General features: G+C 45.4%; 4 protein-coding genes across 4 annotated transcripts; all 4 read left to right on the top strand.

The window, feature by feature from the left end:
- Positions 1 to 31,512: 31,512 nt before the first annotated feature.
- On the top strand, positions 31,513 to 37,389 carry LOC123050782 (CSC1-like protein At1g32090). Its single transcript, XM_044473519.1, has 11 exons — positions 31,513 to 32,074; positions 33,847 to 33,999; positions 34,162 to 34,297; positions 34,379 to 34,480; positions 34,585 to 34,704; positions 34,786 to 34,866; positions 35,004 to 35,344; positions 35,434 to 35,679; positions 35,917 to 36,241; positions 36,327 to 36,560; positions 36,828 to 37,389. Exons 1-11 carry the CDS (start codon positions 31,770 to 31,772, stop codon positions 37,194 to 37,196), a joined length of 2,412 nt encoding a protein of 803 aa, XP_044329454.1. The 5' UTR covers positions 31,513 to 31,769; the 3' UTR covers positions 37,197 to 37,389.
- An 841-nt stretch (positions 37,390 to 38,230) lies between these two features.
- LOC123050793 (4-coumarate--CoA ligase-like 3) lies at positions 38,231 to 43,476 on the top strand. The gene is made up of 6 exons (XM_044473529.1): positions 38,231 to 39,516; positions 40,450 to 40,639; positions 41,710 to 41,846; positions 41,957 to 42,024; positions 42,124 to 42,226; positions 42,872 to 43,476. The coding sequence occupies exons 1-6, from the start codon at positions 38,275 to 38,277 to the stop codon at positions 43,025 to 43,027; spliced, it is 1,896 nt and encodes a 631-aa protein (XP_044329464.1). The 5' UTR covers positions 38,231 to 38,274; the 3' UTR covers positions 43,028 to 43,476.
- Positions 43,477 to 46,395: 2,919 nt separating this feature from the next.
- LOC123050771 (choline-phosphate cytidylyltransferase 2) lies at positions 46,396 to 48,918 on the top strand. The gene is made up of 8 exons (XM_044473510.1): positions 46,396 to 46,739; positions 46,918 to 47,031; positions 47,446 to 47,541; positions 47,629 to 47,671; positions 47,756 to 47,911; positions 48,069 to 48,137; positions 48,277 to 48,387; positions 48,488 to 48,918. Exons 1-8 carry the CDS (start codon positions 46,537 to 46,539, stop codon positions 48,584 to 48,586), a joined length of 891 nt encoding a protein of 296 aa, XP_044329445.1. The 5' UTR covers positions 46,396 to 46,536; the 3' UTR covers positions 48,587 to 48,918.
- A 229-nt stretch (positions 48,919 to 49,147) lies between these two features.
- LOC123050760 (plastidal glycolate/glycerate translocator 1, chloroplastic) lies at positions 49,148 to 52,072 on the top strand. The gene is made up of 8 exons (XM_044473501.1): positions 49,148 to 49,615; positions 49,715 to 50,030; positions 50,141 to 50,402; positions 50,574 to 50,689; positions 50,815 to 50,924; positions 51,232 to 51,409; positions 51,514 to 51,643; positions 51,719 to 52,072. The coding sequence occupies exons 1-8, from the start codon at positions 49,280 to 49,282 to the stop codon at positions 51,867 to 51,869; spliced, it is 1,599 nt and encodes a 532-aa protein (XP_044329436.1). The 5' UTR covers positions 49,148 to 49,279; the 3' UTR covers positions 51,870 to 52,072.
- Positions 52,073 to 71,181: the final 19,109 nt, after the last annotated feature.

Raw genomic sequence — 71,181 nt, 5'->3', positions numbered from 1 at the left:
GTGACGAGCATTAAGCATGGCAAAGTCATAGCAACATCAATCTGAGAACATAGTGGATACTAGGGATTAGGCCCTAACAAAACTAACTCGATTACATGCTGAATCTCATCCAACTCCTCACCGACCAGCGAGCCTACGAAGGAATTACTCACTCCCGGTGGGGAGCATCATGGAATTGGCGATGGAGAAGGGTTGGTGATGATGAAGAATGAAGATCCCCCTCTCCGGAGCCCCAAACAGACTCCAGGTCTGCCCTCCCGAGGAAGAACAGGGCCTGGCGGTGGCTCCATCTCATGGATCGTGATAATTCTTTCTCACTAGTTTTTTCTGGAATAATGTGATTTTATAGTATCAGGGGGTTATCAGCGGGGCCACCAGGTGGGTACAATCCACCTAGGCGCGCTAGGAGAGGGGGCGCGCCTTGGTGGGTTGTGCCCACCCAGGGGGCCCTCTCCGGTGGGTCTTGGCTCCAGAAATTCTTATTATTGGTATAAAAATCCTCAAAAAGTTTCGTTTCATTCCGAGAACTTTTATTTCTGCACAGAAACAACACCATGGTAGTTCTATTGAAAATAGCATCAGTACGGGGTTAGTTTCATTCAAATCATGCAAATTAGAGTCCAAAACAAGAGGAAAGCGTGAGGAAAAGTAGATACGTTGGAGACGTATCAACTCCCCCAAGCTTAAACCTTTGCTTGCCCCCAAGCAATTCAGTTGATAAACTGAAAGTGAGAAAGAAAAACTTTTACGAACTCTTTTGCTCTTGTCTGCATAAATAAGCTTAAACAGCACCCAGGTTTTCAGCCAACATTATAACTAACCATGTCAACAATAACTCTTTAAGATTATAATGATTCATATCAATGACATAATCAGATAGTGAGCAATAATAAGATATCTCAAATGGCAACATGTGGTCAAAACAACCACGATATAATATGACAATAATGGTATCTCGCTAGCCCTTTCTGATACCACAAAACATAAATGCAGAGCACCTCCGAAGTTCAAGCAGCGACTAAACATTGTAATTCATGGTAGAAAAGATCCAGTCATGATTTACCCAACATTAGCTATACACAATGCATAAATCATGACCGCTGTGCTCTACTCAGTTTCTAGCGCTTAGTTTTAGAAGGTGATGACACAGCATAAAAATAAATAGATAGTCCCTTTGCAGAGGGAAGCAGTGATTTGCAGAGGTGCCAGAGCTCAATTTTTAAAACAGAGATAAATGATATTTTGAGACATGCACCCTTCTTATTCACTTCATGACCATCAGTTATCCACATCTTCCATGCTAAGCACTCTAGTGGCGGTTCCCAAGCGATAAAAGTAAAGGTTTACTCCCCCTCCACCATCAATCACACTCCACGGCTTGTCCGAAACAATGGGTGCCGTCCATGAAAATGACAACACATGTGAGAGAAGAGAAAACCATGTCTCCACCACCCAGCACCACCTCCACCCTTCCCATGGATCTCCTCGCCGGTGAAATCTCTCTCTTGGTGGTGAATCATGGACGGTTCTCATCCATTGGGACTTTTCCCCCGGCCTTGCAGTCGAGGCTCAGGTGCGTCGTTGGTTTGTATCTTCGGTTCATTTCTCTCCCTCTTCTTCGACCAAGGAGTTCTTTCTGGTGGTTTCTTTCTCTTCAGCATCTTTTCCTCTCTCGGATCAATCTGTGTGGTTAGCACTACAATGCTATATTGGCGGTTTGAGCTCTGGATTCAGAGTTTTCAAACTCAGTGACTGAAGGTTTTGATTCTTGTTGGCTTCAAATCATGTGGGTCATTTCATTTATGGTTTGCATGATCGTGTCTGGCCGGAATTCGTGTGTCATTTTCATCTATTTCGTGGTTCATCTATCGCTGAAAATACACCCTCTTTGGCTTGGCATGCTGATTGTGAATTGCATGAGATTTCAGCACGTAAGTCTTTTGCTATTAGACCAAATCTTAGTGCTATGCATCAGGCAGCAGTGATTGATCATTCTTCACATCTTGAGCTGAGAAAATTTGGTCTTTTCCCACCCTCGGGTCTGGATGAATCTTCTACTTAGTATAATATTTCCCAGCGATCACCGTCGGCGGATCATGGCCTGGTTTTCGGTTTGTTCTATCAGGAGGCTGTCAAGTTTGGAAGTTTTTCCGTTGCGGATTTTCAGTTGGCCGTTGCTAAAGATAAGAGCCGTTTTGAAGGATGGGATTTCAGGCGCTCATGTTGGGATAGGATCGAGTCAGACACTTTATATCATATTCTGGATCTTTGGCAAGCAGAGTATTCTAACGCAGATATTATGGCTTGTCTGGGGATTACATGCATACCGACACGGGAATATATTCATGAAAGACTTAAGCTTTGTTCCATCTGTGATTGTTTGGGCCACAATTAGACTACATGTACTGGTATTATTTATCAGCGTTGTGCTCGTTCTGAATGTGCCTGTCATGATACACACTTAAATCCGCAGGTTAATGCGCGTACATGTACAAAATCTTTTTAGCGTATTAAACAGGTAGCTAAATGGGCTTGGTGTACTAAATGTAAACGTAATGGGCATCTGGCTCAACATTGCAAAGCCCAATGGGTGGTTAAAAATGATATGCACTCGCATGAGTGTGGTCGTACATTTCACACCAAGGACTCTTCTATTTGGAAACAGACGATATGTTCGACTGCATTATCGGTTAATGAGGATTCTGTGGTGAATGGTATGTGCAGAATACGTGATTATCGGCCACATGAGGTGCCGCACAAGAAAGTCTGGATTGAAAAATAGAAAATACTATGTATAGATGACATGCCTTCTTCCCATTGTGCCTTGCATGTCTCCGATGTGGAGTTCCTACTCTGGATTGGTCGTATGATGAAACGAACTCATACACCAAAGATTATGATGGCGCCTGAGGTAACAAGTGTCGTATTCCCTGTAAACCCATTCTCGGCCATCAAGCTTCAGTTTGAATTATTCTGCAAGTCTGTCCTTAATGCTTTGTGCCCGGAAAGAATTGATCTTAACTCCAGTTTTGCGGCTGCCTGGAACTTAGGATTCAGTTTGAACAGACAGGAGTTGGTGGCTACTGGGTTAGGACACATCTATAGCTTACCTGAATTTGGCCCATCCAGATCAAGTAAACTGACCGGATATGCCTCAGAGACCCAGCTCTTGGAAGCCCATCGTATTTCGTGGTCGGCAGTGCCCAAAACTCTGAAGTGACTGAAATCACTCCTGTCATTCTCAGTTTTAGTTCAGCTCAGCTCATGATCTTGGGCGTGACTGACATGAATTGGATTGAAGAGACTGAGATGATCCCAAACCAAGCTATGAACAGTTTCTCCTCCCAACCCATGGACACAAATGAGAATCAGAATGATGAGGTAGCAATCCTTAGTGGGCAGGAGAAGAAGAAGAGGACGCAAGCCAACATTGATCCTACTGGACTGCACTCGCGCCACGAAATACGATGGCTTCAAGGCCCCTTCTATGGCGGAAGGACGAGTGTGCAAGAGCAAGGTTAAACCTCGCTAGAACCCCTCTGCACCACTTCAGCACAACACCACTTCTGCAGTGGAGCTAGCAGTTCCGCCTCCAACACCAATTCCCATGCTCCAGCAGATCGGCACCATCAAGTGTGGTATCCCCGCTGATGATCTCCCCCCCCCCCCCCCCCCCAAGCTCATGGCTGTGAAGGAAGTGAAGGCCCCTCCATTATACTTGATGCCTCCCAAGCAGCAGTGGAATGTGCTGGTCTGGAATGTCCGTGGAATAAATTCAGACCAGAAAACTTTAGCTATTAAAAATGCGATCAATGCCTGTGGTTGCAATGTCGTATGCTTGCAGGAAACTAAACGCCTATCTTTTGACCTTGCTTATGTTAAAACCTTCTGTCCAAGACAATTTGACAAGTTTGCTTATGTTCCTTCACGTGGTAATTCTGGAGCTTTGGTTACTATCTGGTGCAGCTCTACGTTTGAAGGAAATGTGGTTTTCTCAGATTTCTTTGCACAGGGGATCTCTTTTACCTCAAAATCTAATGGTAACTCCTGGACTTTATATAATGTTTATGGACCTTGTAGAGGTGATGATAGGATTTTATTCACGGACTGGCTTTATAGTCTGGATATACCGGACACAGATGATTGGCTACTAGTGGGTGACTATAATTTTATTCGGTCTTCACAAAATAGAAACAAACCTGGAGGGAATACTAATGATATCCTTTTGTTTAATGACATTATCCGAGCCCAAGCACTAGTAGAAATCCCCTTGAAAGGACGCTCGTACACATGGAGTAATATGCAGGACGAGCCACTCCTCGAGCAATTGGATTGGTTTTTCTCGTCGTCCCACTGGACCCAATCCTTCCCCAACACTTGTGTCACTTCCTTGGGAAAGCCAGTATCAGATCACTGCCCTTGTGTGGTCAATATTGAAACTGGTATATTTCGGTTTCAAACCTTCTGGTTAAACCACGCTGGATTCATGGATGTTGTGGCTGAATCATGGAGTAAATCATGTCATGCAAAAAATAGTGTTGCTCTCCTCTGCAGGAAGTTGAAAACATTGCGATATGATCTAAAGAGATGGAGTAAAGGAATCTTATGCCTTTCCATTCTAATTCAAAACTATAATTGGGCCATTGCGGAGCTTGATGGGATGGAAGAGTGCAGACCCTTGACAACCCCGGAAGCCAATTTTCATTTAATTGTCAAGGCCCACCTGTTGAAACTATTACAATTTCAGAACCAATATTGGCGTGAAAGATGCACAATAAGGTATGTTAAATTTGGAGAGGAAAATACTAAACTCTTTCATGCCCTAGCAACGGAATGGTTTAGGAAAAAATCGATTGCTCGCTTAAACTACCTGATGGCACGATAGTCAGCGACCATAATGCGAAAGAAGTTGTGTTGTTCAACACATATAAACAAAGACTTGGTGAGTCGTCCCCCCAGTCATGAAATTTGATCTGCCAGCCATCATCAAACGGGTAGAGGGCCTGGAAGAAATGTCATGACCTTTTACCCATCAGGAAATAGATGATGTTGTAAGAACCATGCATACTGATCGTGCACCCGGCCCAAATGGCTTCAATGGAGCTTTTTTGAAGGCATGTTGGCATATAATAAAAGCAAACTTTTACAAATTGTGTGATGATTTCTACAAAGGAGATCTAGACCTCACGAGCATCAACTCAGGTTACATCACCCTCATCCCAAAAAATGGGTCACCTCAGACTGCTAATGACTTTAGGCCGAACACCTTGTTGAACTGCTGTTTGAAGATCAAAACCAAAGTTCTGGCTAACATGCTAAAAAGGTTCATCTTGACCATAGTGCACAAAAACCAATACGGCTTCCTTCACTCCAGAACGATTCAAGATTGCTTGGGTTGGGCGTTCGAATACATATACCAGTGCCAAGCATCGAAGAAGTCGACAATCTTTCTTAAACTAGACTTTGCGAAAGCCTTTGATACAATTGAACATTCTTCCATGATTGAGATTATGAGACAAATGGGGTTTGATGAGAGATGGTTAAGCTGGATCAAATGCATTTTTAGCTCGGGCACATCCTCGGTTTTGCTTAATGGTGTCCCTGGCCGCCAGTTTACCTGTCGTTGTGGCGTTCATCAGGGGGATCCGCTCTCGCCCCTGATCTTTGTTTTAGTTGTGGATTTATTGCAGTTAGCCATTAATGATGCCTACCACAACGGACTGATCGATTTGCCCCTTCTGGAAAGGAGTTCCGATGGCTATCCGGTTATTCAATATGCTGACGACACGCTCTTACTGATGCCATCATGTAGCTGACACGTGGGAATCATGAAGCAATTACTGATTGATTATGCAGATTCTATAAGCCTCAAAATTAACTTCAGTAAATCAGTGATCATCCCTCTGAATGTTGATGATGCGCTGACACGGAAATTAGCACGTCAGTGGCAATGCAAGGTGGGCACCATGCCATTCACGTATTTGGGGCTGCCTAGGGGGGCAACCAAACCTACGGTCAATGATCTAATGCTGATAGTTGAGCGAACAAAGCGCAAGGTGTCCTCCTCCCTGTGCATGATGAATCAGGGGAGCAAGTTGACACTTCTAAATTCGATGATCACACTTAAATTTCCGCTGAAACTGATCGAGCATTTGGACAAAATCAAAAGGAGATGTCTCTGGCGTAAGAAAAACGATGGCGGTGAAACTTGCAACTCAATTTATGCCTGGGACCTGGTGTGTCGCCCCAAAAAACATGGTGGGCTGGGTATTCTTGATATAAAGGTACAAAACACTGTGCTGCTCCTGAAATACCTACACAGTTTCTACAACAAACGTGACACACCATGGGTGAACTTGATCTGGTCGGAATATTACGTGGACAAGGTGCCGCATGCCTCACCCCCCTGTGGATCATTCTGGTGGCGAGACATCATGAAGCTCAGCGACATATATCAAGGGGTCACCAGAGTGCATGTGGGTGATGGATCATCTACGCTCTTTTGGAAAGATCTCTGGAAGGATCAAGTCTTCGAAGAATCACATCCTCGTGCGTTCTCATACACTAAATTGGAAGATGCTTCGGTGGCAAATTTCTTGTCCATATCTGAACTGCAAGAAGGATTCCAACTCCCGCTTTCGGCACAGGCAAAAGATGAAGTCCAAGATATTCAACTACTATTGGCCACGACTGTGCCGGAGGGGACTAGACAAGATGTTTGGACTTGGATCTGGGGCTCGAAGTACTCCTCGGCGAAGTTTTATAAACACTATTTCAGAAATGTGACTCCTGATGATGCCTTCTCCTGGATCTGGAAATCTAAGTGCACGATGAAAATCAAGGTCTTCACGTGGTTGCTGCTGGCCGACGGGGTAAATACCAGGAATATGTTACCCAGAAGGCATTATAACACAGACGGGGACATGAGTTGCAAAATTTGCACGTGCAGTGAAGAGGAAATAGTGGAGCATTTGTTCTTTGCCTGTCCTTTCAGTAAACGGTGCTGGGAGGCGCTTGGGTTTGACTTGACGATCGAGGCTACCCACCTAAACATCATTCATTCTGGGAGATCCTGATGGACACGTCCCATGTACATGGAAATATTTATGACTTCGGCTTGGAGCATCTGGAAAGAGAGGAATGGTAAAATATTTAGAGGGATCCCACCTTCATTCGAATCTTGGCGATAGAGGTTCAGGACATACTTTGGTCTATTCATTCATAGGGTTAAACCCTCCATGAAAAGTTGTGTAACAAACTTTGTAAATTCCTTCAATTGGGACCCACCTTAGGGTTCCATAGCTTGATTAGTGGATCTCCAAAAACCCACACTTAGGGAAATGCTCCCATGCCGGGGCATGGAGATAGTGTGTGGTTGAGATGCATACTACCATGTAAGTTGTAATTCTCCCATATTTATGAAAAAGTCAGTAGGAGACTTTCCTACTGTCATGGGCTTTCAAAAAAAAGTGGGTGTCGTCCATACCAACATCAGTCTCGGGGGAGTTTGTTTAGTTATTTGCATTTTTGAGTTCGGGACTGGGAATCCCTATTACCGCCCATTTCCTCGTGTGATGGAGAGTGAATAAACACTCGACCTGAGGATAACATGCTTAGCACGGAAGATATCGACCACCTCCTGTCGTTCCATGAATGATCCAGGCACACAAAACAGATAATTTTTTAGAAGTTTTTAGAGGTGGCACATGCAAATTTACTTAGGATGGTAGGGTAATACCGTATATAGGTAGGTATGGTGGACTCATCTGTAATAACTTTGGGTTCAAGGTTTTTGATGTACAAGCAGAATTCCCACTTAGTACAGGCGAAGGCTAGCAATTTAAGATTGGGAAGCGGCCAGCTAGAGAGCAACAACGATCATAACCAAGCGTTATGCATAAGTAACATTGGACACTAGCATGAGTAGGATATGAACACCATGAACATAAATATTATAGAGGCTATGTTGGTTTTGATTCAACTACATGCATGAACATGTACCAAGTCAAGCCACTCGAACATTCAGAGGAGGATACCATATCATCATACTACATCACAATCATTTTAATGCTATGTTGATATCCAAGATAAATCATTATTAACTCCCAGCTACTTATGCATGGCATGAGAAACTATAATCTCTAATTGTCATTGCAAACATGTTTAATCATAATGGACTGAAGCCTGGATACTAGGTTAAACATATTTACACACACTGAACAAGTCGAGTTCATACCAGTTTCTCCTTGCCACGGCCAGCTCATCAAATATCATCATTATTGCCTTTCACTTGCATGACCGAATGATGAAAATAATAATAGTGCAAGAGTGCCATGGACTAAGCTGGAATCTGCAAAACATTTTATTCAACAGGAGAAGACAAGGTAAAATGGGCTCTTATGAGTTCAACAGTTATTCATAGGAGAGCCACTCAACATCTTCATCGTGGTCTTCTCCTCGGTACAACTCGAACAAAAGAAAAGAAATTCAGGGAAACACACTGAAATATTTTTGGAGTTTTTGATTTTCTTTAGCAAGCAAATAAAAGGGAAAAGAAAAAAATGAGAAAAACTATTTACACGGGAAAGCTCCCAACAAGCAAAAGAAGAACAAGGGAATATTTTTTGGATTTTCTTTTTAGTAATACTACTAAGCATGCATAGAAAGTAAATTACTACAACTAATTTTTTGGTTTTTCTAAAGTTTTTCAAACACACAAGAAGAAAGCAAAAAAAATCTAAGCATGGATAATACAATGAAAAAGTGTGAACACCGACAAATGGAATGATATGTGAACATGAATATAATGTCGGTAAGAACACGTACTCCCCCAAGCTTAGGCTTTTGGCCTAACTTGGTAGTGAATCAGTAGCCTGGAGGGTAGTATGGATCTTGAGGAGCAGGCATACACTCATCCCACTACTGAGGAGCGGGCATCCATTGTTCGCACTATGGACGTGCCTATGTAGCCTCTGCAGCAGCGTGAGCGTTCCAGTAGGTGAGGATGTCTGCAGGCATAATCCGGTATCCATGGTTGGCAACAGAATCAAACAAAGCAGGTGCAGGCAAGGGGATAACATCACGAGTGTCAACGTAGACCAAGTTATAAGGAATGGCAATGTCAGGACGATCATGTGCAAGAAAGTGATGGTGATCCATGGCTGCACGGTCTAGGTAAACTGTGTTAAGAGGGAAATCATAAGGGCGTATCTCAACCTCGAAGTGAGCCGCCAAACAAGTAGCAAAAATCCCATCATGTATTTTACCCTGGGATTTATTAAGGTGCAGGCGACAAGCCACGATAGCTCCCAAGCTATACGTGTTGTCGCCCTCAATTGCACGGCATAAAACAGCAAGGTCTAGTGAACTAAGTGCACCCACCTTCTCCCTAGCAAGCAAGCATTTGGTAATGAAATATGCAAAGTAACGAACAACAGGAAAATGTGAACCACCGGCAGTGATGGCTGACACTCTCCTCTCATCACCCAGTGTCAGAGTGCGACAAAAATCCTCAAACTCAGCCGGCCTAGGCTCGGCCAAGCTCCTGTCAGAAGGGATCATGCATATGTCACAAAACTTAGTAAGTGGTATCTGCTACCTCTTGAGCACTGCGTTGGTTTTCCCCGGAGAGGAAGGGATGATGCAGCAAAGTAGCGTAAGTATTTCCCTCAGTTTTTGAGAACCAAGGTATCAATCCAGTAGGAGGCTACGCGCGAGTCCCTCATACCTGCACAAAACAAATAAATCCCCGCAACCAACGCGAATAGGGGTTGTTAATCCCTACAAGGCCACTTACAAGAGTGAGATCTGATAGATATGATAAGATAATTTTTTTTGTGATAAAGATGCAAAGTAAAATAAAGGAAAAGTAAAAAGCAAAGGAAATAACTAAGTAGTAGGAGATTAATATGATGAAGATAGACCCGGGGGCCATAGGTTTCACTAGTGGCTTCTCTCGAGAGCATAAGTATTCTACGGTGGGTGAACAAATTACTGTTGAGCAATTGACAGAATTGAGCATAGTTATGAGAATATCTAGGTATGATCATGTATATAGGCATCACGTCTGAGACAAGTAGACCGACTCCTGCCTGCATCTACTACTATTACTCCACTCATCGACCGCTATCCAGCATGAATCTAGAGTATTCAGTTAAAATCAGAGTAACGCCTTAAGCAAGATGACATGATGTAGAGGGATAGACTCATGCAATATGATGAAAACCCCATCTTGTTATCCTCGATGGCAAAAATACAATACGTGCCTTGCTGCCCCTACTGTCACTGGGAAAGGACACCGCAAGATTGAACCCAAAGCCAAGCACTTCTCCCATTGCAAGAAAGATCAATCTAGTAGGCCAAACCAAACTGATAATTCGAAGAGACTTGCAAAGATAATCAATCATACATAAAAGAATTCAGAGAAGATTCAAATATTATTCATAGACAAACTTGATCATAAACCCACAATTCATCGGTCTCAACAAACACACCACAAAAAGAAGATTACACCGAATAGTTCTCCATAAGAGAGGGGGAGAACATTGTATTGAGATCCAAAAAGAGAGAAGAAGCCATCTAGCTACTAACTATGGACCCGTAGGTCTGAGGTAAACTACTCACACTTCATCGGAGAGGCTATGGTGTTGATGTAGAAGCCCTCCGTGATCGATGCCCCCTCCGGCGGAGCTCCGGAACAGGCCCCAAGATGGGATCTCATGGATACAGAAAGTTGCGGCGGTGGAATTAGGTTTTTGGCTCCGTATCTGATCGTTTGGGGGTACGTAGGTATATATAGGAGGAAGGAGTACGTCGGTGGAGCAACAGGGGGCCCACGAGGGTGGAGGGCGCACCTGGGGTAGGCAGGCGCGCCCCCCTACCTCGTGGCCTCCTCTTTTCTTTCTTGACGTAGGGTCCAAGTCTCCCGGGTCTTGTTCGTTGAGAAAATCACGTTCCCAAAGGTTCCATTCCGTTTGGACTCCGTTTGATATTCCTTTTCTTCGAAACCCTAAAACAGGCAAAAAACAGCAATTCTGGGCTGGGCCTCCGGTTAATAGGTTAGTCCCAAAAATAATATAAAAGTGGATAATAAAGCCCAATAATGTCCAAAACAGTAGATAATATAGCATGGAGCAATCAAAAATTATAGATATGTTGGAGACGTATCAAGCATCCCCAAGCTTAATTCCTGCCCGTCCTCGAGTAGGTAAATGATAAAAACAAATTTTTGATGCGGAGTGCTACTTGGCATAATTTTAATGTAATTCTTCTTAATTGTGGTATGAATATTCAGATCTGAAAGATTCAAGACAAAAGTTCATATTGACATAAAAAGTAATAATACTTCAAGCATACTAACAAAGCAATTATGTCTTCTCAAAATAACATGGCTAAAGAAAGTTATCCCTACAAAATCATATAGTCTGGCTATGCTCTATCTTCACCACACAAAATATTTAAATCATGCACAACCCCGATGACAAGCCAAGCAATTGTTTCATACTTTTGACATTCTCAAAACTTTTTCAATATTCACGCAATACATGAGAGTGAGCCATGTATATAGCACTTATAGGTGGGATGGAGTGGTGGTTGTGGAGAAGACAAAAAGGGAGAAGATAGTCTCACATCAACTAGGCGTATCAACAGGCTATGGAGATGCCCATCAATAGATATCAATGTGAGTGAGTAGGGATTGCCATGCAACGGATGCACTAGAGCTATAAGTATATGAAATCTCAAAAAGAAACTAAGTGGGTGTGCATCCAACTTGCTTGCTCATGAAGACCTAGGGCAATTTGAGGAAGCTCATCATTGGAATATACAAGCCAAGTTCTATAATGAAAGATTCCCACTAGTATATGAAAGTGATAACATGAGAGACTCTCTACTATGAAGATCATGGTGCTACGTTCAAGCACAAGTGTGGTAAAAGGATAGTAACATTGTCCCTTCTCTCTTTTTCTCTCATTTTTCTTTTGGGCCTTCTCTTTTTTATGGCCTCTTTTATCTTTTTTTTATTTGGGCTTCTTTGGCCTCTTTTATTTATTTATTTTCGTTCAGAGTCTCATCCCGACTTGTGGGAGAATAATAGTCTCCATCATCCTTTCCTCACTGGGACAATGCTCTAATAATGATGATCATCACACTTTTATTTTTCTTACAACTCAACAATTACAACTCGATACTTAGAACAAAATATGACTCTATGTGAATGCCTCGGGTGGTGTACCGGGATATGCAATGATGCATGAGTGACATGTATAAAAGAATTATGAATGGTGGCTTTGCCACAAATATGATGTCGACTACATGATCATGCTAAGCAATATGACAATGATGGGGTGTGTCATAATAAACGGAACGGTGGAAAGTTGCATGGCAATATATCTCGGAATGGCTATGGAAATGCCATAATAGGTAGGTATGGTGGCTGTTTTGAGGAAGGTATATGGTGGGTGTATAATACCGGCGAAAGGTGTGCGGTATTAGAGAGGCTAGCAAAGGTGGAAGGGTGAGAAAAGTCCGTATAATCCGTGGACTCAACATTAGTCATAAAGAACTCATATACTTATTGCAAAAATCTACAAGTTATCGAAGCAAAGTATTACGCGCATGCTCCTAGGGGGATAGATTGGTAGGAAAAGACCATCGCTCGTCCCCGACCGCCACTCATAAGGAAGGCAATCAAAAAATAAATCATGCTCCGACTTCATCACATAACGGTTCACCATACGTGCATGCTACGGGAATCACAAACTTCAACACAAGTATTTCTCAAATTCACAACTACTCAACTAGCACAACTTTAATATCACCATCTTTATATCTCAAAACAATTATCAAGTATCAAACTTATCATAGTATTCATCACACTCATAAGAAAGTTCTATTATTAATCTTGTATACCAAGTATATTAGGATTTTAAGCAAATTACCATGCTATTAAGACTCTCAAAATAATCTAAGTGAAGCATGAGAGATCAATAGTTTCTATAAAACAAATCCACCACCGTGCTCTAAAATATATAAGTGAAGTACTAGAGCAAAATTATATAACTCAAAAGATATAAGCGAAGCACATAGAGTATTCTAACAAATTCTAAATCATGTATGGATCCCTCAAAAGGTGTGTACAGCAAGGATAATTGTGGTAAACTAACAAGCAAAGACTCAAATAATACAAGACGCTCCAAGCAAAACACATATCATGTGGCGAATAAAAATATAGCTCCAAGTAAAGTTACCGATAGAAGTAGACGAAAGAGGGGATGCCTTCCGGGGCATCCCCAAGTTTTGGCTTTTAGGTGTCCTTAGATTATATTGGGGTGCCATGGGCATCCCCAAGCTTAGGCTCTTTCCACTCCTTGTTCCATAATCCATCAAATCTTTACCCAAAACTTGAAAACTTCACAACACAAAACTTAAAGTAGAAAATCTCGTGAGCTCCATTAGCGAAAGAAAATAAAAGACTACTTCAAGGTACTGTAATGAAATCATTCTTTATTTATATTGGTGTTATACCTACTGTATTTCAACTTCTCTATGGTTTATAAACTATTTTACTAGCCATAGATTCATCAAAATAAGCAAACAACACACGAAAAACAGAATCTGTCAAAAACAGAACAGTCTGTAGTAATCTGTAGCTAGCGCAAGATCTGGAACCCCAAAAATTCTAAAATAAATTGCTGGACGTGAGGAATTTATCTATTAATCATATAAATAAAGAATTAACTAAATAGCACTTTCCAAATAAAAACGACAGCAGTTCTCGTGAGCGCTAAAGTTTCTGTTTTTTACAGCAAGTTCAACAAGACTTTCCCCAAGTCTTCCCAACGGTTCTACTTGGCACAAACACTAATTAAACACAAAAAACACAACCAAAACAGAGGCTAGATAAATTATTTATTACTAAACAGGAGAAAAAAGCAAGGAATAAAAATAAAATTGAGTTGCCTCCCAACAAGCGCTATCGTTTAACGCCCCTAGCTAGGCATAACAAGCAAGAATAGATCTAGGTATTGCCATCTTTGGTAGGCAATTATTCAATGAGGCATCTACCATCTTTAGGAATTTCTTTATTTTTATTAATTATCAAACTTTTAGGCACAAGATCGAAAAACTCTTTCGTAACAAATGGTTCCTTAATGATAGCAAAAAGATTGGGATGAATATTTATAGATTTGAGATCCGCATCCTTACTAGGGGATTCACCCTTATTTTTAGGAACGTACATAAGCTTGGCAACTTTAGTGGAAGGACTTGGAGTATTCTTTACGGAAGAAAAAGCGGTTCCCAAGTTGGTAATAATATTATCAAGTTTATCGATCCTAATGGAATCGTGATTTATTTTCTCATTAACTATGGGTTCCTTTTCTTTAATATCTTTCAAAGTAACTCCTACTTTAGATCCATATTGAGAGATTCGGCTGTGGATCTTTTTATCCAAATTTTCATTTAACCCTACAGTAGCAACCTTATTTTCAATAATTTCAAGCATTTGCATTACATGCTCCAAAGTTAATATAGTTCCATTAACCAAGAGATGGGGTGAGCCAAATAAATCTAACATAGCATTATAAGAATCAAAAGTATGGCTACCCAAAAAGTTCCCTTCGGTGATAGTATCAAGAACATAACGGTGCCAAGGAGTAATGCCTACATAAAAATTGCGAAGGAGAACGGAAGTAGATTGCTTCCTGGTAGATCTATTTTGAGCATCGCAAATTCTATACCAAGCATCTTTTAGATTTTCTCCCTCCCTTTGCTTAAAATTTAGAATTTCATTCTCAGGAGATAACGGAGAAGATAAGGGACTAGCCATAACGACAAGCAAGCAAACTAACACACAAGCAAAGAAAAAGCAAGCGGACAAAAAGAGGCAAATAGAGAGGGATGATATAGAGAGAGGGCGAATAAAACGGCAAGGGTGAAGTGGGGGGAGAGGAAAAAGAGAGGCAAATGGAAAATAATGTAATGCTGGAGATAAGGGTATGTGATGGGTACTTGGTATGTTGACTTTTGCGTAGACCTCCCCGGCAACGGCGCCAGAAATCCTTCTTGCTACCTCTTGAGCATTGTGTTGGTTTTCCCCGAAGAGGATGGGGTGATGCAGCAAAGTAGCATAAGTATTTCCCTCGGTTTTTGAGAACCAAGGTATCAATCCAATAGGAGGCTACGCGCGAGTCTCTCGTACCTGCACAAAACAAATAAATCCTCGCAACCAACGCAAATAGGGGTTGTCAGTCCCTATAAGGCCACTTACGAGAGTGAGATCTGATAGGTATGGTAAGATAATATTTTTGGTATTTTTATGATAAAGATGCAAAGTAAAATAAAGGCAAAGGAAATAGCAAAGGAAATAACTAAGTAGTAGGAGATCAATATGATAAAGATAGACCCGGGGGACATAGGTTTCACTAGTGGCATCTCTCGAGAGCATAAGTATTCTACGGTGGGTGAACAAATTACTATTGAGCAATTGACAGAATTGAGCATAGTTATGAGAATATCTAGGTATGATCATGTATATAGGCTTCACGTCCGAGACAAGTAGACCGACTCCTGCCTGCATCTACTACTATTACTCCACTCATCGACCGCTATCCAACATGCATCTAGAGTATTGAGTAAAAAACATAGTAACGCCTTAAGCAAGATGACATGATGTAGAGGATAGACTCATGCAATATGAAGAAAACCCCATCTTGTTATCCTCGATGGCAACAATACAATACGTGCCTTGCTGCCCCTACTGTCACTGGGAAAGGACATCGCAAGATTGAACCCAAAGCTAAGCACTTCTCCCATTGCAAGAAAGATCTATCTAGTAGGCCAAACCAAACTGATAATTCGAAGAGACTTGCAAAGATAACCAATCATACATAAAAGAATTCAAAGAAGATTCAAATATTGTTCATAGATAGACTTGATCATAAACCCACAATTCATCGGTCTCAACAAACACAACGCAAAAAGAAGATTACATCGAATAGTTCTCCACAAGAGAGGGGGAGAACATTGTATTGAGATCCAAAAAGAGAGAAGAAGCCATATAGCTACTAACTATGGACCCGTAGGTCTGAGGTAAACTACTCACACTTCATCGGAGAGTCTATGGTGTTGATGTAGAAGCCCTCTGTGATCGATGCCCCCTCCGGTGGAGCTCTGGAACAGGCCCCAAGATGGGATCTCGTGGATACAGAAAGTTGCGGCGGTGGAATTAGGTTTTTGGCTCCATATCTGATCCTTTGGGGGTACGTAGGTATATATAAGAGGAAGGCGTATGTCGGTGGAGCAACATGGGGCCCACGAGGGTGGAGGGCGCGCCTGGGGTAGGCAGGCACGCCCCCCTACCTCGTGGCCTCCTCTTTTCTTTCTTGATGTAGGGTCCAAGTCTCCCGGGTCTTGTTCGTTGAGAAAATCACGTTCTCGAAGGTTTCATTCCGTTTGGACTCCGTTTGATATTCCTTTTCTTCGAAACCCTAAAATAGGCAAAAAAAATAGCAATTCTGGGCTGGGCCTCCGGTTAATAGGTTAGTCCTAAAAATAATATAAAAGTGGATAATAAAGCCCAATAATGTCCAAAACGGTAGATAATATAGCATGGAGCAATCGAAAATTATAGATACGTTGGAGACGTATCAGTATCTGATGGTTTTCAGCATATAAATTAAAACTCACTTCAGGAGGATTATTTCTAGGCAGGAAAGTAAAGCTTTGAACAAACATATTTGTGAGGATTTGGTGCTGGTCACACTCATCCTCCATGAAGTCGGTGAGACTGGCATTGGCAATGAATTGCATGAACTCCTCATGAATTCCAGCTACTTGCAGGAACGGGATGTGCGGCCATTCGCACGGCCGCACCTCCGCCAACCTCCGAGGGTGGAGATCATTGCCAGAAGACTCCCCAATAACACCCTTGGAGTTCTTCCTTGAGCCATATTTCCTGAAGATATTCATGTCCGCGTACAATTTTTCCTATGAACAAAATTCTGAATTTTTAGTTCACAAAAATTTTCCAACAAAACTTCACAAAACTCATAGCAACTACTCATAGGGATACATAGAGGCCATAGCAAGCATTCAAACAACTTAGAACACTAAGAATTCAACATGCAAGGACATCTACAACAGCACCAAGAGTAGCTAATTATTCAAAGTATAAACCACTAAAACAAAAACTAATTGGACAAATGGTGGAGTCACATACCAAGCAACAATCTCCTCAAACAATTTTGGAATTGGAGCTTCGAGCAAAGAGATCGAAAATGGCAGCAAAATGAGCACGAACACGGGAGAGAGAGCAAGAGTGATTTTTTTTGGAGGTAGGTGACAATGTGGGCTAAAGAGATAAGTGAGGGGGCCCACATGGGGACCAAAACCCCCCAGGGCGCACCAGGGGTGCTAGCGCACCTAGCTGGGTTGTGCCCACCTGGTGCACCCCACTCTGGTTATTTTTGCACCAAAAATTCTTAAATATTCAGGAAAAATCATATAAAATTTTCAGGGCATTGTGAGAACTTTTATTTTTGGGTTATTTTTTATTGCACGGGAAATTCAGAAAACAGACAAAACATGGCATTTTATTTTATTTAACTAATAAAAACAGAGAATAAAAAGTAGGGACAAAAAGTAGTGCTTACTAAATTCATCAACTTCATAGCGCTCAAAAAATGATTCCTTAATAAGGTTGATTAGGTCTTATTAACAACCACTTTCGATTAGTATGAAACCGAAGAACTTTCGTAAATCACTAAGTTACCTCAATGGGGATATGCATTTCCCCAACAATAAGCATTTCATATTTCTTTTTGACAATAGGTAGAGGTATTTGAAAACTTCCAATAGTGATTGTCAGAGATTTTCAATAACATTAATACCATTCACTTGGAATTGTTTCTTCGGAAAGTGCACCGTATGCTCATTACCATTGATATGAAAAATGACCTTGCTTTTATTGCAATCAATAACAGCCCCTGTAGTATTCAAGAAGGGTCAACCAAGGATAATCGACATGTTGTCATCCTCAGGCATCTCAAGTATAACAAAGTCAGTCAAAATAGTAACATTAGCAACAACAACGGGCACATCCTCACAGATACTGATAGGTATGGCAGATGACTTATCAGCCATTTGCAAAGATATTTCAGTAGGTGTGAGTTTATTCAAGTCAAGTCTTTTATATAAAGAGAAAGGCATAACACTAACACCAGCTCCTAAATCACACAAAGCAGTTTTCACATAATTCTTTTTGATAGAGCAAGGTATAGTTGGTATTCCTGGATCTCCAAGTTTTTTAGGTACTCCATCTTTAAAAGTATAATTAGCAAGCATAGTGGAGATTTTGGCTTCCGGTATTTTTCTCTTATTTGTGATGATGTCTTTCATATACTTTGCATAAGGAGGTATTTTAAGGATATTAGTCAAGTGAGTACGCAAAAAGACTGGCCTCAGCATTTCAGCAAAGCATTCAAATTCTTCATCATCATTCTTTTTAGTTGACTTGGGTGGAAAATGCATAGGTTTTTGAACCCACAGCTCTCTTTCTTTACCGTGTTTCCTAGCCACAAAGTCTCTTTTATCATATCTTTTATTCTTAGGTTGTGGGTTATCAAGATCAACAGGTGGTTCTATCTCAACATCATTATCTGGTTCTTTATCATTGGTTGGTTGAGAGTCTTCATGAACCTCATCATTATCTTTTTCATTATGTGAGTGTTCATTACCAGATTGAGTTTCAACATCTGAGATATGAATTTCATTTTCATTATCAGGAGGTTTCTCTATTTCAGGTTCACTAGAAGCATGTGAAGTCCTATCATTTTTATTTTTCTTTATATAAGGACTAGGTGTACTAGTGTTAGCTCTTTGTGAATCTTGTTCAATTCTTTTAGAGTGTCCCTTAGGATAAAGTGGTTCCTGAGTCATTTTACCTCCTCTAGTTGCAACTCTAATAGCAAAGTCGTGCATATTATGATTCATTTCATCAAGCAATTCTCTTTGAGATTTAGCAACTTGTTCTAGTTGAGTTTGGACCATAGAAGCATGTTTTTCAACACCTCTAACATCATTTGATATTCTAAATAACAAGTCACTCAAGCGAGCAATCATATCAGAATTATATTTCAATTGTTTCATAACATTTGCATTGAAGTGATCTTGTTTTCTAATGTAGTTTTCAAACACATAAAGGCATTGACTAGGATGCATATTCTGAGGATTGTCATTATCATTGAACTTCGTAAGAGAATGTACCTCTACCACCTTATGCATTGGTGGTGTATTAAGCCCATGTTTTTCTTCATTAGGAGGTAAATTTTTAACATCCTCGGCTTTAATACCTTTTTCCTTCATAGATTTCTTTGCCTCTTGCATATCTTCGGGACAGAGATATAATATACCCCTCTTCTTCGGAGTGATTTTAGGCAGTGGCTCAGGAATAGTCCAATCATCATAATTTTTCAATATGTTATTCAATAATTCTTCAGCTTGAGCAATAGTTCATTCCCTAAAAACACAATGAGCACAACTATCTAGGAAGTCCCTAGAAGTATCGGTTAGTCCATTATAGAAGATATGAAGTATTTCATTTTTCTTAAGAGGATGATCAGGCAAAGCATTAAGTAACTGGCAAAGCCTCCCCCAAGCTTGTGGGAGACTCTCTTCTTTAGTTTGCACAAAGTTAAATATTTCCTGTAAGGCAGCTTGTTTCATATGAGCAGGAAAATATTTTCAGAGAAGTAATAAGTCATATCCTGGGGACTACGCACACAACCAGGAGCAAGAGTATTCTACCAAGCTTTAGCAGCACCCTTTAATGAGAAAAGAAATAATTTGAGAATAAAGTAATAACGAGTTTTCTCATCATGAGTAAAAAGGATGGCTATATAATTCAACTTAGTAAGATGTGCCACAACAGTTTAGTTTCATAACCATGGAAAGGATCAGATTCAACCAGAGTAATTAGCTCTGGGTCGACAGAAAATTCATAATCCTTATCATCATTACAGATAGGTGAAGTAAAACTTAGGATCACAATTCATTCTAGCATTCAGAGATTTTTCTTTATACTTGTGTAGTAATTTCTCTAGATCATCTATATCATTACAAGCAAGAATATCTCTAGTTGCTTCTTCACTCATAACATAACCTTCCGGTATCTTAGGCAATTCATATCTAGGAAGGCTAGTTCTAGCAGGTGTTTCAGGAGATTCTGTTTCAAGCTCATCATCAGATTCAAGAACATCATGTTATATAACTCTAGCAATTTGTTTCTCAAGAAATTCACCAAGTGGCACATCATCATTATCAAGCAAGGTACTAGCATCATCATAAGCATCAATGATATGTCTCCATCATATCTATAATGTTTGATTGTTCCATGCCAATATTCTACAACTTTCATATACTTTTGGCAACTTTTTATACTATTTTTGGGACTAACATATTGATCCAGTGCCCAGTGCTAGTTCCTATTTGTTGCATGTTTCTTGTTTCGCAGAAAATCCATACCAAACGGAGTCCAAACGGGATAAAAACTGACGGAGATTTTTTTGGAATATATGTGATTTTAGGAGGAAGAATCAACGCGAGACGATGCCCAAGGGGGCCACGAGGCAGGGGGCGCACCCCAGGGGGTCAGGTGCGCCCTGGGCCCTCGTGGCCACCCCATAAGGGGGTTGGTGCCCTTCTTTCGCCACAAGAAATCTAATATCCGGATAAAAATCGTGTCCAAATTTCAGCCCAATCGGAGTTACGGATCTCCGGAATATAAGAAACGGTGAAAGGGCAGAATCAGGAACGCAAAAACAGAGAGAGACATAGAGACAGATCCAATCTCGGAGGGGCTCTCGTCCCTCCCTTTCCATGGAAGCCATGGACCATAGGGGAAACCCTTCTCCCATCTAGGGATAAGGTCAAGGAAGAATAAGAAGAAGGGGGGCTCTCTCCCCCTCTCTCCCGGTGGCGCCGGAACGCCGCCGGGGCCATCATCGTGTCACCGCAATCTACACCAACATCTCCGTCATATTCACCAATATCTTGTTGGGGAACATAGTAATTTCAAAAAAATTCCTACGCACACGCAAGATTATGGTGATGCATAGCAACGAGAGGGGAGAGTGTTGTCTACGTACCCTCATAGACCGGAAGCGGAAGCGTTAGCACAACGCGGTTGATGTAGTCGTACGTCTTCACGGCCCGACCGATCAAGCACCGAAACTACGGCACCTCCGAGTTCTAGCACACGTTCAGCTCGATGACGATCCCCGGACTCCGATCCAGCAGAATGTCGGGGAAGAGTTCCGTCAGCATGACGACGTGGTGACGATCTTGATGTTCTACCGTCGCAGGGCTTCGCCTAAGCACCGCTACAATATTATCGAGGATTATGGTGGAGGAGGGCACCGCACACGGCTAATAGATCTCAAGGATCAATTGTTGTGTCTAGAGGTGCCCCCCTGCCCCCGTATATAAAGGAGCAAGGGGGAGGGGCGGCCGGCCAGGAGGAGGCGCGCCAGGGAGGAGTCCTACTCCTACCGGGAGTAGGACTCCCTCCTTTCCTTGTCCAACTAGGAGAGGGGGAAGGAAGGGAGAGAGGGGAGAAAGGAAAGGGAGGCGCCGCCCCTCCCTCCTTGTCCAATTCGGACTAGAGGGGGAGGGGGCGCGCAGCCTGCCCTGGCCGCCCCTCCTCTGCTCCACTTTGGGCCCATGAGGCCCATTAACCCCCGGGGGGTTCCGGTAACCCCCGGTACTCCGTTTTATATCCGATAACTCCCGGAACCATTCCTGTGTTCGAATATAGTCATCCAATATATCAATCTTTATGTCTCGACTATTTTGAGACTCCTCGTTATGTTCGTGATCATATCCGGGACTCCGAACAACCTTCGGTACATCAAAATATATAAACTCATAATGAAACTGTCATCGTAACGTTAAGCGTGCGGACCCTACGGGTTTGAGAACAATGTAGACATGACCGAGACACGTCTCCGGTCAATAACCAATAGCGGAACCTGGATGCTCATATTGGCTCCTACATATTCTACGAAGATCTTTTATCGGTCAGACCGCATAACAACATACGTTGTTCCCTTTGTCATTGGTATGTTACCCGAGATTTGATCGTCGGTATCTCAATACCTAGTTCAATCTCGTTACCGGCAAGTCTCTTTACTCATTCCGTAATACATCATCCTGCAACTAACTTATTAGTTGAAATGCTTGCAAGGCTCATGTGATGTGCATTACCGAGAGGGCCCAGAGATACCTCTCCGACAATCGGAGTGACAAATCCTAATCTCGAAATACGCCAACCAAACAAGTACCTTCGGAGACACCTGTAGAGCACCTTTATAATCACCCAGTTACGTTGTGACGTTTGGTAGCACACAAAGTGTTCCTCCGGTAAACGGGAGTTGCATAATCTCATAGTCATAGGAACATGTATAAGTCATGAAGAAAGCAATAGCAACAAACTAAATGATCAAGTGCTAAGCTAACGAAATGGGTCAAGTCAATCACATCATTCTCCCAATGATGTGATCCCGTTAATCAAATGACAACTCATGTTTATGGTTAGGAAACATAACCATCTTCGATCAACGAGCTAGTCAAGTAGAGGCATACTAGTGACACTATGTTTGTTTATGTATTCACACATGTATTATGTTTCCGGTTAATACAATTCTAGCATGAATAATAAACATTTATCATGATATAAGGAAATAAATAATAACTTTATTATTTCCTCTAGGGCATATTTCCTTCATATCTTCATCACCTCCCCCCATCTATTTGCAGCGGTCCACTCTCCTGCAACCCGTTGTACCCTCTACTTGAACATGGTGCTTTATGCTTCATATTATTATCCAATGATGAGTTGCCATCCTATGATGTCTGAGTAGATTTTCGTTGTCCTATCGGTAATTGGTGAATTTCTATGATTGGTTTAATTTCTTGTGGTTATGTTGTTGTCCTTTGGTTCCCATCATATGAGCGCGCGCGTGGATCACACCATAGCGTTAGTTGTATGTTGATAGGACTATGTATTGGAAGGCAAGAGTGACAGAAGCTTCAACCTAGGATAGAAATTGATGCATACGGGGTTGAAGGGGGACCAATATATCTTAATGTTATGGTTGGGTTTTACCTTAATGAACGTTAGTAGTTGCGGATGCTTGCTAATAGTTCCAATCATGAGTGCATAGAATTCCAAGTCAGGGATGACATGCTAGCAGTGGGCTCTCCCACATAAAACTTGCTATCGGTCTAGTAAAGTAGTCAATTGCTTAGGGACAATTTCGCAACTCCTACCACCACTTTTCCACACTCGCTTTACTAACTTTATTGTTTCTTTATCTAAACAGCCCCTACTTTTTATTTACGTGCTCTTTATATTCTTGCAAACCTATCCCACAACACCTACAAAGTACTTCTAGTTTCATACTTGTTCTAGGTAAAGCGATCGTTAAGTGTGCGAAGAGTTGTATCGATGGTCGATAGAACTTGAGGGAATATTTGTTCTACCTTCAGCTCCTCGTTGGGTTCGACACTCTTACTTATCGAAAGAGGCTACAATTGATCCCATATACTTGTGGGTTATCAATCATTCATAGTAGAAGTAGCATCATCAATAACTTGTGACATATCAGAATTGATAGCATGTGGTGGTGTTGCAAGTTTACTCATAACAGAAAGTGAATCTAAAGGAGAACTGGATGGCAGTTCCTTACCTCCCCTCGTCTTAGAGGGATAAATCTTAGTCTTTGGATCCTTCAGATTCTTCATAGTGATAATATGATAATAATCCCAAGTGACTCAACAAATATAGCTATGCTCCCCGGCAACGGCGTCAGAAAAAGGTCTTGATAACCCACAAGTATAGGGGATCGCAACAATTTTCGAGGGTAGAGTATTCAACCCAAATTTATAGATTTGACACAACGGGAGCCAAAGAATATTTGAGGGTATTAGCAGCTGAGTTGTCAATTCAACCACACCTGGAGATTAATTATCTGCGGCAATATGATCAGTAGCAAAGTAGTTTGATAGTTTTGATAATAGTGACAACAGCAATGGTAACAGTAACAGTGATAGTAGTAGTTTGTAGCAAGTGTAACAGTGATGATAGCAATAGTAACGCAGCAAGATCAATAAGGATAAATTCGTAGGCATTGGATCGGTGACTTGTTGGATGATATTCATCATGTGATAGTTATAACCTAGGGCGATATGGCATTAGCTCCAGTTCATCGATATAATGTAGGCATGTATTCCGCAAATAGTCATACGTGCTTTATTAAAAGAACTTGCATGACAAGAGGAAAAAGCATGAGAAAACAGCGTCAGTCCGGGGTTAGTTTCATTCAAATCATGCAAATTAGAGTCCAAAACAAGAGGAAAAGCATGAGAAAAAGTAGATACGTTGGAGACATATCACTTTTACCGACAATTTCAGTGCTTGCAGAAATTACCTTGCTAAAAACCGCTTGTCATTTCCTTCTGCTCCTCGTTGGGTTCGACACTCTTACTTTTCGGAAGGACTACAATTGATCCCCTATACTTGTGGGTCAGTAGCCCCCTCTTCAAGCCGCGGGCGAGGGAGAACGACTTCCACCCCACCTCAAGAACATGAAGCCGGTGGGAGTGAAGCTTGTTGCCAACCAGAAGGGGCCATTGCAGCAGTCGTCCAGCTGCAGCCTAGGCCCAGAGGTGTATGCTCCGCCATTTCCCCCGCGAAGGTGTTCGGGAGCCGGAGCCAGGAGTAGGGATCGCGGTGCATGCCTACGATGAACTTGCGGGCCGTGTCAGCGGAGTGGCTCCATGACTGGGGCGGTTGCGCCGTTCTGCCCGCCCCGGCTACCGCCGCCTCACCCCACGTGTTTGTGCCGACGGCCGGAGCTTCCTCCATGGCTGCCGGAGCCCGCGTAGGGCGTCAACGGAGGTCGCCCGTGCCCCCGGGGAAGCGCCCCGGGCGTGGCGGCGGATGAGCGAGGGCAACCCCTCCCCCTCGTTGGCTTCGGCGGCTCCACTTCCTCCAGCGGCGCCTTCCCCTTCTCAGTAGCGGAAAACCATCTTAGGGGCGCCATGGCTACTACAACGATGGGTGGAAATGGAGAGGTGTGATGGAAGAAGATGAGCCGAGGGGTCCTTCCCCTTCCCCTTATATAGCGTTCGATTGGGGCCGATCCGTGCCCCGTCACCTTCTAAGGACCGATGCGGAACAAAGGAAGAGAAATGATGGCCCCGCGCAGTGCCCGACAGGCTTTATGTTAAACCAGGCTTTTGCCAAGGCATCGTGGGGGAGTCAGGGCGTCCCGCGCCCCGTCGTGCGCCATGCATTGAGCCTGGCCCGCAGGCGGTTGGGCCCCGCGCCATTTCGCCCCCTCCCTAACGGGTGGAGTCGTGCGCGCCACGGGCTACTGTCGGGCCCATGGGACCAGGGGTACCCAGGCCCGTCTGCCCGTGGCCTAGTGCGCGACACCCTCCGGGAAGCCCAGGGCTAGCCCAGCGGCAGAGCTTCACGAGCAAGACCCTCGCGAGGCATACGTCAACAAGTATCTCCATGAGTCTCGTGAGGCCCTCTCACGAGGCGGCTTCCCAAGGCCCCTCACGGAGGCCTGCGAGTTAAGATTCTCGCAACCACACCGCTGTAGCTCGCTCGGAGCGACTATAATTGGCCAACGGATCGGCAACTCTATTATGAGAGTGATAGATCTTCAGAGGTACAAACTCCCTAACACTCATCAACTCCTTAATCTCTAGAACCAAGTGACCATAAGCTGAGAAAGTTAAAGCATTGCTCGAGAGGCTCGCTAAGGCTTCAGAAGAATCCGACTGGACGACGACTGGGAGATCCGACTGTTGGATAGCCAAAGCCATACCTTGCATGAGCGCATGTATTTCAGCTTCCAGGGCGTCGTTACAGTGGAATAGGACTCGGTATGCTGCGAAAATGATCTGTCCTTCATGATCTCGCAACACCATTCCGGCGGCCGCCGAGCTATCTGCTGCTTGGAATGAACCATCGACCGTCAGTGCAACATAATCCGGACTCGACGCCATCCAAGGCAGGGGTATAGTTTCCTTCCTGGCAAGAACTGTTGGAATCGACGAAGATGGCATTTTTCCTTTAAAAATTACGTCCATCGAAAACCGACCAACTAGCTTAATGGACTTATAATAACTATCCAGGAAGTCCACCGTAGCAGAAACTGGCGGTACCTCCTTGCCATGAGTTTGGTCGTTCCTTAGCTGCCAAATGTGCCATACTAACATGATAATCATGTCCTGAACCTCATCAGAGCATCTGCATAATAGGTGCATAAGTCATTCCCTTCCATTATCAATTAGAAGATCATCCGGTGGGAGTGGCCATCTTGCCCGCATATGCAGCCAGATTTCTCCCGCATGCTCGCATGCGATCAGAGCTTGGAACGTACCCTCCTCCTCCAGCCCACATAGCCGACAAGTGGAGCTTGTGGGTATATGACGCAACACCTTACATTGGTGCATGGGTAATACTCCCGAGATGATTTGTCACGCATTTATCTTCATCTTCTGCGGAACCGAGGATTGCCACACACAATTCCAAAGAGAACGGGAGCCATTTGACGCCGCACTTGATGCCCCTTCAGAGAAAATTGTGTCGTGATCGCACGTGGCTAATTTGTATGCACTTTTAACTGAAAAAACTCCACTCTTCTCTGGCTAATTTGCCCGCATTATTTCTGAATTTATTTCGCTCGCTCACATGGGGAGAAGATGAGGTGAGCATAGGCTCAATTCTTATATGACAACAAAATGTCAGATTTCTCGTGTGCCACGGCACACCGGCTAGGTTCACCCTTTTGTCGTGCATGAATGCGCCACGTATGCCCTAGGATTACTAGGAATTGTTGGAAAGTTCTAAATTATTAAACATGCAAGGCCTAATGATTCTATTTCAAGATAGAAAAACACGTAATGTTAACTGGTTGACCAGCATCACGGTTTAGCTAGCTCCCTAGCTATAAAGTGCTCTCTATGTAAAAAAATATAAGAGCGTTAACATTTTTATATTTCTTAACAGAGGAAGTACTATAATTCCATCCATCTGACAAGAGCATTTATGCATGTGACCCGGCCGTTGATAGGAGCTAGAGAACGGTATGCAGAATAGTTAACCGGAAATGAAGGAAGCTCTAGCCTCTAGGGAATGCCAAGCTCGAGCCCCGACCCCATGTGCACGAGGTAGGCGTTGGATCATTTGTTTCTTGCATTGCATTGCACCTCCCTCCGTCCCACACATATCCTCCTCTTTTCGTGCTGCTGTTCCGTTGGCAGGGTTAAAAGTCGAGGCGCGTGGGCGCGGTGTGTATACACCAATGCACATGGACATGACACGCGTTGCGGCGAGTAGAGTTTCACATGCTGCAAATGCCTGCCAAGCTGTCTTAATTGGATAGCTCGCTCGGTCTGGCTCCCTCTCCGTCTGTCCGTGCCTGCGATGATGGAGTGGGTAGTCAATTCATGGTGCATGTGATGCAACCTTCCATTTTTAAGGTTGTTACAAAAATGGGTGTCAGGCAGGCCGGTAGGCGTGTGAATGAAAGTTTAACGCGCAAACTTTACTTGGCCTACGCGGAGCACAGAATGGCAGGCTAGGCATACAGTAGTCAAAACCCGCCTGCACTGCATCCGTGCCGCCGCTTTGTAGTATTTTTTTAAGGGAACTGTTTAGGAACGGCGCACCGGCCGAACCGTTTCGCCGGTCCCATGCGGGCCACTCGATCGAAGCGACGCGCAGCACATCGTACGCTCGCGCTCCTCCCGATCCCCTTCTTCCTCCTCCCGATCCCCTTCTTCCTCTTCATCTTCTCTCGCGTCGCGCCGCCCTTTTCTTCTGCCCTCTCCTCCCCACCCCTTCCCCATCCCTCCCCCCCGCCCCCCGGTCGCAGCGCCACGCGCTCCCCTCCCCGCTCGGAGCTCGCCGGCGACCATCCCATCTCGCCAGCGATCGAGGGGCGGTGAACAACGGGAGATGCTGCAACCGGTGCTATGGGGTGCTACCACGGCGCGCTCCCTCGCATGCATCGGAGCTCTGCCTACCTCGCCGGACCCGGCCACGCCGGAGCTGCAGCCAGCCATGGCAGACTACAAATCATCGGTGGAACCAGTTGTAGCAAATTCAATCATCGGTGGTAGCGAAAATCTACTACGGTTGCAGCAAAACGACGATGGCCATGGGCAGGCATGGGAGCTCGGTGAAGCAGCACAAGTAGCTGTGATAATGGTTGTAGCAAATTTCAACGTCGTTTGTAGCAAAACCAAACTATAGTTGCAGCAAAACGGTGTCATCGTCATCGCGGGTTCACAGCTAAGACAATAAGTTTGAAGCTTTTTTCATTGCCCGTTGTAGCTTTTGTAACCGCCGGTTGCAGCTTTTTCGTTTGTCGTCCATGGGTACGGCTCCACAGTTGAAGCTTTTTTCATCGTCGGATGAAGCTTTTTTCATAGCGAGATGAAGCTTTTTTTTGTCACCGGTTGTAACTTTTCTTTGGTTGTTCATAGTTTCCGTCGTACGAGTTGAAACTTTTTTCATAGCTAGTTGAAGCTTTTTTCGTCAGCATTGTAGCTTTTTCCGTCGTCAGTTGCAGCACTGGGCATATTCCCCCGGGGCTTGATTTTTTGTTGCAATCGGGGGATGAGCACCAGCGAGCAGACCGGCGAAGCACGCCGGTGAGCTCCGGTCGTCGCCACCGGAGCTACAACGGTTGCCACAGAAGCTACAACCGCAGGGGTGGGCTGTTGCATGGGCGAAGCCGGCGACGAGGACGACCGCCCAGGGCTGGGACCGGCGACCATGGCGGCCGGCGAAGACGGCCGGCGAGGGCGGCGAGGGTGTCGATGAGCTCGAGAGACGAGGAGGGCAGGCGGGGGGCCGACGACGAGGGAGAACGCGCGCGCCGGCGAGATGGGGTTCCTTTTCTCGTACGCGCTCGCGAGAGGAAGACGCCGCCCAGGGATAAGGATCCAACGGCTCGGGACGGGCCGATCTGACGGCTAGGGTGCGACCGGCCGAAACGTTCGGCCGGCGCACCGGCGCAGATCGTTGCCCTTTTTTTAAACATCAATACATACATAAGCGCTTATATACACTCATCTCTACGAAGGCTTGAGATTTACGAAGTTACCGTAGGCGTCTCATCATCGACGAAAACGTCTCCTCCTACTAAATGCGCATCGCCGAAAATTCTGAAATAAATGTGAGCACCAGGATTCGAACTTTGGTGGGCTGGGATACCATAGTCCCTCTAACCATCCAACCATAGGTTGATTCGCGGTCGCTTTGTAGTACTTGAAGTGCCTACTACATAGTACTCCATCCGTTCCTAAATATAGGTCTTTTTAGACATTTCAAATGGATTACAATATGCGGATATATGTAGACATATTTTAGAGCGTAGATTCACTCATTTTGCTCCGTATGTAGTCATTTGTTGGAATCTCTAGAAAAACTTATTTTTTCAAGAGTACGCCAACAACGTACCTTAACTTTATAGAAGATGGAATATATGTACAGGAGTTTGTTTACAAACGACAGGCTTCCCACACACGAGCCTAGCCACTCCTACTCCTATCCACCTAGCAGACTACTCGCGACTAGGTAGTGCTCCACCCCCTCTCGCGATGGCCCAAAGGCGTCGCTCTCTCATAATTAGCTGCACCGTGCCACTCTCAATACAAGTATCGTTCCTGCCAAAGACTCTCTCGTTCCTCTGCTTCCATATGCACCAGCACACGAGCATCACAAAAGCATCGAACTCCTTGCGCTTTGTTTTGTTCACCTGTTTCCTCGCTGCAGCCCACCAATCCTGGAGCGTTGCTTGCCCCGTTGGAGTGAGCGACGAGCTGATTCCCGTTTCCAGAAAGCATTGGTGCCAGACCTGCGTGGCAAAGACGCACTTCATCAGTATATGTTCCACCGCGTCCTCCTCCTGGTTGCAAAGATAGCATGGCGAAATCGCCTCTTGCAGCCCGTGTCTCAAGCGCCAGTCTGACGTCCATAGTCGGTGTAATAAGGCGAGCCACATGAATATTTTGCAACCTAGTGGTGCCCAGCACTTCCATTATCGCCCCAGTTGCCTGGAATCTGATCCCCTCCCCCCTCACACATTATCTTATAAGCCGAGGCAGCAGAGTACCTCCCAGATGGGTTCCAAGCCCAGATCAGTCTATCATCCAGCTTTTGAGTCAACTGGACGTCAATCAAAATGTCCCATAGTTTGATGAGTTGCGCCAGCCCCTCCGTATCTAACTCTCCGCCAATGCCATTAGTCCAAGAATGCATATATAGCCCGTCTCTTAGCAGCCTCTTGTTGACCATTGCGTCCTCACTTTTCCTACAAGTATAGGCCCAATCTCGTTGACAGTTTGTCCTCCTACCCATATGTCCTTCCAGAATAGAATCCGCGAGCCATCCCTTATCTGCCACCTGACCATACTTGTGAAAGCGTCTTGCGCCTGCTTGTCAATCATGTTGCATAGACCATGCCATGGCCTGGACTGATCTGTTCTTTTAAGCCACTCCCATCTCATTCTAAGAGCAATGGCATGCTTGTGTAAATCAATCACACCCAGCCCGCCATAAGTCTTTGGTCTGCACACTCTCTGCCAAGCAACCATACATTTTTCTCCGTGGATCTCCTCCGATCCAGCCCAAAAGAATGCGCGGCAGCCTTTGTTCACCCTCTCCACAACCCATTTTGGAGCTTCTGCGATTATCAAGTGATGCGTTGGCCGTGCACGCATGACTTGGTTGACAAGAATAAGACGCCCCGGCCTTGTCACCATCCCCCTCTGCCATCCTGGTAATATCCGAAGGGCCGCATGCACAATTGGTTGCCAGTCCAATCTCGTGAGGCATTTGATACTCAGTTGCAATCCAAAATATTTGCAAGAAAACGTCTCGATCTGCCATGGTAAAGTATTCCGCAGCCGTTCCTCGTCCTCCTCTTCATCACGGATCAGAATAGCTGAGGATTTCACGAAGTTCACTTGTAGCCCTAATGCAGCCCCGAAGATGTTGAGCGCCTCTTTGACAAAAGCTAAGTCCGGCCTCGTCGGTTTGATGAAAAGAACCACATCATCAGCATATAGCGACAGCCTTTGCATCGGTCCACAACCATTGATCTTTGCCAGCACCTGGTTGTCGTGTGCCTTACTAATGATGGCTGTGAGCACGTCCATTGCGATCACGAATAGTAGCGGTGATATTGAGTCCCCCTGCCTCAGCCCACACGCATGAGTGAATTTCTTTCCGGCACATCCGTTAACCAATACTCTAGAAAGACTTATATTTGGGAACGAAGGGAGTACTAGTGTTCATGTCGTTCGTCACGAGTTTGCACCCAATTTCTCTCTGGACTGGAAAGAAGAAACCAACACCATCCTCACTCATCCATGCCGTCTGTACATGGCCAGAACGCATTGTGACGCCAAGCAGAGACAGCGCTACGTAGCATCCGTGACAAGATAGAGCGGCGGTGCCCGGTGGGCTCCACAAAATTCCAAGCGAGGAACCCGGCCCGACTGCCTGCCGTTCTCCTCCTCTCTTCCCTCCATTTACTCCACCTTCCATCACGCCACCACCCCCGCCCCGGCGCCCTCAATTTCCGCCCGCCTGCCTTCTCTCCCCTTCCTTGCCGCGCATGCGCCGGCGCGTCTACTGCTAGTCTGCTAGGCGGCGGCACAGACAACCCACCCAGTCCCCAGCCATGGCGACGCTGCAGGACCTCGGGGTGTCGGCCTTCATCAACATCCTGGGGGCCTTCGTCTTCCTGCTGCTCTTCGCCGTGCTCCGCATCCAGCCCATCAACGACCGCGTCTACTTCCCCAAGCTCTACATCGCCGGCAAGCGCGCCGCCGACCACCGCGGCGCCCGCAGGGCCATCAACCTCAACCTCTGCACCTACTTCAAGTTCCTCAGCTGGGTCCCCGGCGCGCTCCGCATGACCCAGACCGAGCTCATACACCACGCCGGCCTCGACTCCGCCGTCTACCTCCGAATCTACACCCTCGGGTACGCCACACCACTCACTCCCTTTTAATTTCCGGAAATCCTCCCACTACCACTACTGCTCTGCTCTGCTCGACTACTACAGAATTGTGCAATTTGGGAGTCGTGCGATCGGTTACTATTTTGTCAACCCAATTCCTCGACAGCAAATTAGCTCTGATCCCCAGATAGTAGTATAACGGCCGCATTTGGTTCGTCTTTTCATTTTCGCCAAATTAGTGGCAGCGGATTACGCCATTGCCATTAATGTTACAAGCGCTTTTCGCCAAATTTGCACCCATGGCCTGCCCCTGCCTGCCTGCCTGGATGAGTTGTTGGTTTGCGTGTCAATAATGCACGCCTATACCTTGCCTTCTCGCTGCTGCTAGCTGTTTCCTTCGTTGCACAGCACAATGCTTGTTCGGTTCTCTCATACGGAACATGTGATCCTCACATGCTCCGGAGATTGCGCACCCCAAACCCCAAACAAGCATTTTCCCCCAACGAAACACTGTACAATTTTTATCCCCAAGTTTTAACCCTAATGCTTTTGATATTAATCCTTGCTAATTAGACTTGTCAGTTCAACCCACAACTGATTGGATCTCAGAGTGACGGGTTGCGTGATTATCCGGAGAAATGTTGCTTGTGTCCGGGTCCGGTGACAACGTTGGCGATAGAGGTCATCCTGGCACGTCGCGGCTGCCATCCAATTCAGTTGTGCGTTGAAAATGGCGCCGTCCGCCCGTCAGATATCCTTGGATTGTTTTGCACGATCACGGGCGCTCTTTCAGCCAAGGCACGGACTTATCCAGCTTTAGGCCTCCTTTGGTTTGGAGGAATTTCATAGGAATTTTAGAGGATAGGATTTTTATAGGATTTTTTCCTTTAGAGCCCTTTGGTTCATAGGAATAGATTCCTATTCCTACATAGGATTGGTTCCTATCCTTCACATTTCATAGGAAAATAAAAATGAGCCTAGACTCAATGAAAAAATTCCTTTGGTGTCAACCAAATGACATCTCGTTTCCTATTCCTACTCATAGGATTTGAGATACATGCCATCTCATTTCCTACAAAATTCCTATTCCTATAATAATCCTATCCTATGAACCAAAAGAGGCCTTAGACTAGTACTTTAGCCTGCCTGGTGTAATCGAGTATACCCCGCCACCGACCCGTATCATAAGTGGTGGTGCTCCCCCACTAAACAACACGCAACTTTTCCGTGTCGCTCCAACCGATCATTCAGCATGTGGGGAGGGCGGGACCAACCACCGGCGTTTACAACAAACTGGAGATGCTTTCCTTGCCGCCTTGGACGGAATTTCGTTCCAAAGCTTTCCCTCTTCAGAATGCAGCCATGTTTTCAACAGTGAAAATTGATAGACAATCTGGTTCGCTGGTCCCTTCTACTGTAGAGATGGAGCATAAAACTAATTTCCATCATCTAATAAGTATAAGCGTTTCTCGATCCGGCGAAACTTCTCCTTCACGTTTATCCTCGCATGTGAGCGATGCTTTACGGCCATCCGACCGAGAAGCAAAAATTATTCTGTTGACCTTGGTTGCTCAGGCGGTGCTTTTGGAGAAATTTCACCTTTCCCTTCCCCCTTTTTGTCAAGGAAAAGATTTGGAACTCTGTTGCAGGAGATGGGACTACTGTTTTGTGTTTCATGCACTTCAAGTCTTCAATATAGTACTAGTAGTATTTTTTTGTGTGGCTATTTTACAGGTTCAGTTTGAGCCCTGTGTTTTGTACACTAACTATTTTTTTCCTCTGGTCTCACTTGCAGCCTCAAGATTTTTCTGCCCGTCATGGTTGTCGCCTTGCTGGTTCTCATTCCGGTCAATGTCTCTGGAGGGACCCTACTGAACCTGAGAAAAGATGTTATGTTCAGTGATATTGATAAGCTGTCCATATCAAATGTTAGCCCGGGCTCCAACAGGTAATCTTCAGTACATTATGAACTCTAAATTTGCCAGTTCATTTTTATCCTAACACAAAGTCAGAACATTGTTCTTTAAAACTCTATGTTGCTCTAGGTTGTATGTTCTGATTTGTAACAGTACTCTAAAATGTTGACCCCTGACATCCCACTTCATTTCAGGTTCTTTATTCATCTTCTAATGGCGTATGTGTTCACATTTTGGACGTGCTTTATGCTGTACAAAGAGTACAGTAATGTGGCCTTCATGAGATTGCATTTCTTAGCTTCTCAGAAACGTTCTGCTGATCAGTTCACTGTAAGTACATCAACAAAGTTTGCTATGCGTCGAGAGCTGTCCTACTGTAGCATTTAATAACAACAATAAAAACAATGCCAGGTGATTGTCAGAAACATACCTCGTGTGTCAAGCCATTCGACATCTGAGACAGTTGACGAGTTCTTCCGCAGGAACCATCCAGACCACTATCTTGGTCAGCAGGTATACTATCCTCATTCTAGTTGATTTTTACACACACACACACACAAATAACGGTTGCTGGCTAGTGTTTTGATTATAGAACTTGACCTTATTTTTTATTTCAGGCTGTTTACAATGCAAACCGGTATGCTAAACTTGTAAAGCAAAAGGAGAGACTTCAAAACTGGCTGGATTACTACCAGCTAAAGTTTGAAAGGCATCCTGAGAAAAGACCAACTGGAAGGGTAATGTTCCAATCATTGCTTTTGTTATTTTTGGATATGTGCATATAAACTTAACTGCTTGCCTTGTTCATGGTATTTCAGACAGGATGCTTTGGTTTCTATGGTAGACAAGTGGATCAAATCGACTACCACCGGGCTAGAATTAGCGAACTTGATAAGAGGGTACGTGTACAATTTGTTGGCGTTATGATTCGGGGGAAACATTTTACCGTGCATGCTGAATTTCTAGACCCTATGCAGATCAGATGTACATATGTTTATGATTTTAACACAGGCTACGTTTACGTCAATATTTTCAGATTGCATCAGAGCGTCAAAGAGTTTTGAATGATCCAAAAGCCATTATGCCAGTTTCTTTTGTGACATTTGACTCAAGATGGGGTGCTGTTGTATGTGCACAGACACAACAGTCAAAGAATCCCACACAATGGCTGACTAACTGGGCTCCTGAACCACGTGACGTTTACTGGCAGAATCTTGCTATTCCATTTTTCTCTCTGAGCATACGCAAGTTTCTCATATCAATCGCGGTCTTTGCTTTGGTGTTCTTCTACATGATACCTATTGCATTTGTGCAATCACTTGCCAATCTCGAGGGTATTGAAAGAGTCGCGCCTTTCTTGAGGCCAGTAATAGAAGTGTAAGGATTCTCTTTCTTTTTGTGCATCATGCCTCTTGAGATTTCTCGTTATTTCTATTCATTCACACGACTTTTTTTTCAATTTGCAGAAAGGTGGTGAAGTCCTTCCTACAGGGTTTCCTACCCGGTCTGGCTTTGAAGCTCTTTCTCTATATCCTCCCTACGGTTCTTATGATCATGTCAAAAGTTGAAGGCTATGTCTCTTTGTCATCTCTGGAAAGAAGAACTGCTTCGAAATATTACTACTTCATGCTGGTGAATGTATTTCTTGGAAGCATAATTGCTGGCACAGCTTTTGAGCAGCTAGATTCTTTTTTTCACGATCCTCCTTCACAGTGAGTTTCTTCAAATATTCTTCTGCTAACATATTACATACATGAACCAAAACTTATTTTCCCATGTCTTCATTTTATTAATTATCCCCTTTTCGAAAAAAAATGTCTCCATTAATCATTGTGCTGCCGCGTCATATGACTAGAATGTACTAGCACTCATTCTCAAAATGTACATATGAAAAATGAAAAATGTTGGATGTACGGTAACAATCCGCGTTTCCTTTAATCTCTTAACAGAATACCAAGGACCATTGGAGTGGCCGTACCAATGAAAGCAACATTCTTCATGACATACATAATGGTCGATGGCTGGGCCGGCATCGCCAACGAGATTCTTCGGGTGAAGCCACTGGTCATCTACCATCTGAAGAACATGTTCATCGTGAAAACCGAGCGGGACAGGGAGAGGGCGATGGACCCACGCAGCATCTCTCTTGGAGAAAACCTTCCATCCCTGCAGTTGTACTTCCTCCTTGGGCTCGTGTACGCGGTGGTCACCCCCATTCTCCTCCCTTTCATAATCGTCTTCTTCGCCTTCGCTTACCTTGTCTACAGGCATCAGGTGAGTTGATGAATACTGCTTTGACCTCTATCCATTTGCTGCGTCAGAGCCAGTGCGCTGACCTACCTTCACTCTTGGTTTTCAGATCATCAATGTGTACAATCAGGAGTACGAAAGCGCGGCGGCGTTCTGGCCTCAGGTCCATTCGCGCATCATAGCGAGCCTGCTCATCTCTCATGTGACCCTCTTCGGGCTGATGAGCACGATGAAAGCCGCCTACTCCACTCCGCTGCTCATCTTCCTGCCGTTGCTGACAATATGGTTCCACAAGTACTGCAAGAGTCGGTTCGAACCCGCGTTCCGCAAGTACCCTCTAGAGGTCAGTGCGTCACCTCTGTATCATGTATAATTTTCAATGAAAGAATAGCGCGCTATAGCACCGCTAATAGCACGCTACAACGTTGTGAGCATTGTCTTGCTAAATGAAATCAGTGTACAGTCGTTCGCTATAGTGTGATATAGGGTCACTGTAGCGGATTTTAAGGTTGCATTATTTTACCTTGGCACGCTATTTTCTTTCATTGGTAATTTTGCTTCGAAAATCGTTTGCAGAACCTGAGATGTTGTTTGCATTTCTGAACCTCAGGAAGCGATGGAGAAGGACAGGATGGAGCACGCGTCGGAGCCGAGCCTGAACCTCAAGACCTACCTGGCAAATGCATACCTGCACCCCATCTTCCAAATGTTTGAGCAGGAGGATCAGAAAGAGGAGGCCACCATAGAGGTGAGAATCGACAAATCGGAGCATCAGCAGCAGCAGCAGCATGTGAGAAGCTCACACTCACAGTATGAGGAGGAGACGAGCGCACAGACGCATTGCCACCACGAGGAGAGGACCAGCAGCCAGTACCAGTACCAGTACCAGCACCAGTATGAGTACCAGCACGAGGAAACTCACATGAGGAGTGAGCAGTCGCCGCCACACTTTGTCTACCACCCTGGAGTCGAGCATTGATGCTGCGAATTTACCACTCCCTGACTTGACCTTTTGCCTGGCATTTTAGTGAAAATGATTGCCCCTCTAGTCCAGTCCAGATGATGCTGATGATGATTGATGTACATGCCAATATGTAGTCGTGTGATGATAATCTTATGAGTTGATTGATTTTCCTTCTGTAAATGGAGAAATCAATTACCTTGAGTACTAATGCGAATCGGCGTTGGATGGCGATACTTACGGCAACTCCCATTAATCCGAAAGAACCTAAGTACCTAACTGCCAAACATCTTTTGGAATTAGGGCAACTCAATGTTGCACATCAAACCGCTTAATGCATCTTCATATTATTCTTGAATGGCCGAGGGTGATTTTTTTTTTGTTTTCTGCTGCATTTCCCAACAGACAGCCACCATCGCTGGGAGGCAGAGCCACAGCCATCGGCCCTTGCTGCCGCAACCCACGCTGCACTGCAGGCTCCTCGGTCCACCGCCACCGCCGCAGGGCACCGTCACACGCAAGCACCGCCACACCATGATACCCAACACCAGCGCCGTGCTTGACCGTGGAGAGACCAGCCCACGAAAGCCCACACACGCGCGAGGACGCAAGCCCCTCCTCCCCCTGTCGCCATCGAACGGGCTTTGCCTAGCCGCGCCCCCTGGCGGTGGCGAGGGGAGGAAGGGGGAGACCGGCGGCGGGATCTGGGGTCGCCCTCCTCGTCGCCAACGAGGGAGGGGAAGGGCGTTACCCCAACAAACTTCCCATAGAGACAATGTGAGCCAATGTTTGAAGCAGAGGCGGTGTATATATGCAAAGGGTGAGCTCAGTGCAGGTGACGTGATCAAGGCACACATGGGTGACACGCCTTTTAGGACGAGACGTGGTTCAACATGGCATCCGAGGCAGTAGCATTTTCTTTCCGGATTTGTCCAAACATGTAAAGCTATTCAGTGCACGCCTGTCAAGCCACGAGCATCCACAGTTTACTATAGTGTTTTTTCTATAAAAAAAAAGGTTGGCCAAAACGTGCTTCTGCTGATGAGATAGACGGCAGTTTCTGTTTGCATGAGCCAATCAAGCAAAGCCGAACCGCATGAGGCAAAACGTGAAGGCTCGGGAGTCGGGACGGACAGGGCAACCGACGGCGGGCATCCACCGGCGGATCAACGGAGGGTCATGCGAATCCGCTGCTTCAGCGGCTATATCAACCGCCTCCCGAAAGCAAAGACGATTGGATCTTAACTTCAGTAGTAGCACAGCGAGATCAGCAGCAGCAGCAGCAATGCAGCACGCCGCGCAGGACCCCAGCGCCGCCGCCTTCTACTCCGCCGCCGCCGGCCTCTACGCCAGCGCCCACCCGCCGGTGCCGCTCCCCGCCGACCCGGGCCTCTCCCTCGTCCCGCACATCTTCTCCCGCCTCCCGCTCGGCCCGCCGCCGCCGCATTCCCCGCCGTGCCTCCTCGACGCCGCCACCGCCGCCTCCCTCTCCCGCGCCGACTTCCGCCGCCTCGTATCCTCCCTCGCGCGCGGCCTCCGCGGAGCCCACGACATCCGCGCCGGCGCCTTCGTGCTCCTCGTCCTCCCCAACTCCCTCGCCTTCCCCGTCGCCTTCCTCGCCGTCCTCGGCGCCGGCGGCGTCGCCACCACCATGAACCCCTCCAGCTCCCGCGCCGAGATCGCCGACCGCCTGCGGGACACCGCCCCGTCCCTCGTGCTCGCGTCGCCCGACAACGCCGCCAAGCTCCCGCCCTCCGCCGCCCCGGTCGTCCTCGTGCCGGAGACGTTCCATCCCACGCCCTCGGCGGGCCACGAGTTCGCGCCCTTCCGCGCGCTGCTCGATTCTGACGCCGACGACCTCCCATCGGCGGAGGTTGGCCAGGACGACGCCGCCGCCGTCCTCTACTCCTCGGGGACCAGCGGACGGAGCAAGGGCGTCGTGCTCACGCACCGCAACCTCATAGCCATGGTCGAGCTCTTCGTGCGCTTCGAGGCGTCGCAGTACGCGCGACCTGCTTGTGACAATGTCTACCTGGCCGCGCTGCCCATGTTCCACGTCTACGGCCTCTCCCTCTTCGCCGCGGGCCTCCTCTCGCTCGGCTCCACCGTGGTGGTCATGAGGAGGTTCGACGTCGGCGAGGCCGTCAGGGCCGTCCACAGGTATAAGGTCACGCACTTGCCGCTCGTGCCGCCCATCATGGCGGCGCTGCTGAGGGCCAAGGCCACGGGCGCCTCGTCATTGGACTCCTTGGTGCAGGTCTCCAGCGGTGCAGCTCCACTCAGCGGCAAACTTGTTCAGGACTTTATCAAGGCTTTCCCACACGTCGATTTCATTCAGGTACATATAGCCTACTAAATTTAAATTGTTTGTACTCCCTCCGTAAACGCTCCGTAAACGCTCTTAATTTACGGAGGGAGTACTATTCTGGGAAACATAGGTTGGTGAAGGCAAACAATTGTTGTAGTCCAGGTGTCCGTATTCTGAGTATAAAATAACGGTATTGTTACGTGACGAACGTCGGCTGGAAAGGAATAACGGTATTGTTACGTGGCGAACGTCAGCTTGGAAGGGGTGACATGCGAGCTTTTTTTATGACAAGTTTATGTGGTGGGAGATGGCAAATCCTCCCCTTTTTGCAGCGAACTTTTTTCTTCTTTCCCAGAAGTTATGTTTCTGAAGAAATTGCGATCCCCCCACTGCGTAAATTGCCAGTTAAAGTGTCCGCAATCGTTACCTCCTCCCAGCTGACGTTCGCCAGATAAGAGGGCCCTAAAATAATTTAGTGGTACTATTTAATCATATGCCTTGTCGCTGATATGTGATGAATAGTACTTAGTCTATTACATAGGTATATCCATTCATGTATGCTGGTCCTTTTGTTTTATCACCTTAAAGTTCAGCCTACCAATTTTCTGCATATGAGATGCAGTTGATTTGACTATGCAAACATTATAGACATGTATGTGCATATTTTAGATGGGGTGACAAAGTAGGGATTAACAAGTTTAAAGCAAAATTTGTATACAATTAATACTTCTGCAATCAAACTGTGAAACTATTACTGCAGTTCCAGTTCCAGTTGTATGCATTCAGAGTAAACTGCTATTTTTTATGCAATTGGAGAACTGAAAGTTAGTCGTGTGATTCGAAATTACCCATTCCAATTGCTTGCAATATTTTGAGTAAATAGTTGCAATGTAATCACTGAAATATACTGCTCCAGTTCCAACTGCTTGTAATATTCTGAGTAAATGTTTACACTTTGAACAGGGCTATGGCATGACAGAATCTACTGCTGTGGGAACTCGTGGTTTCAATACCTCGAAGCACAAGAAGTATGCATCTGTAGGTCTTTTAGCCCCAAACATGCATGCCAAAATTGTTGATCTGGAAACTGGCTTATGTTTACCTCCTGGCTCTTGTGGGGAGTTATGGCTCCATGGGCCAGCTATAATGAAAGGTAACATTTCATGAGCCCAACTCAGCCACTGCAACGAAAACACACACCTTGAATTTTGGTATTTGTAGTCTGATGCAAACCGATGTCTAGTTAAAAAGATCACTTTAAAAATAAATTGACTGGCCTTTACTTAACTCAGTGCTGAGGTGGTTATTGAAGACCCTATGAAGACTTGGCATATGCATTGTCTCTGCATTTTCTGCCATTCTTTTTCAGCTCACTTAGAAAATAAATATGATCATTCTTTGTGCTTAACATGATTTCTTCGTCCTCTTAATGGTTATTTTATACAATTCCCTTGTGTCTATGATATAGGTACTTCTTATCATTCTAGTGCAAGTATCTGATTATGCGACAAAAAAATTTGATTTATACTCCCTCCGTTCTGAATTACTTGTCTTAGATTTGTCTAGATACGGATGTATCTAGACTCATTTTAGTGCTAGATACATCCGTATCTAGACAAATCGAAGACAAGTAATTTGGAACGGAGGGAGTACTACCTTTACTCTGCTATGTGATTATTTTTCCTTTTAGAAAGGTAAACAGAATCAGCTCTCAGGTCTAGCCTTTAACAATATGTGGCTGGCCTTTACTTAACTCAGTGCTGAGCTGGTTAATATGATTGCATATATCAATATCAGGGTTTGAGATTGCTAACCGGACCTGCCATGAAGACCTTATAAAGACTACATATGCATTGTCTCTGCATTTTCTGCTATTCTTTTTTAGCTCCCTTAGATAATAAGATCATTTTTTTTTACTTACACATGATTTCATCCTCCTCTTAATTGTTATTTATATATAATTCCCTTGTGTCTATGATATGGGTACTTCTTATCATTGTAGTGCTTAAATATCCAACTGTGCCAGTACAAAAGAATTAATTTGTACTGCCTTTACTGCTATGTGATTATTTTTCTCTTTAGAAAGGTAAATAGAATCGGTTCTCAGGTCTAGTCTTTAGCATTATCTGGGCCGAGGCTAACGCCCCCTGAATTACTTGAGCTATAATCCATGCCATTTTTCCTCATTTATATTTGGGTTGTCGGAATTTTCTTTTTTCACAGGTTACTTGAATGATGAGGACACATGCACGAGAAACGATGGCTGGTTGCAGACTGGTGACCTTGCTTACTTTGATTCAGATGGTTACTTATACATAGTGGGCCGTTTGAAAGACACTATCAAGTACAAAGGATTTCAGGTATGCCTTCATGTAGCAGGCAGTATAATACACCGACCTTGCTCTTGTTTATAGTAACAAATTGCGCAAGAAGTTAATGGGTTATAACAAATTATCATTCTGAACATCAGATAGCTCCAGCTGACCTTGAAGCAGTTTTGGTCCAGCACCCTGAAATTGTTGATGTTGCTGTGACATCGTAAGTTCGAAAACCGTTAGATAATATTACGTTGGTTGAACTTATTTGTCAGCATGGAATTGAACTTTTATTCTTTCGCTTTTCTCGACTTGCACGTAGTGCTGAAGATGAAGAAGCTGGAGAGATACCAGTAGCTTTCGTGGTGAGGAGATCTGGAAGCCATCTGACCTGTGTGCAAGTGATGGAGTATGTGGCCAAGCAGGTAAAAAGACGCTACTACATTGCACAGCACAGCACAGCACCACTCTTCTGCTTCCTTCCTTGAAACCGACGTGTCATAACAGTAGTATGATGCATCCTTTTAGTTTTAATCATAAAATTTCAAGTCCAATCGAACATGACAAACATTCTAAGCAATCCTGAGATATCAGTGGTTGTCAAGACAGTTTCCATGACCATGAGTGATTGCTGTGCATGCTCCCCACCTGTCCTGACTCGCTGTACGGACGGAAACGCATACTCACTAACATGAGGTCAGGTTGTTTGGCACGCACGCCATTCTATACTCCAGAGCTAGTGGCGTATGCTAGGTCAGGCTGGCATGCACTCCTCCCCTCTCTTTGTTGACTCACCAATCGAACCCATGATCCATTCAAGAGTGATGCGCGGCGCTGGACAAAATACAGGAGCTCGGCTGTTCCTGTGAGACCTTGTCTGGCAGGAAGAGAGACGTCCAAGAAAAGATTGCGGCCAGAATTTGTTGCTGCTTCTTGACCATGTCCAAGTAGTGAGATAGACTAGGGGTTCATTACACCGAAAATTTAATCACTTGCAATTCTGTAGAAAGTAAAAAAATTCTCTTTTCTTTTGCTGAAGATGCGAATTGATCTGATGATGGTGGGTGCAGGTGTCCCCGTACAAGAAAGTTCGCAAGGTGATATTCGTGGAGGCAATACCCAAGTCAGCTGCTGGCAAGGTTCTGAGAAGGCTTCTCAAAGACTCTCTGCGCATTGATGCTGCTGCTTCCCGTTCAGATCACACCAAACCCAGTGCAAGGCTGTAAACGGAGTCGAGCAGCTTCCATCGAAATGGATGAAATACATGTGTTAGCTGCTGGATGTTTTTGGTGTGCGATTGGGATTGGTTCACCAGGGATTGGGATTGCTCGTGATTGCATACTAGCAGTACCATACCATGCTCCCATAGGATGTGTCTGAGTCCGTCACTGGAATACATGTCTGTGTGCTATTATAGTCTATAGATAGATTCGTCAGGAAAGACTGTTGATTGGAACACCATTTCGTATTATTACCTTGTTGAAGGTGTCGTCTACTGGTCTTCATTGGCTAGTATCAGCAAACAGGATGAAAATCCTTGTCTAGACCTTCTTCGGTCGGACATGTCGACGGTGGCTCAAGGGCGTTTATTCCTTGTTGAAAGCCGTGTTGCGAAAGAGGTCGATTTAGTCATAGGAGTTTTTTTTTTCATATCTCAATTGGTTCTTGTTTTTTAGGGGGTTGATTGATTCTTGTGATGGATGTGTGGTTCTTCTGGAGACAGCAACGTGGAGCTGCTAAAATGGAACTCGAGTAGTTTCATAGTTTAATGAAAACTCTGGAAGAGGGAATATGCGGCCATTGGATGGAATGTGCTGCTGGCATTGTGATGCATTTGTTTTGGATTAGTAGATTGACATCTTCAGCTAATTAATTCAATGCCAACCAACCAACGAACTGCGTGTATCCATACACCTTGCCTGCTTAATTAGGCAGGCATCTGTGCCGATCGGTTCTTCATATCTTCTGGAGAGAACGTGAATATGTAAACAGTAAATTTCACTTTGTGGGTCTGAAAATGACACAAGTGGCAAGCAATTACTCATTTGAAGATATGAATAGCCACGACGTAGCAATTGGATGTTTCTTAAGCTAACAAGGATGGACACGTCGATCCATTACTTTGGGCACTCCATGTGTATGGCAGAGGGTTATGGGCACATCGCTGGCCTAGAGCAATTCTAGCAAAGTTGCCAAAACCCGAATCGGTCATCCCTCATATGGAGAGTGTTTCATGATGTTTTAAAAGCTGAAGGGACTATGCGCAACCACATAATCGCCAAACTACAGCCTCTATAATTTCATTTGCTTCGAATTTCTAGGGGCAATTTAGGCGACATTTAATCCTAACCAAACGGTGAATAAACACAACAACTTAATTAACAACTATACAAGTGGTCAAACTTTGTCGTATCACGTATATTTTGTAACTTGAAGTATCGTCAAACGGTATTTTCAAAATATGCAATGTAGCTATTCGATTGGTTACTCGGGCTCGGGCTCGAGCTAGGCTACGATGACGAACATGATGACAAGATTAGCGGGGGTGACAACCTCCTTCTCATCATCGTCGTTGACGGGGATGATGACACACAAAGCATTAGACTCATGCCTCAAGCAGCGGCGGGAGTCACCAGCATCACGCGAGCCGCTAGATCCCCTCCCCCTTCGGCTCCTGTCACGAGGAGCTGCCAGTGCCATGCAAACCACGACGGGAAGAGGATGTAGCGACTCTATGCGTCGTGGGGAGAGTTCGCAACGACGAAGCGTGGGGTTTACGATGGTAGGTTCGCGTCCGCTAGGATGTTGAGCCAGTACTCGGCATTCTGCCAGGACGGCATTGTCGCGCCGAGGGGCTAGGAGAGATTGAGCTGGAGCAACGACTAGGGGTAGGGGGGAATGACTCGGCGTTGGGCTTTTATAGCCGGGGTTTGCAGGCATGTCGGCTTTAAATGATGCCGCGTGGCGGCCATCTAACGAGTTACCACATGTATCCGTGGGAGCTGGATCCCCACAAATGTGGTGGGCGGTTGCTCTTGTTCACCATCAAATCTAAAGCAACAATGTGGACAACAATGATAGAGATGAGGGTTACGAAAGTAGTGGTGAGATCTAAGGCTTACATGAAGTTGACCTAGTTCACAAAGTCGATTTGGCCAACTCTGAAGAACAGACCAACAAAGCAGGTGAGCGTTCTTGGTGCATTCATAGATTCAAGTCAAGTCGAGCTAGATCAGTAAGCTGCTTTCTCCAATACGCATGAGTGTGTGTATCATATATTAAAGAAGAGAGTTTGGGGAGAGAACCCCTCCACCTTACAGCTTAGATGCTACATGCAGAACACGGCTCCACCTCTGCCACTAGTGCACTAGCCTACCCTCTCCCAAGTACCCACCCGCCTAAGTAGCCTATGAAGTTGTCGACGTCGCCTTAGAAAGAGTTCGTTCTGACTCTAACTCTTTCCTCCCCTCTCGATGTAGTTGATGGCAAGGCGTCGTGATGGTGTTACTCCGTCGAAAACTATAGAGTTGTGGTGCTTTCATAATGACCACATGGTGAGAACTAGAATCACGTGAATGTCCTTGATGTGATGCTCACCTCCACTCTTGTCCGTGCACCAAACGTTTAGCTGATCATTACTCCTGGGTGCCCATCCAGGCTTGCGGAATGCTGTGCACACAATCGCCCAGACCTCGCTCGCAAATACGCAATCCAAAAGGATGTGGTTTATTGTTTGGGTTAATTAGATAAATGCCACTCCAATTATGGCGATTCATAAAAATGCCGCAGCAATTTTCAAACTTTGAAAAATGCCACTGCAATTTTTGCAAACTTTGAAAAACGTCACTGCAGACTTCGAAAGATGCCACTGAAAATGGCATGAAAAATGGCATTTTTCAAAGTTTGAAAATTGCAGTGGCATTTCTCGGAATCGCCAGATTTGGAGTGACATTTGTCAAATTAACCCTTGTTGTTTCACTGCGTTAAGCACAAAATGGGCATGAATCTTGACGCGGCAACCCCCGTCAAGCGAGTCGGTCGGACGTCCAACACCTATTTCTTAATGCCAGCCAGGTGAAGAACTTGCACTGCAACGGCGCCCTGGACTTCCACGTAAAGTCAGACATAGGGACAACCTCTCCGCTTATGTGCCTTTTGCCACGTATAAAACATCCATACACAAACCTCGACGTGTCTTCATCGACAGTTTCCCTCCTAGTTTAGAGAAAATATTAAAACGTGTCATTCTTTTTTTTTACGTGAGAAAGTTCCAATTTATTCATCTTCGACCATGGCGGTTAAATATGGTATATATTGTTGTAATTTATCATCAGTTGAGTAAACCGGCGAGGAAAATCTTAACTTAAACGGAGGACCGTCGTCATCGTTAGGATCATTTTTTACATGTGCAAAGTGAAATGATGGAACATCATCATACAAAACATAAACGTGAAGGCGCGCCGAAGGGCGATGAAAAAACATGGGCAGCCGCGTGATGGCAGTACTACGCGTCCACAGGATTAGGTGCGGGTATATTATCCGTACCCAGGACGGATCCGTCTGCTTAACCAGACGGATTTGGCGGGCGGGCCCAGACTTGTTTGCCCACGAGTCTGATCATCGAGGCGGAGAGAAAGTCAGAAAGAAAAGCCCGTCCGTCCCTCCGCCTATTTAGCGCCGCTTCCTCCTCTCGTCGTCACCCTCAATCACCACCCGGAGCGACGAGCGACCAGCGATGGCGCGCGTCTCCAATTCCAAGAAGCGCATGCTCCACACCAACAGCAGCAGCGGCAACAAGAAGGAGGAGGCGACCACCGCCAGCGCCAACGCCAGCGCCGCGGGGAGCGACGACGGCCGCCCCGTCCGCGTCTACGCCGACGGCATCTTCGACCTCTTCCACTTCGGCCACGCCCGCGCCCTCGAGCAGGCCAAGCTGCTGTACGTTCTTGCGTGTTCCTTCTTCGTCTGTTTTCTACGTACATGTAGATCTAGGCCCGTCTGGCGGTTGAATTTGTTGGATCTGGGGCCGCGTTTGTCGCCTCGTTCCAAGGCGACGTCTGAATCTCGGTCCAACCGCCTCAAATCGATGCTCATTTCGATCTGTACTTGGCTGCAGGTTCCCCAACACGTACCTGCTGGTGGGATGCTGCAACGACGACCTCACGCGGCGCTACAAGGGCAAGACCGTCATGAACCAGGAGGAGCGATACGAGTCCCTGCGCCACTGCAAGTGCGTAACAACCACCAACCCTTCCTCATTTTCCACCTCTTTAATCAGTATACATCGCACCGCATTTCTTCGTTCAGTTATTATTACGAGATGCAGACACGCATCACCAGTATAGTATGCCAGTTACACATCGCTTTCGATTGTCAAATACTACCACCGGTTGCCTCCATTTGTGCATTGGAGCCATCCTGTCCTGTTATTCTTTTGATCACCAGGAGAACTGGATGATATGTGATTCATTGCAACACCACGCTTATATAGATACTTGGGTTGACCCATTTGACATTCCCCCCTGTTCTAAGCATATGCCATGTTTATTTAAGAATCAAGTATGCCTGGTCCTTTATGATATTTGATTAAAAAAATGGTATTTTCTGCTCTGCCGATCGTCTAACTATTTATCTGCTGCTTTAGGTGGGTTGATGAGGTCATTCCCGATGCTCCCTGGGTTCTCACGCCAGAATTCATTGAGAAGCATCAGATTGACTATGTCGCACATGATGCTTTGCCGTAAGTCATACCCGCTCAAGAGCTATACCAAATCCTCACTTTTCCCCCTCTAATCAGCTCCACTAACTATAAACATACTCATTGCAGTTATGCCGATACAAGCGGTGCTGCAAATGACGTCTATGAGTTTGTAAGTTTGCATCTCCACAACTAATATATGTGGATCGACGGCGTTATCTTTGCCGTTGCTTACTTATTCCTATTGTGTTATCAGGTCAAGAAGATTGGAAAATTCAAGGAAACAAAACGGACTGATGGAGTATCGACATCGGACCTTATAATGAGGATAGTGAAGGACTACAACCAGTATGTCATGAGGAATTTAGCACGAGGTTACTCAAGGAAAGATATGGGCGTGAGCTATGTTAAGGTCAGCCACATTTCTGATGACACCTAACCGACCAACCTTTTTTTGCGACGAGTAGAGCTTAGCACATGGCTTATTTTTTGTCTTTCGGTATATTGTGATGTTATTCGTTTGGTCTCCCAGCCCAGGTAATAACTTGTGTTGGTTGTCTTGTTTTCAGGAGAAACAACTGCAAGTGAATATGAAGATAAATAAACTGCGGGAGACTGTGAAGGCACAACAAGAAAAGGTAATCAGCCATGCGCCTTCTCAGCTCAAATCATGCTTGCCGGCAATCTACAGACCAATCGTTCCATCCACATGGCAGAATAGACGTTTTTTAGGCCCGATGATTATTAGTTGTGCTGATCTTCTGATGTGCTGTATAGTTGCAAACGGTGGCGAAGACGGCTGGGATAAACCACGAAGAGTGGCTGGCGAACGCGGATCGCTGGGTGGCTGGCTTCCTGGAGAAGTTCGAGGAGCACTGCCACGTCATGGTATAGTATACTTTGCTTAAAATCTACAAACAGAGTAGTCAAATCGAACATGAAATTCAGGAGAAAGAGACATACTGACGCTATTGTTATAATTACTCAGGAGACTGCCATCAAGGACCGGATACAGGAGAGGTTGGGGAGGCAGGCCGGCAAAGGCATAGCCGGCGGTCTCATGCGGCAGCCGGTGGCGGCGGCCTGATCTTTCAGACCAGGTCTTTGTGATGGTGTGAACGAACACCGAGAAAGCGAGAAGTTGTTTAGCTGTGCTTGTGTCATGGAATGTGATGCTTGTGCTGAGTAAAGTGGTTGAGTTAGCTGAGCAAATCCTTTGTATTATTATTACTGTTCTTTTTTTGTTGCTGGAGGATGTGTGTGTGTGTGTGGTTTCACAGTTTTGTACGCAGATATGATGTCTATAGCAGGGACGTTTGGTGTCGAGCGGCTTACCTACTATGTGGAGAGAGTTTTGTTACCTTGATCTTTGTAGGCTGTATCTTTTGTAATGAGAGAAAAGAAGTTGCTCCATTTTAAGGCTTACTCCATCAGAAAAAGGGAGCACAAGATTAAGACCATAGCTTAAATTTTTGTAACCCATCAAGTATGCTGCTGTTTTTCTTTTCTTTTTTTTTTAAAAAAAGGGAAGAAAAGAATGTTGGTGTTGAACAGCTGCTTCACATGGAGCTGTGATGTGTGCTGGCCTGCTGGGTGCCCTGCTGAATGGCAACCCAAGGATCCCAATCCGGATACATCCTGGCCTCCGACTCCTGGCCACATACGCCTGCATCGAACACAACACCGAAAAGTCTTTCAGGTTCGCATCAGTGGCAGCCAGCCCTGCTGCTTCCGTCTCCGTTTCTGCTTCTGCTCCACTCCACTGGCCGGCCGGTCGTTCATGGCCGCGATGATGGGGATCTCCGCTTTGCGCTCCCACCACCCGCTCCCCCTGTCGACCGCGCGCCCGGCCACGGCTCTCCCCCGCGCCACGTCGCCGACGTCGCACCAACCCAGCTCGCTCACGCCTCTACGATGCCGATGCCGATGCCGACGCAGCCTCCCCCATTCTTGCTGCAGCTCCTCCCCTCGCGCCTCGCTCTCGCCAGGCGCCCCCGACTCGGCCGCTGCTTTCATGGCATTGGCTCCCAACAATGCCGCCCTTCGCCACCGCCTCATCGCCCCCAACTCCACCGCCGGCTCCGGAGACGCCGCCGCCACCGGAGGCCTGCCCAGCGTCAGTGCTCGTTCTCTTGATAGAGAATCAAACAATCGTCGACGACAGATGGTACACAGTATATTCTTATCCTCTGCACTCGTATGTATGTATGTATAGGTTGTTGGCATCGCGCACCTGGCGGTGTCGCTGGGCATCGTGCTGGCCACGGACAAGTACCTGAAGCAGGCGTTCGTGGCGGCGTCCATCAAGTTCCCCAGCGCCCTCTTCGGCATGTTCTGCATCTTCTCCGTGCTCCTCGTCCTCGACACCGTCGCGCCGGCGCTGGCCAAGGCCTTCATGGACTTCTTCGAGCCCGCCACGCTCTTCATCCAGCGCTGGCTGCCGCTCTTCTACGTCCCCTCCCTCGTCGTCCTGCCCCTCGCCGTCAGGGACGTCCCGGCCGCCTCCGGCCTCAAGATCTGCCTCATCACATGTACTCTACCACCACCTAGCATGCCATTGCCACTCAGTCCTGCCACAAGATTTTTTACCTTCACTGACGCTGTCGTTGCTGCATTTTTCCTTTTCGTGTGTCGCCGGCAGTCGGTGGCTGGTTCGCCTCGCTCGCGGTGGCGGGGTACACGGCGCTCACCGTGAGGAAGATCGTCAAGACGGAGCTCATCGCGGCCGAGCCGATGGGCAAGCCGTCCACCTTCGCGACGTTGGAGTTCTGGGCGTGGGGCGCCGTCTTCGTCGCCTCCTTCGCCACGGCGTTCGTGAACCCCACGGCGCTTGGCACCACGGCCAGGACGTGCCTCCCGTTCATGCTCGCTTCCACTGTACTGGGATACATGGTTGGTTCTGGGTAATTCATCACTATGTCTTTCTACTACGTAACATATTACACTCCTATACACTTACAGTTAAGAAGATACCAATACAGACTATACAGTACTATGTACAGGGTTTAGTATTACTACTACCACTTCATTTGCATTTGCCTGACTACAGCATGTATGATATGCTATTTTTTCAGGTTACCGCCTGGTATCAAGAAATTGTTACACCCGATCATCTGCTGCGCGCTTTCCGCGAATTTGTCGGCGGTCGCATACGGGTACCTCTCCGGGTCCGGAATCGATGCTGCGCTAGGTTTTAAGCTAAACTTCCCTGCAATCAAATTCTGAATTTATCTGTAGTTTCACAACAGTTGCCTTGTAATTGCGACCATATATACTCTGCTCTGCTCTAACACAAGTGGTTGGTTGGTTTTGTAGGTGATTACCTGACAAAGGTGCCATCAAATCCTGGAGCTGGTGACGTCCTGATGGGCTTTCTTGGGTCTGTCATCTTATCATTTGCCTTCTCAATGTTCAAGCAGAGAAAGGTATGTGTAATTCCCATTGTTATCTTGCAACACTTTTTTGGGAGTAGCTAGAACTCATCTAGATGAGACGTAATTTGGTCTCATTCATCTGAAAAACAAGAACGGATATAACCCACGTCAGCACACACGCATCTTATAGCATCACATCCAATGGCTATAAAAGGTGAATGAGACCAAACTAAATCTCATCTAGATGAGTTCTAGCAAAACTGCACTTTTTTTACATTATTTTTTGCGAAAAATCTTGGAACACTGTTACGGTTGCTCTGTATCGAATCCTGATAACTCGTGTCGCTGTCGAATTCAGCTTGTGAAGAGGCACGCGGCAGAAATTTTCACGTCGATCGCGATTGCGTCGACATTCTCCCTGTACTCGACAGCCATCCTAGGACGCCTGATTGGGTTGGAGCCAACATTGACCATCTCGATATTGCCAAGGTGTATAACCGTGGCGTTGGCTCTGAGCATAGTCTCTTTCTTCGAAGGTAATTAAATCAAACCCCCTTGCATTCTCTTCTGTGTAGCTACTGAATTTGGAATGTGGTGATATAACTAGCTAACTGATGTGCTTTGTGCGTCGATGATGCAGGTGCAAACACTTCGCTGACGGCCGCCGTGGTTGTTCTGACGGGCCTGATTGGCGCCAACTTTGTGCAAGCGGCCATGGATAAGCTTGGCCTCAACGACCCCATCGCCAGAGGGATCGGAACAGCTTCCAGGTAAACTTGATGAAACTCTGGGATCCTGTCCCTGCGTTCATTCTGAAAGCATGCTAAATTTGATGGTGGGTGCAGTGCTCATGGGTTGGGAACCGCGGCGCTGTCGGCCAAGGAGCCTGAGGCGCTCCCTTTCTGCGCCATCGCCTACGCGCTCACCGGCATTTTCGGCTCATTGATCTGCTCCTCTGCAGCCGTCAGGCAAAGCCTGGTGTTCATAGCCGGCTGACACACATATACACTGGTATACAGCAACAGCAACAGCTTGTGATGAGTTTTTTTTTTCATTTTATAAAAGAATGGTAAGTGCTTGGAGAACAAAAATGCAAAATTTCCTTGGCATGTAAAGATGGATGGTTGCAACAAGTCAAGGTGTGAGCAGTACTCCCTTGCTTGTATAGCTGCAAAATGTTCGGTGATTGCTTTTCTCCATGCGATTTTTCTTCTAAAGGAACAAGAGTAATAGTCTGATTGGTTTGGTGCCAACAATTGGTTCTTGTCTCTTTGCATGGCCCTTTTGCCTATGTGGAGCAGCGAGACAAGTAAAAAGGGAGGAAGTGAGCTGTCATGTAAGAATCAGCCTCTATATGTCCGCTCATGTAAGAGTCAGCCTCTACACGTGCTCCTAGATAAGAGGAAGGAGAAAAAGAGAAAGTGCAAAAACTCACTAACTTAAGAGCGACCTTATGACCAACCATATTGTATGAGTGAATAATATTGCTAGCTTTTGATGACATGACAGTCTTATATTATATTATTAACATTGCTCTTAAAAAGTTGTCAATTTTTGGTAAAAAAATTCAAAACGGAGGTTTTGCCTCATTCATTAATTAAGAAGAAAAGAGTTGGTTAACTGACGGAAAACCAGACGAAAACCGTCATAATCTTGACCACACATGCGAACTACTCCCAAACTATGGACCCACATGAATCCCCAATAAACACAGTTAACACAGAATCAGTCCGACACCCAAGCACTTTGGTCACACCAATGGAAACCCATCGACCCACAACCACTTGAAAAGGATATAACGACAGAGACAACAGACACATCTGAGCCCACGTCTACAACCTAGACAAATGTATCATGAAAACATCTGCACCTCCCCATTATCTCTCTTTCCCTTGCACTTCTAGATTTCTTCCCGTGGGTGCCAGGTTGAGGGTGAGCTTCATCCTTCTTGCATTTGTGCCTTGATGCATGCCTTATGCTTCAAGAGACATTGAATCGTTTTTTTAATTTAACATCCAAGATAGATAGGTATTCGACAAGCTTGATGACAGACATCGCCCCCAAGGCTAGGCATCGGCGCTCTGAATGCTTGATAGACTTAGGAGAGTGCGTGTCAGCAACATCTACACCAACGTCCACCTCGCAAGGCACAAGAGGAGGTGAAGTGGGGGCCTAAGCCACGACTGAGTGTGACGTCTACTACACAGCTTTATTCTTGTAGACTCATGTTGGGCCTTCAAACACAGAGTTTTGTAGGATAGTAGCAATTTTTCCTCAAGTGGATGACCTAAAGTTTATCAATCCGTGGGAGGCGTAGGATGAAGATGATATCTCTCAAACAACCCTGCAAATAAATAATAAAAAGTCTCTTATGTCCCCAACACACCAAATACAATGGTAATTTGTATAGGTGCACTAGTTCGGTGAAGAGATGGTGATACAATCGTAGAAATGATAGTAGATATTGATTTTGTAATAGGAACAATAAAAAACAGCAAGGTAGTAATTGATAAAACAGAGCACAAACGGTATTGCAATACTTGAAAATGAGACCTAAGGTCCATACTTTCGCAAGTGCAATCTCTCAACAATGCTAATATAATTGGATCATATAACCATCCCTCAACGTGCAATGAAGAATCACTCCAAAGTTCTTATCTAGCGGATAATGTAAGAAATTGTTTGTAGGGTACGAAACCACCTCAAAGTTAGCCTTTCCAATCGATCTATCCAAGAGTTCATACTAAAATAACACCAAGTTATCCTTTCTGATCGATCTATCTAAGAGTTCGTACTAAAATAACGCCATATGATACACATCAATCAACTCTAATGTCACCTAGATACTCCAATGTCATCATGAGTATCCGTGAGTTGATTATACGATATGCATCAAACAATTTCAGATTCATAATACTCAATTCAACACAAAGAACCTCAAATAGTGTCCCAAGATTTCTACCGGAGAAACAAGGATGAAAACATGCATCAACTCCTATGCATAGATTACCCCAATGTCACCTCGGGAATCCGCAAGTTGAGTGCCAAAACATATATCAAGTGAATCAATATGATACTCCATTGTCACCACGGGTATTCATAATAAGATATACATCAAGTGCTCTCAAATTCATAAAAGTATTCAATCCGATAATAACGAAATCTCAAAGGGAAAACTCAATTCATCACAACAAGATAGAGAGGGAGAAACACCATATGATCCAACTATATTAACAAAGCTCATGATACATCAAGATCATGTCAAATCAAGAACACGAGAGAGAGAGAGAGAGAGAGAGAGATTAAACACATAGCTACTAGTACAAACCCTCAACCCCGAGGGTGGACTACTCCCTCCTCATCATGGTGGCTACTGGGATGATGAAGATGGCCACTAGTGATGATTTCCCTCTCCGACAGGGTGCCGAAACCGGGTCTAGAGTGTTTTTTCGTGGCTACAAAGGCTTGCAGCGGTGGAACTTCTGATCTAGATTAACTTTCGGGGGTTTCCGAATATATAGGATTTTTTGGTATTGGTTTCACGCGAAGATGGGCCTCAGGGGGCCCACTACCCACCAGGACGCGCTAGGGGGGGCGCCTGATACGTCTCCAACGTATCTATAATTTTTGATTGCTCCATGCTATATTATCTACTATTTTGGACATTATTGGGCTTTATTATCCACTTTTATATTATTTTTGGGACTAACCTATTAACCGGAGGCCCAGCCCAGAATTGTTGTTTTTTGCTTGTTTTAGGGTTTTGAAGAAAAGGAATATCAAACGGAGTCCAAACGGAATGAAACCTTCGGGAACGTGATTTTCTCAACAAACAAGACCCGGGAGACTTGAACCCTATGTCAAGACACAAAAGAGGAGGCCACGAGGTAGGGGACGCGCCCACCCCCACCAGGCGCGCCCTCCACCCTCGTGGGCCCCCTGTTGCTCCACCGACGTACTCCTTCCTCCTATATATACCTACGTACCCCCAAACGATCAGATACGGAGCCAAAACCCTAATTCCACTACCGCAACTTTCTGTATCCACAAGATCCCATCTTGGGGCCTGTTCTGGAGCTCCACCAGAGGGGGCAACGATCTCGGAGGGCTTCTACATCAACACCATAGCCCCTCCGATGAAGTGTGAGTAGTTTACCTCAGACCTACGGGTCCATAGTTATTAGCTAGATGGCTTCTTCTCTCTTTTTGGGTCTCAATACAATGTTCTCCCCCTCTCTTGTGGAGAACTATTCGATGTAATCTTCTTTTTGCGGTGTGTTTGTTGAGACCGATGAATTGTGGGTTTATGATCAAGTCTATCTATGAATAATATTTGAATCTTCTCTGAATTCTTTTATGTATGATTGGTTATCTTTGCAAGTCTCTTTGAATTATCAGTTTGGTTTGGCCTACTAGATTGATCTTTCTTGCAATGGGAGAAGTGCTTGGCTTTGGGTTCAATCTTGCGGTGTCCTTTCCCAGTGACAGTAGGGGCAGCAAGGCACGTATTGTATTTTTGCCATCGAGGATAACAAGATGGGGTTTTCATCATATTGCATGAGTCTATCCCTCTACATCATGTCATCTTGCTTAAGGCGTTACTCTGATTTTAACTTAATACTCTAGATTCATGCTGGATAGCGGTCGATGAGTGGAGTAATAGTAGTAGATGCAGGCAGGAGTCGGTCTACTTGTCTCGGACGTGATGCCTATATACATGATCATACCTAGATATTCTCATAACTATGCTCAATTCTGTCAATTGCTCAACAGTAATTTGTTCACCCACTGTAGAATACTTATGCTCTCGAGAGAAGCCACTAGTGAAACCTATGGCCCCCGGGTCTATCTTCATCATATTAATCTCCTACTACTTAGTTATTTCCTTTGCTTTTTTACTTTGCCTTTATTTTACTTTGCATCTTTATCACAAAAAAATATTATCTTATCATATCTATCAGATATCACTCTTGTAAGTGGCCTTGTAGGGATTAACAACCCCTATTCACGTTGGTTGCGAGGATTTATTTGTTTTGTGCAGGTACGAGGGACTCTCGCGTAGCCTCCTACTGGATTGATACCTTGGTTCTCAACAACTAAGGGAAATACTTACGCTACTTTGCTGCATCATCCCTTCCTCTTCGGGGAAAACCAACGCAGTGCTCAATAGGTAGCAAGAAGGATTTCTGGCGCCGTTGCCGGGAAGGTCTACGCAAAAGTCAACATACCAAGTACCCATCACATACCCTTATCTCCCGCATTACATCATTTTCCATTTTCCTCTCATTTTCCTCTCCCCCCACTTCATCCTTGCCATTTTATTCGCCCTCTCTCTCTCTATCCTCCCTCTCTTTCTCTATTTTCCTCCTTTTGCCCGCTTGCTTTTTGTTTGCTTGTGTGTTAGTTTGCTTGATTGCCTCAATGGCTCTACCTAAATTTGGTGATCTCCACCTTAAAAGGCTAGAAGAGATCGAAAGCAATGTCAGGAGTTTTATGGTTTTGCAATTTGAACATAATAGTTTCTTCAGAAACGAGCTTAAAGAACATAAAAGTTTTATGAGTTATATGAATAAAGAGCTTGATGATATGTCTAAAGAATTCGATGGTTTAAGATCTCAGATTGCTCGTCTTGAGAAATTGACTGCTGAAATTTCGGATTGCTATGAAAATAAAGATTAAGATCTAAAAGTTATTGATGTGTACCCTATTAAATCTTTGTTTTGCAATATGAATCTTGATAATGATGGGACTGAATATGATCCACCTTTACCTAGAAGGCGTTCCAGGAATTCAGAATTTGTTGATCTTGATGCTAAAATTGATAAAAGTGGGATTGAAGAAATTAAAAACCCTAGATGTTGCTAGCCCACTATTATGGATTTCAAGGAATTTAACTATGAAAATTGCTCTTTGATTGATTGTATCTCCTTGTTGCAATCCGTGCTAAATACTCCTCATGCTTATAGTCAAAATAAAGCGTTTATTAAACATATCGTTGATGCCTTGATGCAATCTTATGAAGAAAAACTTGAATTGGAAGTTTCTATCCCTAGAAAGCTTTATGATGAGTGGGAACCAACTATTAAAATTAAAATTAAAGATCATGAATGCTATGCTTTGTGTGATTTGGGTGCTAGTGTTTCCATGATTCCAAAGAATTTGTGTGATTTGTTAGGTTTCCGTGATTTTGATGATTGCTCTTTAAACTTGCACCTTGCGGATTCCACTATTAAGAAACCTATGTGAAGAATTAATGATGTTCTTATTGTTGCAAATAGGAATTATGTGCCCGTAGATTTTATTGTTCTTGACATAGATTGCAATCCTTCATGTCATATTGTTCTTGGTAGACCTTTCCTTAGAACGATTGGTGCAATTATTGATATGAAGGAAGGAAATATTAGATTCCAATTTCCATTAAGGAAAGGCATGGAACACTTTCCTAGAAAGAAAATTAAATTACCTTATGAATCTATTATGATATCCACTTATGGATTACCTATCAAAGATGGCAATACCTAGATCTATCCTTGCTTGTTATGCCTAGCTACGGGTGTTAAACGATAGCGCTTGTTGGGAGGCAACCCAATTTTATTTTTATTCCTTAATTTTTGCTCCTGTTTAGTAATAAATAATTTATCTATATTCTGTTTTGGTTGTTTTTTTGTGTTTAATTAGTGTTTGTGCCAAGTAGAACCGTTGGGAAGACTTGGGGAAAGTCTTGTTACACTTGCTGTAAAAAAACAGAAACAGCGCTCACGAGAACTGCTGTCATTTTTATTTGGAAAGTTCTATTTAGTTAATTATTTTTGAAGATGATTAATAGATAAATTCCTCACATCCAGCAATTTATTTTATAATTTTTGGGGTTCCAGATCTTGCGCTAGCTACAGATTACTACAGACTGTTCTGTTTTTGACAGATTCTGTTTTTCGTGTGTTGTTTGCTTATTTTGATGAATCTATGGCTAGTAAAATAGTATATAAACCATAGAGAAGTTGTAATACAGTAGGTATAACACCAATATAAATAAAGAATGAGTTCATTACAGTACCTTGAAGTGGTCTTTTATTTTCTTTCGCTAACGGAGCTCACGAGATTTTCTACTTTAAGTTTTGTGTTGTGAAGTCTTCACGTTTTGGGTAAAGATTTGATGGATTATGGAACAAGGAGTGGCAAGATCCTAAGCTTGGGGATGCCCATGGCACCCCCAAGATAATCTAAGGACACCTAAAAGCCAAATCTTGGGGATGCCCCGGAAGGCATCCCCTCTTTCGTCTACTTCTATCGGTAACTTTACTTGGAGCTATATTTTTATTCGCCACATGATATGTGTTTTGCTTGGAGCGTCTTGTATGATTTGAGTCTTTATTTTTTAGTTTAACACAATCATCCTTGATGTACACACCTTTTGAGAGAGCCATACATGATTTGGAATTAGTTAGAATACTCTATGTGCTTCGCTTATATCTTTTGAGTTATGTAGTTTTGCTCTAGTGCTTCACTTATATCTTTTAGAGCACGGTGGTGGATTCGTTTTTATAGAAACTATTGATCTCTCATGCTTCACTTAGATTATTTTGAGAGTCTTTAATAGCATGGTAATTTGCTTAAAATCCTAATATGCTTGGTATACAAGATTAATAATAAAACTTTCTTATGAGTGTGTTGAATACTATGAGAAGTTCGATGCTTGATAATTGTTTTGAGATATAAAGATGGTGATATTAAAGTTGTGCTAGTTGAGTACTTGTGAATTTGATAAATACTTGTGTTAAAGCTTGTGATTCCCATAGCATGCACGTATGGTGAACCGTTATGTGATGAAGTCGGAGCATGATTTATTTATTGATTGTCTTCCTTATGAGTGGCGGTCGGGGACGAGCGATGATCTTTTCCTACCAATCTATCCCCCTAGGAGCATGCACGTAATACTTTGCTTTGATAACTTGTAGATTTTTGCAATAAGTATATGAGTTCTTTATGACTAATATCGAGTCCATGGATTATACACACTACTCTCACCCTTCCACCTTTGCTAGCCTCTCTAATACCGCACACCTTTCGCCAGTATCATACACCCACCATATACCTTCCTCAAAACAGCCACCATACCTACCTATTATGGCATTTCCATAGCCATTCCGAGATATATTGCCATGCAACTTTCCACCGTTCCATTTATCATGACACACTCCATCATTGTCATATTGCTTAGCATGATCATGTAGTTGACATCGTATTTGTGGCAAAGCCACCATTCATAATTCTCTCATACGTGTCACTCTTGATTCATTGCATATCCCGGTACACCGTCGGAGGCATTCATATAGAGTCATATTTTGTTCTAAGTATCGAGTTGTAATTGTTGAGTTGTAAGAAAAATAAAAGTGTGATGATCATCATTATTAGAGCATTGTCCCAGTGAGGAAAGGATGATGGAGACTATGATTCCCCCACAAGTCGGGATGAGACTCCGGACTAGAAAAAAGAGGCCATAAAAAAGGGAGAGAAAAGGCCCAAATAAAAAAAATGAGAGAAAAAGAGAGAAGGGACAATGCTACTATCCTTTTACCACACTTGTTCTTCAAAGTAGCACCATGATATTCATAGTAGAGAGTCTCCTATGTCGTCACTTTCATATACTAGTGGGAATTTTTCATTATAGAACTTGGATTGTATATTCCAATGATGGGCTTCCTCAAATTGCCCTAGCTCTTCATGAGCGAGCAAGTTGGATGCACACCCACTTAGTTTCTTTTTGAGCTTTCATATACTTATAGCTCTAGTGCATCCATTGCATGGCAATCCCTACTCACTCACATTGATATCTATTGATGGGCATCTCCATAGCCCGTTGATACGCCTAGTTGATGTGAGACTATCTTCCCTTTTTTGTCTTCTCCACAACCACCATTCTATTCCACTTATAAGTGCTATGTCCATGGCTCACGCTCATGTATTGCGTGAAAATTGAAAAAGTTTTGAGAATGTCAAAAGTATGAAACAATTGCTTGGCTTGTCATCGGGGTTGTGCATGATTTAAATATTTTGTGTGGTGAAGATGGAGCATAGCCAGACTATATGATTTTGTAGGAATAACTTTCTTTGGCCATGTTATTTTGAGAAGACATAATTGCTTAGTTAGTATGCTTGAAGTATTATTATTTTTATGTCAATATTAAACTTTTGTCTTGAATCTTTCGGATCTGAATATTTATACCATAATTAAGAAGAATTACATTAAAATTATGCCAAGTAGCACTCCGCATCAAAAATTCTATTTTTATCATTTACCTACTCGAGAACGAACATGAATTAAGCTTGGGGATGCTTGATATGTCTTCAACGTATCTATAATTTTTGATTGCTCCATGCTATATTATCTACTGTTTTGGACATTATTGGGCTTTATTATCCACTTTTATATTATTTTTGGGACTAACCTATTAACCGGAGGCCCAGCCCAGAATTGCTGTTTTTTGCCTGTTTTAGGGTTTTGAAGAAAAAGGAATATCAAACGAAGTCCAAATGGAATGAAACCTTCGGGAACGTGATTTTCTCAACAAACAAGACCTGGGAGACTTGGACCCTACGTCAAGACACAAAAGAGGAGGCCACGAGGTAGGGGGGCGCGCCCACCCCCACCAGGCACGCCCTCCACCCTCGCGGGCCCCCTGTTGCTCCACCGACGTACTCCTTCTTCCTATATATACCTACGTACCCCCAAACGATCAGATACGGAGCCAAAACCCTAATTCCATTGCCGCAACTTTTTGTATCCACGAGATCCCATCTTGGGGCCTGTTCCGGAGCTCCGCCGGAGGGGGCATCGATCACGGAGGGCTTCTACCACTACAAAAAAAGACACATCCATGACATTTTGGGCCGAACAATTTTTTTTTCTATCATACATATGACACTTCTATGACGATAATTGTGACAAAACCCGGTATCATCATAGATGTGGTGGGCTCCTACTTGTATGACAAAAAATCATGACAGAAAATGGGCTTTTCGTCCTGGGCGGGCCGAAGACGCAGCTGCATGACATTCTTTGGGCCGTCCATGACGGAAAAAACCGTGGTAAAAGCGAGGGGAGGAAAATTTCGGGGAGTTCCCGATTACGGTTGGAGGTCGGGGGCCGAGCGATGCGCGTTTCTCTCGTACACGTACGGGCATGTGTGCGAGGCGTTGGCTCTAACTGAACCCGAGCGAGGCGTTGGGCTCTAACTGAACCCGAGCGATTGCACTGCAGGCTACGCATTACTGAACCCGAGCGATCGATCGATGGCTGTTAACTGAACTCGATCGAGCGATTCCTTTGCTACTGCTGCTAACTAAAGCTGATCGATTGGATGAACAGTGAGCGTTGCGGGGGGGGGGGGGGGGGGTTGGATGAATAGTGAGCGGTGGCGTTGCCTTTGGATGAACAGGACCCCGTGGTGTGGTGGAGGGCTGTATGAACAGTAGACGGTGGAGGGGTGCCCGTGGAGGGGTGGTTGAACAGGACCCCATGGTGTGGAGGGCTGGATGAACAGTAGACGGTGGAGGGGTGGTTGAACAGTAGCCGGTGGAGGCTGGATGAACAGGACCCCGTGGAGGCTGGAGGAGGTCGACAGTAGCCCGTGGAGGCTGGAGGAGGTCGACGGTGGAGATGAACAGTATCCCGTGGAGTCCCGTTTTGCGGTACGCCACACCCCTCCCGATGAACAGGACCCCCGTTTCGACCGTAGCGCTCCAACACAAGTCCATTTCGTCCGTTTTGCTGTACGCCACACCCCTCCCGATCAACATGACCCCCGTTTCGACCGTAGGAGGTCTGTTTTGTCAGTTTTGCGGTACGCCAGACCCCTCCCGATGAACAGGATCCCGTTCCGAACGTAGCCGGTCGAACACAAGGCCGTTTCCTCCGTTGTGCGGTACGCCAGGCCTCGTTTCCATCGCCTGTTCCGTCCAAGCCATCCCGATGAACACGACCACACATTCCGTTCTGACCCAGCCGGTTGGCTCCCACGCGTTCTGTTGCCTCCCGATGAACACGACGCATTCCGTTGCCTCCCCATGAGCATGACACATTCCGTTGCCTCCCCATGAACATGACGACGACGTTGTTTCTCCGTTCCGACCCAGCCATGTCAACGAGCCCTGGCCATATGTATGCGCGAGTAGGCGTTCGAGACCCCGCCCGTATGTACACATACATGGCCGTATTTACTTTCTTGCACCCTGGCCGTTGTACGTACGTGTACATGCTACGTGCGCTCCACTACATCCACCAGTATATATGTGCGTACACGTTCGCGACCAGAATGACAACGCTACGTACGCTTCGACAAGGTGGGTCCCGACTGTCAGGCACTTCCTTGCATGCGAAGATGTAGCTGGTGGGTCCCAATAGTCAGGGGGGCGAATCGTTTTTTTTTTGCCCGGACGAACTTCCTTGCGTGCGAAGGTGTAGCTGGTGGGTCCCAGCAGTTAGGGGAAACATTTTTTTCATGAAATACGGTGGCCCATCCGGTGGGTCCCCGTTGTCAGGTGGAGGACTAATTATTTTGCGCGTAATAAGGAGGCACTTCCTTGCTGCGGCCGTGGACCCAGCTGTCAGCGTCTCCATGCACAGTACTCTTTCGATGGAAGTCGGTCGTTGACCACATTGACCATGCCGCGCCGAGACCACCACGACGGTAGACGACAGCGAGGCCTAGGAAGGGGACGACACGGAGGTAGGGAAGACTCGGCAGTTGTTTCCCACACGGAGGGGAGTACGACTGTACGAGGGTTTACTGGTTCGTCTGCCATCGCCAGAGAATAACAGCAGGTGTGGGTGAGTAGAGGGATGACTAGGCCAGTGATGGGAGTACGGTGGGGCGGTGAGGCCTGTGCGGCAGCACAACTGGCCGCGGGGAGGAGGGAGCAGGCAGTCCCGCCGGCGCTTGTTTGAGCGGCTGGAGCAAGAAGAGCAGAGATTGAAGAAGCACGACGGCCGTTGGATGGACATCCAACAGTCAGTGCTTGTGCGTCAACCTTTTTTTAGGAAAGCCTCAAATCTGTGGAAAATAGCATACAACTCATCTGCCATTATTTCTAATAATTTACAGCCCATTTGCTAATTCTTAAGGTTTTTTTGGAGCCCATATTCTTTTTGTTAGCATTACAGCCCATATTGTGGCCACGGTTAAAAAATTATACGAAATTTTGCATATTTCAGTGCAGTCCGAACTGTTTTTAATCCCGAAATTTCGACTCACATTCAAACTGATTTTAAAAATAAATGTATATCAATATAAAATCCAACAAATTCTCCATGCATAAAAATTAATGTAATTTAAAATCTTGAAATGAAAAAAAAGATATTTGAAACTAATTGCGGTTTGATGTGTTTTAAAAATGTACAACCCATTTCTCATTACTGATGGGCCATTTTCTCGGTCAGCCGAATGAAAGCTCTCCTGGTCTTGAAAGATTTGCAGCCCAACAGGCCTGATAAAGCGACTTACTTGGCAAATCACAAAAAAACTGGGCTGTGGCCGTGGACCCAGCTGTCAGCCTCTCCATGTACAGTACTCTTCCGATGGAAGTCGTTCCTTGACCACGTTGACCACGCCGCACGGAGAGCACCACAGCGGTGAACGACGGCGAGGCCTGGGAAGGGGACGACGTGGAGCCAGGGAATACGCGGCAGTGGAAGCCCGCGCGGAGAGGAGTACGAGGGTTCACTGGTTCGGCTGCAGTGTGAGGCTGCCGTCACCGCAGGGCCTGGCCAGCGGTGGGAATAGTAGGGGGCGGTGAGGCCTCCGCGGCAGCACAGCCGACCACGGGAGGCAGGAGCATGCAGCATGACCGGCGTTGCTTTGGGCGGCTGGAGCAAGAAGACCAGAGGTTGAAGAAGCTCTACGGCCGTTGGATGGACATCGTACGGTCACTGGAGCTAGAATCGTTCATATTGACTAAGTTGACAAAGTCCTTCATCCCCGTCAACTTAGTAGGCCCACAAGTCAGCCTCCCACCAAGGTGGTCCCAGCTAGCCGGGGGAGTATTCATTTTTTTGTGCGTAATAAGGAGGCACTTCCGGTGGGTCCGAGCTGACAGCGGGGGGAACGTTTTTTTGCGAAATATGGTGGCCCGTCCGGTGGGTCCCAGCAGTTAGGGGGAAACGACTTTTTTCGCAAAATACTGGTGGCCCGTCCGGTGGGTCCCCGCTGTCAGGTGGAGGAATAATTATTTTCTGTGTAATAAGGAGGCACTTCCTTGCGGCTACCGTAGACCCAGCTGTCAGCCTCTCCATGTACAATACTCTTTCGATGGAAGTCGGTCGTTGACCACATTGACCACGCCGCGCCGAGAGCACCACGGCGGTGGACGACGGCGAGGCCTAGGAAGGGGACGACGCAGAGCCGGGCAAGACACGGCAGTGGATGCCCACGCGGAGAGGAGTACGAGCGTTCACTGGTTCGGCTGCAGTGTGAGGCTGCCGTCACCGCAGAATAACAGGGGGTGTGGGTGAGTGGAGGGATGGCCTGGCCAGTGGTGGGAGTAGATGGGGGCAGTGAGGCCTCTGCGGTAGCACAGGCGGCCACCGGAGTGATACGCCCATTTTGCATCATGCTTTTATATCGATATTTATTGCATTATGGGCTGTTATTTCACATTATGTCACAATACTTATGGCTATTCTCTCTTATTTTACAAGGTTTACATAAGGAGGGAGAATGCCGGCAGCTGGAATTCTGGGCTGGAAAAGGAGCAAATATTAGAGACCTATTCTGCACAACTCCAAAAGTCCTGAAACTCCACGGAATACCTTATAATAAATAATGAAAAATCCTCGCCAAAGATGAAGACCAGGGGGCCCACACCCTTTCCACGAGGGTGGGGGCGCTCCCCCCCTAGGGCGTGCCCCCCTACCTCGTGGGCCCCCTGGTGGCTCTCTGATGACCATCTTCTTCTATATGAAGTCTTTAGTCGAGAAAAAAGCCAAAAGCAACCTTTCGGGATGAAACTCCGCCGACACGAGGTGGAACCTTGGCGGAACCAATCTAGGGCTCCGGCAGAGCTGTTCTGCCGGGGAAACTTCCCTCCCGGAGGGGGAAATCATTGCCATCGTCATCACCAATGCTCCTCTCATCGGGAGAGGGCAATCTCCATCAACATCTTCATCGGCACCATCTCATCTCAAAACCCTAGTTCATCTCTTGTATCCAATTCTTGTCTCCAAGTCCGGGATTGGTGCTAGTAGGTTGCTAGTAGTGTTAATTATTCCTTGTAGTTGATGCTAGTTGGTTTAATTGGTGGAAGATCATATGTTCAGATCCTTTATGCATATTATTACCCCTCTGATTATGAACATGAATATGCTTTGTGAGTAGTTACGTTTGTTCCTGAGGACAAGGGAGAAGTCTTGCTATTAGTAGTCATGTGAATTTGGTATTCGTTTGATATTTTGATAAGATGTATGTTGTCTAGCCTCTAGTGGTGTTATGTGAACGTCGACTACATAACACTTCACCATTATTTGGGCCTAGAGGAAGGCATTGGGAAGCAATAAGTAGATGATGGGTTCTAGAGTGACATAAGCTTAAACCCTAGTTTATGCGTTGCTTTGTAAGGGTCTGGTTTGGATCCATATGTTTCATGCTATGGTTAGGTTTACCTTAATACTTTTGTTGTAGTTGCGGATGCTTGCAATAGAGGTTAATCATAAGTGGGATGCTTGTTCAAGTAAGAACATCACCCAAGCACAGGTCCACCCACATGTCAAATTATCAAAGTACCGGACGCGAATCATATGAACGTGATGAAAACTAGCTTGACGATATTCCCATGTGTCCTCGGGAGCGCTTTTCCTTATATAAGAGTTTGTCCAGGCTTGTCCTTTGCTACAAAAAGGATTGGGCCACCTTGCTGCACTTTATTTACTTTTGTTACTTGTTGCTCGTTACAAATTATCTTATCACAAAACTATCTATTACCACTTATTTCAGTATTTGCAGAGAATACCTTGCTGAAAACTGCTTATCATTTCCTTCTGCTCCTTGTTGGGTTCGACACTCTTACTTATCGAAAGGACTACGATAGATCCCATATACTTGTGGGTCATCAGGGAGGCAGGAGGAGGCGGCACGACCGGCGCTGCTTTGGGCGGCTGGAGCAAGAAGACCAGAGGTTGAAGAAGCACTATGGCCGTTGGATGGACATCATACGGTCACTGGAGTATTGACTAAGTTGACAAAGCACTCCGTCCCCGTCAACTTAGTAGGCCCACAAGTCAGCCCAACAATATGGTGGGTCCCAGCTAGCAGGGGGTATTCATTTTTTTGGGCGTAATAAGGAGGCACTTCCTTGCGTGCGAAGATATAGCTTGTGGGTCCGACCTGTCAGTGGGGGAACGTTTTTTTCATGAAATACAGAGGCCCTTCCTGTGGGTCCTAGCTGTCAGGTGGAGGAATCATTATTTTGCGCGTAATAAGGAGGCATTTCCTTGCATGCGGCCGTGGACCCAGCTGTCAGCCTCTCCACGTACATTCCACTTTCGATGGATGTCGTTCATTGACCATGTTGACCAGGCCGCACCGAGAGCACCAGGGCGGTGGACGACGGTGAGGCCTAGGAAGGGAACGACACGGAGCCAGGGAATACTCGACAGTTGTTTCCCACGCGGAGGAGTACGAGGGTTTACTGGTTCGTCTGCCATCGCCGGAGAATAACAACATGTGTGGGTGAGTAGTGGGATGGCTAGGCCAGCGATGGGAGTACGGTGGGGCCGTGAGGCCTGCGCGGCAGCATAGCCGGCCGCGGGAGTAGGGAGCAGGCAGTCCCACTGGCGCTTGGTTGAGCGGCTGGAGCATGAAGAGCAGAGATTGAAGAAGCACGGCAGCCATTGGATGGACATCCAACAGTCACTGCTCTCATGTGTTGACTAAGTTGACAGGGCGTTGCATGTGCATCAACCTTTTTTTTATGAAAGCATACGCGTCAACCTGTAGTAGACGCACAAGTCAGCCTCAAATCTGTGGAAAATAGCATACAACCCATCTGCCATTATTTCTAATAATGTACAACCCATTTGCTAATTCTTAAGAATTTTTTTGGATCCCATCTTCTTTTTGTTAGCATTACACCCCATACTGTGGCCACGGTTAAAAGTATATGAAATTTTGCATATTTCGGTGTGTTCAACTGTTTTTAATCCAGAAATATCGATTCACATTCAAACTATTTTGAAAAATAATTTATATAAATATAAAATCCAAATAATTGTCCACGCATAAAAATCAATGGAATTTAAGATCTTGTAATGAAAAAAAATTGAAACTAATTCCCGGTTTGATGTGTTTTAAAAATGTACAACCCATTTCAGGGCAAACCGAATGAAACTCTCCTCATCTTGAAAGATTTGCAGCCCAGCAGGGCCGATAAAGCAAGTAGGCCTTGTTTGGGTATTTCTTAAAAAAAATTAGAACCGGGCTAGCCATTTTCAGCAAGAAAAAAACACAACTGGGCTCATGATGTGGTAAACATAAATAAAACCCTGGCTAGACGGGCCACAGCCCCCGCACAGCCCCGTTGTTACCCTGATCCGTCGCTAAAACTAGTATAAATAACAACTGCTTGTTCCTCAAAAAAAATGCGCGACTTGCTGGGTCCCTGGTGTCAGCCGCTCGTAGTGTAATTCTCTCGTTTATTGACTACGTTGACAATGGCGTGAGCCCCAGATGTCCAACCATTAGGAGGAACCATATTTTTGGGCTTGTACTATAGAGGCACTTGCTTGCGTACTGCCATGACGCTGGTGGGTCCCTACTGTCATCCTCTCCACGTACAGTCATCTCCTTGTTCCTCTCGGTTGTTGACGATGTTGACAACCCAAGAGGGCGGCGCACCGCGCACGGCGAGCGAACCAAGGCCGCAAGGCGGAGGACGATGGCGAGGCCTCGGACGGACCGAACAGGAGCCGTTGAAGATGCGTCGGTCCAGTCGCAGGTGGAGGGGAGTACGAGGGTTGACTGGTTCGGGCGCGGGTGCATGTTGGAGCTGACATCACCGGAGAATAATAGGACGTGTGGGGGAATAGAGGGAGGGACTGGCCAACGTTGGAGGGTACGTACAGTAGGGCGGTGGAGGCGCAGCCAGCCATGGGAGGCGGGAGCAGGCGGAGCCGACGGGGTGGTTTGGTTTGGGCGGCTGGAGGAAGAAGAAGACAAGAGATAGAAGATACATGACAGATGTTGGATGTCAATCCAACGGCTGGTAGGCAGAATCGTTTTTTGACTGGCTAGTAAGTCGACACCACCTTGGATAGGATATTTCCTCGCGGGTCCCAAATGTCAGAATCCAAATCTGTCACAGTCATGCAGCCTTTCCTATGAAAATTTACAGCCCATTTGATGTGCTAGTTCGAAATAAGTTTGTGGGTGCTGGTGGGGGCTAATCACTTGGCTTCTGTAATGCACAGTGAGCTCAAGCAGCCGGTGAGAGTGATGTTATTTCCCTTGGTTGGGATTTGTTACAATATTTCACTCTAAATTAAATGAATGTCAAGCCATTTGCCTTGTTTCAAAGAAAATATGTCAGTCATAACCAAGTTGAAAAGGGCAGGAACATCTAACTCCAGCTTACAAACTGTACAAAAGCATGAGGGTTAATTGTTCATCAGGTTTACAAAAAAACCAGATTCAAAAGGGCAACAACATCTAACTCCAGCACTGTTTTCGGCAGTCACAGTCAAATGGATCGGTCAGGTCCATAGAATGAACATCCTGGGTCGTAAAATTTACTGGATTATGACCACAATATGTTGTAAATAGAAGCCCGACACGTTCAGAAGCTCTTTTACCCACCTGAAACTCCTTTTTTTGCTCTTCGACATACCCATCCGTCAATTCAGTAAATATATGGGCTTTTGAATTGATTTTACTATTTACTAGTGTGGATGGGCTGTTTTGTCTTGGGCCCAGAGAAACAATTACTACTAGTACAGTGGAGACACTCTACAGCTACCCAGAAAAACAATTACTACTAGTACAGTGGAGACACTCTACCGCTTCTGGCTCCTCCTAGGTCACTGAAACGTCTCCCTCTACTGAATGCCGTTATACTTTTGTTCACCGACATGCGGGTCATGCAGCGCGCGGGCCCAAATGCCATCCACCAAATTAGAAGGCAGTATGCAGGCGGAGAGTCACCCCGGTCGTAGCGCGACAGTAACGAGCCGTCGTATCATAAAACCCCACCTCCCCGCAGTCTAAGTTTGACGGACGAAGCAACCACCATTTCACTCTTCGCTGAATCCCCTTCTCCCTCACCGACTTCAAGAAAGGAAACACTCGCATCTGCCACTGTTCTTCTCTCTGAATGAAGGGAAGGTAAGCGGATCCGTGATGTTGGTATATTTTCGTTTAGAGAAAAAAAGAACTTTTGCAAAGCAGTAACCGATTCTCACTCTCTTTTTTGTTTCATTGTCATTGCGATTGTGTTTTCCTTTCAGTGGTCTCCTAGTATTCGTCAGTTTCATGATGGACCAAGGAGAACCAGGCGAAGATCTGCCGATATTGGAGCAGACGCGGGAGGTTGATCCCCACGAGACAGAGAGCTCCAAGAAGATGGAGGCAACCACCGAGCCAACCCCAGATATGCTCACGGCCACTACTGAGATGGTCAACGCCCTGTTTGAGGTTACAACCCCCGTGGCACTGCAGGAGCAATTTTCCCCCTTCGAGGATGTGTCCCCCCCCCCGCTGAGCTGCCCAAGGTGATTTCCTTCTTTGCCGATCTCGATTGTGGTTTTTCATCTAAGTATGTGGTGATTTTTTTAGAAAAGGAAGTATGTGGTGATTAATAATGCAAAATTTTATTAGCTTCGATGCCATGCTATACATAGTGGTTTAAATAACTTGTGTTTCTTATACTGAAAAGTAATTCAGAATTTGTTTCTGTTTCAATTAGAGCCCTGATGCAGACAAGGATTGTGTGGTTGTACATGTCACTCGCTATGAGGCGGACGACCTGAATATACGCACTGGGAAAACAAAGTTCTTAGGCTGTTGGATCCTGGAAGCCATTTGCGGTTATAACAATGAAGAGTTGTATTCCAGCCTCACTGTTGTCAGGCGTGTTGTCCAGGGTGTACTGAAGCACACGAAGTTCAAAGCTACTCCTTCATTTGTGAGGCATACTATTCTTGTCAAGCTTACACAGGAAGATGACGTGGCATGCCTCCACAAACAAGTTTATCAGTGGCAAGGCCACAAGGTTGTCTTCATGAAGGTTCACAGGATTGAGTTGCTGCGGGACGTCCTCGATGATGTTCATGGCAAGGTCCGTCTTGTGTCCAGACCAAATTAGATCGAGGCATGAAATAGTTTCCCCAGCTAGTGTTTAATAGTAGTTTGGATTGTGTCTAATTATCCGAACCTTGCCTGTTATCGACCCCTCTAGGGATAGTACTCTGTTTGAATCCGTCTATGGGAACTGCTGCTACTTTTGTGTGCCCGTGAATCATGTGAGAACCATCGTAATTGTTGCCGAAACAGATGCGTCTTCACTAGTTTTTTCATGAATATGGCATGGTAAGACATAAGTTTTCACGGTTTATCATATGAGCAGTGTGTGTTTTGATGAAATAGAGCACTCGTTTGAGAACCGTGCACCGACTTATACACAAGTACTTGTAAACACTTCAAAGAACATGCGGTGCCCCATGTTTGGTTTTGGTAATTGATGACAATCTCTATGGACTAATGGTTGCCTTGAGTTATATTTGAAGGTTTTGTCCATAGGCTTTTCTTGGAGTACATGTGTTGGTTTCAGGGAGAGTTTGTGTCGACCAAGATGCTATTCAAGGAATTATCCAAAGATTGGTCATTTGAGAGTTAAGCTTATTGCAAGCATGTCTTGAAGAAGAAGATTGTTTGATCATTCATGTTTACCTTCAAGACATCATCCAAATGAAGAGAGTTGGAAAGAATCAAGGTTGATCAAGACTAAGTCAAGAGTGAATCAAGTTGATCAACATATAAAGCGTACACGATGTACAGAGGGATCAAGTGATCCCATGGTATGGTAAGCATTGTCCATTACGCTTTGTGTACTAACCCATGGTCTTCGTGAGAGTTCTTTGTGGGGTTAGGTTGCGGTGTGCAAATTCAAGTGAAGCATCACAAAGAGATCAAATGCTTGAAGCTTGCCGTCCATTGCAGTGACAATGGACTTGTGAAGATGTGCGGAAGAGTGGCTCACCCATAGTGGAGTATGGGGGAGCAATCAACTAGTCTTCATCGAGCCAGCACAATCAAGAAAGGTGGTCCAA

The sequence above is a fragment of the Triticum aestivum genome, chromosome 1A, assembly GCF_018294505.1.
Source record: "Triticum aestivum cultivar Chinese Spring chromosome 1A, IWGSC CS RefSeq v2.1, whole genome shotgun sequence".
Classification (NCBI taxonomy): Eukaryota; Viridiplantae; Streptophyta; class Magnoliopsida; order Poales; family Poaceae; genus Triticum; species Triticum aestivum.
This window is presented reverse-complemented; position numbering and strand designations above follow the sequence as displayed.

Excerpts from the sequence above, each read along its gene's own strand:
- LOC123050782 (XM_044473519.1), top strand. The coding sequence starts at position 31,770 with ATGGCGACGCTGCAGGACCTCGGGGTGTCGGCCTTCATCAACATCCTG. Across the intron at positions 34,000-34,161 it reads GTTAGCCCGGGCTCCAACAG|GTTCTTTATTCATCTTCTAA; the intron begins GTAATCTTCAGT and ends ACTTCATTTCAG. Across the intron at positions 34,481-34,584 it reads ACCACTATCTTGGTCAGCAG|GCTGTTTACAATGCAAACCG; the intron begins GTATACTATCCT and ends TTTTTATTTCAG.
- LOC123050793 (XM_044473529.1), top strand. The coding sequence starts at position 38,275 with ATGAGGCAAAACGTGAAGGCTCGGGAGTCGGGACGGACAGGGCAACCG. Across the intron at positions 39,517-40,449 it reads CACACGTCGATTTCATTCAG|GGCTATGGCATGACAGAATC; the intron begins GTACATATAGCC and ends CACTTTGAACAG. Across the intron at positions 42,025-42,123 it reads GTTGATGTTGCTGTGACATC|TGCTGAAGATGAAGAAGCTG; the intron begins GTAAGTTCGAAA and ends ACTTGCACGTAG.
- LOC123050771 (XM_044473510.1), top strand. The coding sequence starts at position 46,537 with ATGGCGCGCGTCTCCAATTCCAAGAAGCGCATGCTCCACACCAACAGC. Across the intron at positions 46,740-46,917 it reads CTCGAGCAGGCCAAGCTGCT|GTTCCCCAACACGTACCTGC; the intron begins GTACGTTCTTGC and ends ACTTGGCTGCAG. Across the intron at positions 48,138-48,276 it reads TGAAGGCACAACAAGAAAAG|TTGCAAACGGTGGCGAAGAC; the intron begins GTAATCAGCCAT and ends TGTGCTGTATAG.
- LOC123050760 (XM_044473501.1), top strand. The coding sequence starts at position 49,280 with ATGGCCGCGATGATGGGGATCTCCGCTTTGCGCTCCCACCACCCGCTC. Across the intron at positions 50,925-51,231 it reads CAATGTTCAAGCAGAGAAAG|CTTGTGAAGAGGCACGCGGC; the intron begins GTATGTGTAATT and ends TGTCGAATTCAG. Across the intron at positions 51,410-51,513 it reads CATAGTCTCTTTCTTCGAAG|GTGCAAACACTTCGCTGACG; the intron begins GTAATTAAATCA and ends TCGATGATGCAG.